General features: G+C 33.9%; 1 protein-coding gene across 5 annotated transcripts; it reads right to left on the bottom strand.

The window, feature by feature from the left end:
• Positions 1 to 24,279: 24,279 nt before the first annotated feature.
• LOC112783297 (mediator of RNA polymerase II transcription subunit 18) lies at positions 24,280 to 30,452 on the bottom strand. Of its 5 annotated transcripts, XM_025826185.3 has the most exons (8): positions 30,116 to 30,452; positions 29,686 to 29,779; positions 29,440 to 29,572; positions 27,341 to 27,392; positions 26,487 to 26,586; positions 25,691 to 25,748; positions 25,245 to 25,601; positions 24,280 to 24,552 (listed from the first exon to the last, which is right to left on the bottom strand). In XM_025826185.3, exons 4-8 carry the CDS (start codon positions 27,374 to 27,376, stop codon positions 24,450 to 24,452), a joined length of 654 nt encoding a protein of 217 aa, XP_025681970.1. In that variant the 5' UTR covers positions 27,377 to 27,392; positions 29,440 to 29,572; positions 29,686 to 29,779; positions 30,116 to 30,452; the 3' UTR covers positions 24,280 to 24,449. The 5 variants fall into 5 exon arrangements, with proteins under 5 accessions (XP_025681970.1, XP_025681972.1, XP_025681971.1 ...); XM_025826187.3 differs by lacking the exon at positions 29,440 to 29,572 and having other exon boundaries at positions 29,757 to 29,779; positions 30,116 to 30,355; XM_025826186.3 differs by lacking the exons at positions 29,440 to 29,572; positions 29,686 to 29,779.
• Between the last annotated feature and the right edge of the window lie 26,761 nt (positions 30,453 to 57,213).

Genomic DNA, 57,213 nt, shown 5'->3' with positions numbered 1-57,213 from the left:
ATAAAAATATTTAATTATTTTAATATTTTATACTATTATAGTAATAATATAAAACGTTATTGATATTTAAAAAAAAATATTTTAATTATAAAAAAATATTATTATTTTATAAAAATCGACGATAACGTATAACACATTATTTAAGTTATCTTTGGAAAATTCATCTCTAATAAAAGTTTCACAATTTGACTAAAGTTTTTTTCTTGGTTGTTTACTCTTAATTTTGAACGTGGATCAGAGTGCCTTTTCAATGGAAATGTGATGTGGAGAAATTAATTAAGACTTTTTGTTAAAAATAAGTGTGTATGTCATAAAATATTATCATAAATTATTATTATTATTATTATTATTATTATTATTATTAATAAAAGAATAAGTTATTATAATTTATGATAGTGTCTTTAATTAAAATTAAAAACGAATAATTACGATAGAAATCGTAATAATAAAATATATGTTTTTTAATATTTTTAATTTAAATTATTTTTAATCGTAGAATCATTAAAATTAAAATATTAGTGATTTGGTATATATATATATATATATATATATATATATATATATATATATAGCATAGTTATCACTGGATGAAGATTAATATATTTAGTTTATTGAATTATATATATAAATAGTGAATATAGAGATACGATGATAATAATTATAGTTATTGTATATTTGTCAATCATTAAAATTAAAATATTAGTGATTTGGTATATATATATATATATAGCATAGTTATCACTGGATGAAGATTAATATATTTAGTTTATTGAATTATATATATAAATGGTGAATATAGAGATACGATGATAATAATTATAGTTATTGTATATTTGTCAATGAGATATAGATAAATATAATATTATAATTTTTCTTTCACCTGCGATTATCATAATAATTAACAAAGCATTTGTTAAATGGATATTGAGTAACAAATCCATCGACTATGGTAATGAGTTTGAGCTCTACCATTATAATGAATGAATTAAACAAAGTCTTGGCCAAGAATTTGAATTAATAAAGAAATAAATTTCTTAGATCATCCACAATTTATTATAATAATGATAATAAATTAAAATTTGACAATCAAATTGTACTCTAAAGATTAACTAAGGTAACATTTGGTTCTGAGAATAGGATAAGACAAGATACTAACAGAGACACAAAAATTAGTATTTTTATATTTTTATTTAGTAATAAACTAGAACAAATTATGAAAATCCAATTTATTCTCATTTTTTTATTAAAAAAATTTGGAAAGAAAAATATAATAATAAAAAATTATAATTATGAAAAATTATCAAGAATAATAAAAAAATAAAAAATAAGTTGTGTCTCTTATTAGTATTTCTGTGTCCTTCCTGTCAGAATAGACACCAAATACATTAATTCAGTGTCTCTGGACACAATGTCTATGTTCATATCTTATCCACCAAACACGATTTTGTATCTCAATGCCCATATCTCAGTGTCTCCGTGCCTGTAAACAAATGCAGCCTAAGAGTTAAAAAGATGGAAAGAATTATATTTTTGTTCTTTTTGAGTTCTTAGTAAAAATATTATTACTTCATATTATTGGGTAGTCTAGGAGCGTTGTTAGATGCCAACCTTGATTAGTAAATTTAGTATGATTAATTCACTATTCGCTTAGTATTGAACCTATAAATCATACACTATGAGTGTTCTAATCCTTGATAAAAAATTATTTAATTATTGTTGTTATTTGATCACATAAATAATTATGTTAATTCAAATAGAATATTATGATTTTTTTGCTAGCACCACGAATATAATATAATATGATAATTGAAAATATTAAATAATTAATTATTTATTCTATGATAAATTTTAAATATGGATAAAATCCTAATTGATTATGTTTTAAATTGAATTGTAATTTGACTCATAAGATTTTAATTTAAAAAAATAAAATTTAAATTTAAAATGAGATTCAAACTTACAATCATTACCAATCTCATACTTATATATGTATGTCTATGATAAAGAAAACATAACATTTTTTTCTTTACCTTCACATACAAAGAGTTGTAAGAAGTTTTACAGTTAAGTTTATTGGTCAAAGAATTGACAACAAGGATCAATATTAGTGTTAATACATATATCTAAGGAGAAAACTTTTTTCACTATTATCAGTGGCAGATTCAAAAATTTTATAAGAGGGAGACCAAATTAAATATAAAATAAATTAAAATATAATATAATATAATAAAAAATCAACAAAATATAATTTATAATATATAGGTCAAAATTAATAATTATATTATATAAAAATCAACATTCAACTATATACTTTAAGTTCTGGTATATTTTTAAATTTGTTCTGCGATATTTCATATAACTAAAATTATCAATTTACTATCTGAAATAAATTTTGAAGCATTCTCTTTTTCAACATATACAATCATATAATCTGCTAAAAAATTATTTTTTATCTTGTTTTAATAATTTTTATTATTTAAAAAATCTATTCAATTGCTATTGTTGTCATAGAAAAGGTCAAAATAAATTTTTTTTTATAGTTATTGATTTTTTACATTAATCCAAACCTATATCTTTCAATAACTTTTCAATTATTTATATATTTATAAACTTTTATTATTTTTTAAACTTATTTTTTATTTGCTACTAATATATTATAATACACATTATAATTTATACATATTAAATTACTAACATGTAATTTTTTTAGTGTGTAATATATTAAAATATATTTAATCTATAATTAATATATATATATTAATTATATAATATTAATAAACTAATAATACTACTTTTTTTTTTTTTAAAATGGGGGGACTATGGCCACTTTAGGCCTCCTTAAATCCGTCTCTGACTATTATATTCTGATAATGATATCTAATTCATCTTATTTCAATAAAATTTTAAGCACAAAATATATTAATAGAATTACTTTATTACTTTTGTTACGTGTTATAAACACTTAGCAATTTTTTACTTTTATTTTGTTTTATTTTATTTTATTTTTTATTAGTAGCAATCTCTTTCTTTTGATACACAACCTTGGTAGGAATTACGTTAAAGGAGTTAAGACTTTAATGAATTTATTGTAAGTACCGATCTAGGTGGCTCTTTCGAGTTTCGTCAGTTAGGACTCGGGATTATTTACTATTTATATATATTAACTTATGTAATTAATTATTATTATATGTGCCTTAATATTTTGTAAACTTATGGTTTCTTTACCTTTGGATGTACAAATTTATTTAAAGTTATGTAAATGAAACCTTTGTCTCTTACAACTTGAGATGGTTAGTGATGTGTATAGTATATTGGTTGTAGAAAATTTTTTACGGGTTGATTGTCGAGTAATACTCTGTCCATTAATTATTATGATTTTTTTTAAAATAAAAAAGTGGCCCATTTTTTTGGATATGCAAATTCCGTGTATGTTGTGCATGGTACGGAGGTGGGTGGTGCTAGACATGAATGTAGAATAATTTTTTTTGAATCATAAAGTGAAGTAATCGGACTCTTGGATTTCTTTGTTAAAAAAATTATGAACACAAGTCGAATGGTCCGATTTGTATCGGAGGAAAAATCGGAGGATCCGATTTGTACTTTAAATTTTTTTTTATTTTGAAAACAAAAATCGGATGGTCCGATTTTAATATTAAATTTTTTTTAATTGTTTAAAATACAAATCGGACGGTCCGATTTGTGTAATGCAATTTTTTTTTAATTTTTTAAACACAAATCGGACTCTCCGATTTGCTCTTGACACCACAACTGCGTAAAGCATTCATACACTCCATAACTGTGTCCTACATTTTTCCTTCTATAACACAATAAAATAGAACAAACAAAAACAGACCAAATAAAAGAGAAGAAAAATAGAAAAGAAAAGAAAAAACAAAACAAAACCAAACAAAAATTAATTTATTGTCATTTCGCATTGCCATCAACAATCAAATGGATCAACATCATATTACTCCTTGTATCTCATGAAGGATTTACCAATAACGAACTCAATGCCTCGCTCTTTGTTTTTTAATATTCTTTTATTTCTTTTTAACCAAATATTTCATGTTACCTTAAAGAATTTAATCAACCACTTCTTGCATTCTTTCTTTTTTAATAAGCACTCTTATCCAACTCTCAAAGTGTTATTTTAAGATTTTTGGAATGGCCCAAACTCTTTCAAAGTCCATCAACCAATATGACTTTAACATGATGGTTTGATAAGTGAGGATATTATAGTATAGTGGCAACAATACGACGAACAACAGCGGTAAGCTAGCGGTGGTAGACAACAATCACAACATATAAGATGGGCATAAGAGAGTGTGGAACAATGCAAATGAGAATAAATTTGTGATGGTTTGGGTTTTGAAAATTCCAAAACAAATTTTTTTTGGAAAGGTCTAAAATAACACTATTTTGGCTTAAAATAGGGAGAAAAAATAAACTCACTAACTCGTGAGTTTGAACCATTGTGATTCTTTTAGTTTGGGTTACTTTTAAGGGAAAAAAAAAACTAGCATTGAAGATGCATCTCTGCAAGTTCCTCCCATTCTTCAATTGTGTTACTGCAACTTGGTCTTTCTATGTTACATTGGCATCATTGAGTTCTTTGCTCACATCATTTTGTGTCTCTTCTCCTGTTTTATTAAGTGCTTCTCTTCCACGTTCTTACTCATTTTTTTTCATTTCTATCGACCTTGTTGTTGATGGAGAATCATTCAACATTAAATTTACATTTTGAAATAGACCTCCATTGATGGTGGTGGCTGAACTTGTTTTTGTCTTTTTGTTGAATTAGAGAAGGAGTAGTCTTACGGCGGGAACTAAACTAAAACGATGGGTTGTCATCTTTTTTTCTTTGTTTGATGGTCCTTTTGGTATGTCATATGTGCTTTAGCCATTTTTTCAAAAAAAAAAAATATTTTTGTTTTGTTGTTTTCAATTAATTAATGATGAATAGTATATAATTATTATGTAAAATTTTAGATTTTATTGATATTGAATTATTAATTTTAAGTTTTTAAAAATTTATATTGATAATTTAAATAATTTTATTACTTATTTATTTGGTACTACCATAATTAATTACGGTTGAATCATTAAATTTTTAAACTAGTTTTTTGAGTTTGTTTATAAAAACCTTGCTCTCCACATTTAAATCTTTCTATTTTATAAATTCAATAACCATCAATAAAATTTGTTGAACTTCTATTAGGGTGTTGTTCTGAGGTGATACCTAAAACCAAGATAGATTTGGGCCTAGACATGAGATCCGAACTTCTTTGGGTGAAGAATTTGACTTATTCTTTGGGACGGTAGATTGTACGACGTCCTCACTAAACAGTGGTAGGGGTACCTGTAAGAAACTCTGATGCTTAAATTAGCAAATGTTTAAATCAGGTTTAAGTGAATTGGAATTGAGAAATAGCTGAATTTGATTGGGTATTCATAGAGGTCTTGGCCATCACTTATGAATCTCTCCACTTATAGTAGTAGGCAATTTCTTTTTTAGTATGTGAAAATTTATCCCATGTTGAGATAGTGACTGATGATCTGTGAATAGTATCTGTAGTATTTGGACAGAGTCTTACTTGCCTTGTAAGTCGGTAGGGTATGAGTTATGGCCCCCGTGCCTCGAGTAGATCGAGCAGATGACCCGCACGTATAACTATGCTAGCATGGTTTAATCTATCGAGCTTTATGGATCCTTTGTGAAATTGGATTAGTAAATTTGGGCCATGGCTTTAACTTTGGGCCATAGTATAAATAATATCTCTTGTACCACTTTACTACACAGAGTCTTACACTTAAGTCGTAAAGTAGAGGTGGCAAGGTATTACAACCTCTAAAAGTAAAATATGTACATAAATATAGTCGAAAGAATTCATATCTAGGAGTCTTGAAGAAGAAGTTAAACGAAAACAAAAACAGAAAACCGTGTCACACTCGCATGGATAATTGTAAAACGGATAGGTAAGATCAAAAGAAGGTTAAAGACATAATATACAGATCGGAGTTCCAAAATACAAATATCAAGCTCCAAACTCGACCTGCGAAGCTAAGGCCGGTCAAAGTATGTAATTATATATATTTATACAATCTAAAATATAATTCAAACTACAGAATAAACAATTGTTTCTCCAAGTCAATCTTTAGGAGGGACAAAATACAAAATATACATACGGAAATTGTATATACATATATACATAACCTAAAACAAAATATAACAGCCCAAAAGACAGTTCTTCGCTTGTAAGGAAGGTCTCCAGATGCTCAACAAGGTGCCTCTCGACCTGCATCTGAAAATAATAGAAATATGTATGGAATGAGAATCAGTGATTCTTAGCATGGTAAAGGTGCCCACATAGTTAATATAAAAGGTCCTGTGAAAGTCAGAGGCATTCCAAGAATTTTAACACTCAGATTTCAACTTAATGATCCAACTAAACCAGAAATTAAGTTATCTAAGGTATTTAAGTTCTAAATCTAACTTTAACCTAACACTTTACTTTCTGTCTTTTTTATCCTTCGAATCACCAGTGAAACAACCCCCTCACACCTCCTCCAAGAGGGGTCTATCAGAAAACATACACATATAATTCAAGCAAGAAAAATACAGATAGATGTGCAATTACAACAAGTAGAACAAGTAGAAGATAAGTAGAGTTAAGCAATTAGGCAAACAAAAACAATGCACACTCAAGCAAAACATACAAATGCACATGATATATGCCTGTCCTATGGCTGATAAGTCTCATCTGTTGGTTATACAGCCAACCCAACATGTCCTGGTAGCTAACCATTGAACAGTCCCTCTCTGCGCGCATCCCCAAGCTCAAAAATAATATCTATGGAGTCAAAACTCCAAACTCAAATATAATACTCCATGGAGTCAAACTCCAAACTCGATAATATAATATTCCATGGAGTCAAACTTCAATCTCAATAATATTTCATGGAGTCAAACTCCAAGCTCAATAATATAACTCCATGGAATCAAACTTCAAACTCAATAATATTCCATGGAGTCAAACTCCAAGCTCAATAATATAATTTCATGAAAAAATTCTAAGCTCAAATTTATATTTATGCATGTGCATGGGGGAACCCAGAAAGTTAAAGTGTCCGGTCACATCTTACAACAGAGGGTCAACAATTAATCTCAAAATATACAAGCCACATAATAATCTCTTTTCTTTTTAAAATAACACTTCAAATCAAATCTTCAATTTTTATAGAAATTTCGGCAACATCTCCTTTAAAATTCAAACTTCTACCACCTTTCAAGGGTCTCAACTACCAAACTAAACACCTCTCAGTCATTCAAATCATTTTCAATATCAAATTATTTTAAAATCAAACCAATTCTAATATTAAATCTTTTTCCAAAATCAACCAACTCCAATGACAAATCGCTTACAAAATCGAACCACACATCTCTCAACCAATCCATTCAATTCAATTTCACAAACTCACCATCAATCCTCAACACATCAACAATCTTCATTATTTTTTTATACTTATCAAAGACATAATCCAACACATACAAATTCATTCATCCTTTATACACACATCATATACCATATACATAATCCATCAATAATTTATTCAATTCATTCCTATCTTAAGGTCTTCTAGCCTAAGTTTTCACGTGACATTAAACATTAACTACGAGAAACCAAAATCATACCTTGACCGATTCCTCCCTAAGCTCGGAACTCCTCAAAAACCTCTCTTTTCACAAGCTCCAAGCTTCCAAACATCAATTCTTCAAACTTAATCACCCGGATTTCGTTCCAAACCATCAAATTGAACTCCAAATCAACAAGAACATAATCTAATTCACACAATACCACTATAATCATTATAGGGTTCACTAATTCAATGATTCACAAGGGTTTAACAGTTTCTTACCTTACCCACAGATTAATTGGATAAAACTCAGTGATTATCAACTGCTAGAGTTCATCTAAACCATCAAAATCATTCAATTCCTCAATACCCAAAACTAAAACCCACAAAATTGAGGAGAGGAAGAACTGGATAAGAAATGCAAGTTTCTTACCACTTTGTTCGGATAGAATTGAAGAGAATTCCAAGATGAACACATATCGCTGACGACTCGTTAATCAGAACTCCAGATTGAAAGTTATGATGGATTAAAAATTGAAAGTGAGTTACGCTAAGGGTTTTCTCAGCTTTGCTTCAATTCCAGCGTAAAATGGAGTATGGAAAGGGAAGGAATGGTCGAAGTCCATTAAATGAGGGTGAACGGGTTGGGCCTTAGGCCCGGTTTGAGTCTGGTTCAATCAGTTCGGTCTGTTGGCCTGGTTTTGAGCCAAAATCTTTAAAATTAGTGTCAAAATTCGTATTTTTAATATTTTTACTTCCCTAAACTATAAAATTTAATTTTCTAATTTCTTTGAATAATAATTAATTTATTTACCAATTATTTATTAATTTTTTCGGGGTTTATATCCTGCTCGTGGTTGAGTTTATTGAAGTCAAATCTCGAGCAAAGAAGTTTGTCGAGCTGTTGCTTTCTACAAACAAGTCTGTCAAGAAGTCGTATAAGAGCAACATTTCTTACGTAAGTCGGCCGGTATTCTCGACGTGATTTGAAAAGATGTCGAAATACCTTTCACCAACTTTGAGCTAGACGTCTTATTGACTTGTTGAGCTGCTCCTACCCAGCTTTATCCAAATTCTTGGGCTTTCATGAAATTTACGAGCTTGTCAGTCGTACACTTGATCTTCCCTTCTCCTTTAGAATTTTCTTCTATTTCTTTCACTTAACAAAACCTTTTATCTCTAAAAAGTAACAGTGGGCTTCTTTTTTAGCTATTCAAGGTCGGAAAGTGTTTTCAGTTTCCAAAAAAATTTCTATAACTTCAAAAATTACGATTTCAAAATCCAGCCTCGTGAGGATTTTCGACCTTTCTACTTTAATGAGCAATCTCATTATATGCTCTATTTATATTGGAAAGAAGTCTCATTATTTTAAAGCATATAAGATTCTCATTATTTTTCAATTACTAAAACTTAAAAATTATAAATAAGAAAATACTAAATTACTATGAAAAATATACGAGTTCTAATTAATTTTAAACTCAAAACCTCATAACTTTGCTTTAATTACCTTTCTGTAAGATAATTTTTTGAAAATAAAATCATAAATAAATATCACAAATATCAATTAACTCATAATTTAATTTCCAAAAATTCGAAGTCTTACAAATTTCATACAAAGGTGAAAGGTAGACACCACTGCAGTAACTCGGTTCAATGTTGCTTGACCTACAGTTACAATGCATATTTTTGGAATTTTTGCCGAAGGTAGTGTAGAGAGATATGTATCCCAAAGGTCGGATATGCATTTCTCCTAATCCAAAAAGGGTGTCTGGATATGCCTTCAAGTTCGTTTTCTTCAATCCGAGTTTGTCGAAAGCCGATTTAAAAAGGATGTTTACTGAATTTTACTAGTTCATTGATGTCCTATGAAGGTTGGCGTTAGCAAAAAATCATTGTTGTCACCACAAGATCATACTGGCCAGGGATCACACCTTGGTATCTTCCTTTGTGAAAGTGACAGTGGAGAGGTCGGGTACTACTTTAGATTGACTGACCTGGTAAACCTCCTTCAAGTGTCTCTTCTGAGTTGACTTGCTCACTCCTCCTCCTGTGAATCCCCCAGTGTTAACATGGACATGTCTTTCCAGGATTCTTACTAAGCGCTCTGATCTCTCCCTATCACCCTCCTCTCTTTTCGTTTGCTACTATCTCCTAATTTTACAGCAACTTTTCTATTACATTTTTCAAATCATAATATTCATTAGTAGAATGGTCATAGATTAAGTGATACTCAGTATTCTGACTAATTTCCTCTTTCTTGCTTTATATCGATTTTGGGAGTGGTATCTTCTCTGTGTGACATTACTCTATAGATATTTATTAAAGCAACTCGCAAAAGGGTGTATGAATGATACCTTCAAGGTTAGTTAGAACCGTCTCCCTCTTTTTGTCTTTTTCTTATTTTCTTTGTCTCGGGGCTAGCTGTTATTCCATCTTGCAAGAGGCTTTCTAATCCGATTGGTTTCTTCCTTACTAATGTACTTCTCTGTCCACTCTTATACTTCATATAATGAGATCGGGTGCCACTTTGAAATCGAATGTGAAAAGGGGCCATCTCTAAAGCCGTTGACATGCCCTATTATGGCTGCTTCTGTTGGTAAGCTTTGGATTTTTAAACATGCCTTGTTGAACTTTTTCATATAATTTCTTAGGGATTCTCTGACTTTCTGCTTTACTCCTAGCATGCTTGGGGCGTGCTTTGTTTTGTCCTTCTGGATCGAAAAGTGGGTTAGAAAACCTTTTGCTAGCTCATTGAAGTAAGTCACCAACTTGGGTGGAAGGCCATCAAACCATTTCATTGTAGCCTTAGTTAACGTAGTAAAAAATGCTTTGCATCGAGATGCGTCATCCAAGTACAAACAACTTTTAAAGTTGTTCAGATGATGTCGTGGATATGTTGTACCATCATAAAGATCCATATTAGGACTTTTGAAATTTCTGAGAACCTTAGTCCGCATGATTTTCTCCAGGAATGGGTCGTCACTTTTAGAGAAAATTGGGTCGTTATCTTCCCAACTTCTTAAACCTTTCAGGTCGACCTCCAACTTTCTCAGCTTTTCATTTAGTTCTCTACGGTTATGCAGCTCTCTTCGAAGTTGTCATTCGGATTCTCACTGCTGTTCCAACTTAACCTCCAGTTGTTTGAGTCAGCCTTGATGACCATGGATGAGTCCCATGATCTCAGCTACATTCCTTTCTCCTGATCCTTCCAAGATACATACCTGGAAACTCAATCTTGGTCCTCATTATTCCCTTTTGTTTCTTCTAGGGTCGTAATAGATGGAGAGTGCTCAGTCCTTATTACGATGATCTCCACTCTTGAATCCTGAATCAGAGGTAGTATGTCCATCTTGTTATGGCTCGTCGCCATTATCAAAGGTCAAATTTCAGGTCTCCGGCAATGGCGCCAATGTTTCAAGGTGATACTTGAGACCAAGATGGATTTGGGCCTAGATGTGTATGGATAGTATAGTTAGCATAGCAAATATAGGAAGGTAGTTAGAACCTGTTATAAAAAGTTTGTTACGAGTTAGTTAGAGTTAGCTTATTTTATTGAGGTTTGTTACGTGCATATTATATAGAGTCATCTGATATGATATACAAGGATTGGCATATACACTTGTAATACTTGATCAATAAAGAATTTGTTACTTTCACATTCAAAGATTCCTATGCTTTCTCTTTATTTCCTCTTCTACATTCACATGGTATCATTGAGCTATGTGACAGATCCAGCACCTTCATGGCTCTAGTTGCGTTTTCCTCCACCAAAGGAGTTCTAACTCCTCTTCCTAAAAAGTTGAATGGAAAAAAATTTGTTACGTGGCAACAAATCATCTTATTCACCATTCATGGCCATAGCCTTCAAAATCATCTTCAAGCCTCAAAAGTACTTTCTCATTTTGAGTTTGATGCTGCAAGAGCAGCAGGTACTGAATCTGCCACCTACATAGAATGGGACACTCAATAATATACGATTGTTTTATGGCTTCTTGTCTCCATGGATATTTTTTTCACGAATTGCATGGTACACTACAAATTTGCTCATGAGGTTTGGAGCAAGCTCCAAGAATATTTTGCAGCAACAACTTATACAAAAATAAAATAATACAAAGCTCAATTGAAGGCATTAAAGAAAAAGAATCTCTCAGCCTCTGAATACATCTCCCAGACCAAGAATCTGATTAATTCTCTTTATCAATTGGCTACAATGTCACAACTAAAGAACATATAGAAGCAATGTGTGAAGGTCTACCTAAAGAATATACTTCATACATCATCACTGTAACTTCAAAACCTGATGCTTTCTCAGTTGGAGAAGATGAAACTTTGCTAATTTCACATGATGCTCTTCTTGAAAGATTCAAGAATCTTTAACTTAATGGTGCACAAGTTCATATGGCTCAGAATTTTACATCCAACCAACAATCTTCTTTGCAGAATTTTACACTTTCCAAAGGCCGTGGAGGATGTTTCATGTGGAGGCAGATCAAATTGGCAACAAGGATCCAGGCTTGAATGTCAACTATGTAATCGCTTTGGTCACAATGTTCTTTTTTGTTATTACCGATTTAACCAAAGCTTTCCTGGTCCTTCATCAACACCAGCTCAGCCTTGCCCTTCCACTGTTCCACCACTTCCACCATCTTCTTTCCACCAACCACAATCATATCTTGTTACTCATAGTGCTATTTCTAAAGCCTCTTGGCACCCAGACACTGGTGCATCTCACCACCTAACTCAAAATACCACCAGCCTTATTTCATCCTCTGACTACACTGATCAAGACCAGCTCTTTGTGGCTACTGGTAGTGGCATTCTCATCAATACTATTGATAATTTTGTTATTGAACATATCCCGTCTAAACGCATTTTTTAACTCAAATATATATTACATGTTCCTGAATTGGCCAAGAATTTGATTAGTGTATCAAAATTTTGCATAGACAGTGATGTATTTTTAAATTTCATCTTTTTCATTGCTTTGTTAAATCACAGAGAACCAAGGAAACATTGCTCCAAGGACTTCTTAGACATGGAATCTATGCCTTCAAAGATGTTTGGTCCCTGGCTCTTTGCAATCTTCTTTGGTTCCTCATTCTTTTTTAGCTCAATGCAACTCTTTATTTTCTCTTTGGCATAAATGACTGGGACATCCCTCTTCTATTGTTGTAAAAATGTTCTAAAATCATATAATCTTCCCATTTCAAATGATTCTATGAAAAATAATAGTGATTGTGATGTATGTACTTTATCCAAAATGCACTATTTACCATTTTCATATTCTGAATCTACTTATCAATTTCCTTTAGAACTTGTCTATTGATGTGTAAGGTCTTGCACCATATATGTCAAGATCTGGATTTAAATATTATGTTAGCTATGTGGATTATTATACTAGATATACATGCTTGTATCTCTTATCTTCTAAAGCCCAAGTTTTTTCATTCTTTCATTCAATGAAAGCAATCCAAATAGATCATGGAGGAGAATTTCTCTCTCGACAATTCAAAGAATTTATTCAGAAAAGTGGTATTATTCATCGGCTTTCATGTTCCTATACACACAAATAAAACGGAGTTGTTGAGCGCAAACACTGACACCTAACCGAGGCTGGCCTATCTCTCTTAGCCATGGGCTCTCTCCCTTTTGATTATTGGGAAGACTCATTCCTCACTGCAGCGTTTTTAATTAATTGCCTACCAACACCTATCTTGAATCCCAAGTCACCCTATGAGCTTTTTCATGGTATAACTCCCTATCTTGAATCACAAGTCACCCTATGAGCTTTTTCATGGTATAACTCCAAACTACTCTTCGTTGCGCACCTTTGGTTTTGTATGCTTTCCGAATCTACGACCTTATAACTCTCATAAAATGGATTTTCAATCTGAAAAATGTATCTTCTTAGACTATGCACTGCAACACAAAGGATACAAATACTTGTCCCCCTCGGGTAAGATCTATATTGCACGAAATGTGCTCTTTAATGAAAATTGTTATCCATACAAAACCCTTTTTTCTTCTCAACCCTCCAACTATCCAATCCCTTCTAATACTTCATATATGGATACCTTCTTTTTTCCTTTCTGTTTTATTCCTCCTCTCCTAATTCCACATTACCTTCTACTACAACTAATGCTCCTAATATAAATACCTTACCCTCCATGTCTATAACTATTCCAGTAACCACCCCTGCTCCTAATCCTCATAATTCTATTCCTTCTCTTCCTCCTCCTCCTACTACTCTTCATAATGACACTATCTCCATTGCTGGCATTGAGGTTATCCTTCCTATCTCACAAAATTCACCACCAACTTTAACTTCCTCTCTCAGCACCCATCCCATGGTCACACGGTCCAAAGATGGAACCTCAAAATCAAAACAATGTCACTCTATAACTCTTGATCTCACTCAAGAACCTCCAAGAAATGTGAAACAAGCTCTCACTTGTCCTCACTGGGCCTCTGCTATACAGGAAGAATATGAGGTCCTCATGCGCAACAACACGTGGACTCTTGTCACACCACCTTTTCTAGCACCTATTATTGGGTGTAAATGAGTGTTTGCTATTACGCGAGCACTCGATAAATCAATCATCAAATATAAAGCTAGATTGGTAGCTAAGGAATTCTATAAAAAAAAAGGTATTACTATGATCAAATTTTTAGTCTAGTTATTAAGCCCTCAACTATTCGGATGGTTATCAAAATAGCTCTCTTAAAAGGATGATGATAAACCGCTATTTTACGGTTTGTCTTGTGCTTATTTCAGTAGATTTTACCCATTATTCTCACACTTATTCATGTAAATTGTATGTTTTACATTTTCCTTCCTGATTTTGTGCTATGATTGAAAACATGATTCTTTGGCCTTAAATTTGCTATTTTTAATCCTCTCTTATTTCCATTCGATGCCGTGATGTGTGTGCTGAGTGTTTTCAGGGTTTATAGGGCAGAAATGGCTTAGAGGATAGAAAAGAAGCATGCAAAAGTGGAAGGAACACAAGAAAATGAGGAATTCAGAAGCTGGCAGCGACGCATACGCGTGACCAGGATTTTCACTCATCGATGCGTACGCGTGAGCGACGCGTACGCGTGACGAGCGTCACGTGCTGCAATTTACAGAAAATGCTAGGGGCGATTTCTGGCTCCTTTTTTACCCAGTTTCAGGCCCGAAAATCCAAATTAGAGGCTGCAGAGTGGAGCAGATTGGGAGGAATCAATCATTCACAATTCATTCCACAACTTTAGGTTTAGATGTAATTTTCTAGAGAGAGAGACTCTCTCCTCTCTTTAGGTTTTAGGTTTTTAGGTTTATTTCTTCTCAATTTCAGATTTCCATGTTGCTTTAATTTAGTTTCCCTTCTACATTCTACTATTCTAGCACTCTAGCTATCTATTTATCTTTGTGATTTTCTTATTTTGTTATTTTGATTTATGAACTCTCCATGTTAGATTCAATTTCCTTTTTAATGTAATTTGAGGTATTTCATATTTATTGTGTCTTCCTTCATTTGTTGGTATTGATTCCTTACAATTGGTTGTTTGGATTCAATAGTCCTTATTAATTCTCTATGTTTTTATTTTGCGCCTTCCAAGTGATTTCTCTATTCTTAACTTGGATTGATTAATTGGAGACTCTTGAATTATCAAAGGTCTTTTGTTGATTGGTGATTGAGACTTGCTAATTGGCTTGAGCTTCACTAACTCTAGTCTTTGATTAGGACTTGTGAACTCAAGTTGATTTACTCACTTGACTTTCCTTCATTGTTAGAGGTTAACTAAGTGAGATCAAATTGCTACTACCATCACCATTGACGATGATAATAAGGATAGGACTTCTAATTATCAATCCTTGCTAGGACTTTTCTTAGTCGTTATTTTATTTCCTTATTATTTACTTTCTCATTCCTTATTCTAAAAACTCAAAAAATACTTTTCCATAACCAATTGTAAGCATACTTCCCTGCAATTTCTTGAGAGACGACCCGAGGTTTAAATACTTCGGTTGATTTTATTGGGTTTGCTTAAGTGACAAACTATTTAAATTTGATTGAGGTTTAATTGTCGGTTTAGAACTATACTTGCAACGCGACTATTTTTGTGAAATTCTTTACCGATGATTTTTTCCCATCAATTTTTGGCGCCGTTGCCGGGGAATTGTAAACGTGTGCCTTATTATTAGTTATTGTAAATATTTGCTTTTTGCTTGTTTGTTAGTTCTTGTTGGTTTTAGGACTTAGTTGCTTATTTTTATCAGTTTTTGTTTTTATTTGCTACTATGAATTCTCAACCCTTTGGCTATGAGTTTGGTTACAATTATGTTATAGGAAGTGGAGATTACAATGAAGGCTTGCATCAAGGATGGGACAATCAAAGATGGGACGAGCCACAAGGATTTGATCAACCCTCTTGGCAATGACCCCCTCCAATGTACTATGAGCGACAACCATTCCATGATGCATACCAAGACAATGGTTGTGGTGGACCTCTTCGTGACAATCAACACCCACCACAATATACCTATGAACCCCCTCCTCAATATAGCCCACAACCATACTCACAAGCCTCATTCTACCAAACACCCCCTTATGACCCTAATCCTTACCCACCATACCAACCACCTTATGAGTCATACGAGCCATACTTAGAACCACCCCCATTCCAACATAATTACTCCCAAGAACCAAAACCTCCATATACACCATGTCCATATCCATCAATCCAGGAGCCCTATGATCCGACTTATGATAGACAAGCGGAATAAGAGCCACAAGATCATTTCAAGGAAGTAATGGATCGACTTCAAGCAACTATCCATCAAATGGAGCTAGAGGAAAGTCGAAAAGCACACGAAACTCTCAGGGCTAACGAATCTCAATTTGAGAACAAGGGACTAAAGTGTGTTGTACAACAAGTGGAAAAGATGGAGAGTGTTGAACTACCATATCCTTATCATGATGAACCACTCTCTTATCATGAACCTTTCCTCCCCAGCAATGAATCTCCATATCCACCCCAATCTTCAATGCATGACACTATTGGTGTTCTTCTTCACGAGCAAAGAGAGATGCAACGGGTGACACAAGAGTTCATAGCTACCTTGACTGAGGTAGTAGGTAATTTAGCTTCACTGCGTTTCAACACTCAAGGAACTCCCATGGTTACATGTGGAGAATCTAATGAAGAACGTAGCATGAAGGAGAAATTAGGAACTCCGGTGGAAAATGAGGAATGTGATTTTGTATTGGAACAGTTGGAGGAAGCCGTACTTGTTGAAGAGGAAGAAGTGGTTGAAGACTTAGGAGATGCCGAACCCCCCATGGGAATCTAGAGTTGTAGAGTATTCCTCCAAGAAGATTGAAATTGATGTTGAGGAGGCTAGTGCACAACTTCCAAGGCATGTTCCATATGAAGAATTGGTCGGGATAGATCAAGAAGCAACTTTCCTTGGTGATAATGATCATGAATCAAGCCAACCTTCTCCCGATGAATTTGAAAGCAACATTGAGGTGGAAGTCTTTTGAAAAGGATGGACGGGAGTTAAATATGCTCTATCAAGATCGTTGGAGACTTTTCTACCTAGGTTGCCATCTACTCCTTTATTTGAGTGGGTAAAACTTATCTCTATTCGATTTATTGCCCCACTCGAGTATGGTATTCTAGAAACGGATGGTCAACTTAGGAGGCTTTGTGGAATGAAGCGTAAGAGAAGGATGTTTAGTGGTTGGAATTGCAAATCAAGGCTCATCAAGGTTGAGATTTCAAGAGCTAGATGCAAGGGTCGGATTGGTGATCAATTAGATGGGTCTAAGAGATGAGTTTGGTACTTCATTGAGAATTCGAACTGCTTGCCACCCGGTTGGAATAATCAAGATCCACTCAAAGACGGGTGTAGAAACAAGATTTGGGATCCAGGAATACCAGAGGATCAACTTTGGGAGCTCAAAGCTTGTGAAGGACTTCATCAAGGCTTGGTGAATTCACTTAGAGAGGTTGGAGCTTATTGGAAGTCCAAGCGTTGGTCGAAGTTTCAAGATGAGTTCAAGCACAAGCTACCATGACAAGGAGCTCACCAAATGTCCAACTTAAGGACTTTAACTAAAAGTGTTAGGTGGGAGACACCCCACCATGGTAAATTCTTTCTATTTTCTCTTTTATTTCTAGTGGTAATAAGTTAAATTTTTATTTTTTTTAGCTATGTTTGTTTAGTTTAAATTTTGTTTCTAGTGGTTTAATAATGTTTAGAGTTATTCTGGTAGCTTGTTAGTTTTCTTCTTAAAAAAAGGGATGGTCACGCGTACGCGTCCATGCGAATTTTGCTCTAAAGCAAAAAGTTACAGAAAGTTGTTCAGGAACCGCACTGGTGGGGTGCTGGGCGCACAATCCCAACCGCGCGTGCGCGTCAATGATGCGTACGCGTCATATGCGTTCTTTGCCCTCCACGCGTGCGCATGAGCAACGCGTACGCATCGTTAAAAAATGCCACCCCAATGCAAAAGTTACAGAGAGTTGCGCAAAAACGGTGCTGGAATTGTGCGTTGGTGCACGGAATTGTGATCACTTATCTCAAATTTCAATTCCGGTGTAACTAATCAGCAAGTGCACTGGGTCGTCCAAGTAATACGTTACGTGAGTAAGGGTCGATCCCACGGAGATTGTCGGCTTGAAGAAAGTTATGGTTATCTTGTAACTCTTAGTCAGGAGATTAATAATAAAAAAGGTTTTGTTTGTAAAAGGTAAAAGAGCATGAAAAGAATGATACTTGTTATTCAGTAATAGAAAACATGTTGAGGTTTCGGAGATGCTCTGTCTTTTGAATTTCTGCTTTCCTACTGTCTTCTTCTTCCAAACACGCACGTCCCTTCCATGGCAGGCTGTATGTTGGTGGATCACTGTTGTCAATGGCTACCATCCGTCCTCTCAGTAAAAATGGTCCAACTACGTTTTCGTAGGGCTAATCATCTGTCGGTTCTCACTTGTGTCAGAATAGGATACATTTATCCTTTTGCACACTGTCACTGCGCCCAACATTCATGAGTTTGAACCTCGTCACAGTCATCCCATCCCAGATCCTACTCGGAATACCATAGACAAGGTTTAGACTTTTCGGATCTCAGGGTTTGGAGACATGGAGAATGCTGAAAGGACGAAGAGAGAAGCCTGAGTGCGATGGGCAGCGGCTGTGGCCCACTTCTTGCGGTGGTGGTGGAGGCTAGGGTTGAGGGCAGTTCTGCTTTCTGAAGGAAGGAGATTGGCGAAGGGGCTGGGAGGCACAAGGCATAACGAAGGAAGAAACGGTGGCCCCTAAGTGCGACGGACAGCGGCGCTAAAGCTCTCCTTGCAGCGGTAGGCGAGACTGTAACCTAGGGTAGAGAGCTGAGAGAGGAGAGAATTTGAGGAATGGGGCTAGAGGGAGAGTGGGTGACTGAACCAGGAAAATAGAGGAATTAAAGGACGACTTCTCTTCAAAACCGGCCAGGTCCCAGTTCGGTTCGACCGACAAGTTTTTGGCCCGTTCAACAGTTTAAATGCAATTTTTAATTTAAGCGGTTTTTATCGTTAATCGAATCGTATTAGTTTTCAGTTCGCAGTTAGACTGGTCCAATCGATCAATCCGGTTCAATTTTCAAAACATTGATCTCAACACTAATTAACCAAGCTTCTCTTCATAATTCTTTCACCGTGTCACAGATCTACTGGTAAGTCAACAATTAACCACCATTAACCATCAATTTTTGTGCCACTATAAAACTCCCCAATATTAAGTATAGATCCTCTAAGTATATACTCCCCAAAGCCTAAGATGGATACGCTTGGTGGCTTGGTGCACACGAAAAATATCTCTCCATCCACATTTTGATAAACTAAGAGTCTATCAATTTGTACTATACATCTAGTTCTTGGAAAATCTATATATTTGCATGGAAAATTCCTCAGTAATTTAAATGCCTCTGTATTTTCACCTCTCACTAGATTCTATGATCTGTCTCTGCAGCTGCTGCCTCAATTAATGCATGCATGCCCGAGGATTCTTCTTCTTCTTCTCGACGATTTTCTCTCCCTTCTTCCTTAGTATTTCAGAACAACCATTGATGTCAAGGACGCTGGATCTGTAGAGGTGGTTCAGCAAGCTCAAAATGTGTTGTTTACTTCCATTCGGTAAAAAAGTTGATAAAGCACGAAATAAATCCTCTTAAATTAAGGTAATGAAATTAACACAGGTTTAAAACGGTGATTAAATTTTTATTTTATTATAGTAATATTATAGAATTAATTTTTTTCGGTCAATTTTATTAAAATTATTTTATTTATTTTAAATTATAAATACTAAAACATAAACCATTAATCATAAATATAAATAATTATAAAATTAAATTTTAAATTGACTAACTAAAAATTAATTTCACATTATTTTTCTTCTATTATTTTACCTTTTTTGTATTTTAAAAGATCTTTTTCAATTCCTTCTATTTAAACATATAATTTGTTGGTAAATTATTGGCTGGTAAATTTTTTAATTCTTAATTTTGGACTTTTAATTTTTAGTAATTTAGATAAGTAATGTTAAGTAATCAATTTTTTTTAGTCAATATCAATTAATTTTTTAAAATTATTTTATTTATCTTAAATTATAGATCTTAAATTCTAAATCTTTAATATTAAATTCTAAATTATAAAGTTAGTTAACTAAAAGTTGGTTCTTTATACTTTATTACATGGGATATAGAATTTTTTGAATTTTTTAAGAATATTTGTTGTATGTGAAAAAATAAAAATTGTTAGCTCTCTAATCCACCAAATAACATATTCAGTTATAGAATTCTACCCTCTTTAAAATAACATATAAGATATCCTTTTTGATGTGTTATATTTTAATGAGTGTTTATTTATTTTAATTTTTTAATAGAATTTGTTAGATGACTAATTTATCTAATAAAATAAAAAATAAAAAATTGATTTCGAATCATTAAGATTCGTTAAAAATTTAACAAAATATTTGAAAAAAATATTATATATTACTCTTTTATTTTTCACACAAAATCTCTTATTTCTAACAAAAATTAAATAAAAATTCAGACCTTAATAAAAAATAATTGCAAACTAGTTACATTAATTTTTAAAAAATAAGATATAAAGTGTTTCAATTTTTTTTCATATAATTCAAAACCAAATTGTATAGAATAAATTTTTAAATTTAAAGATCTACTTGACACGATAAACTTTTCAAATTGAAAATTTTCACAGCAATACTAATCTGTGTTTCTATTTTTAATTTGTCACATTAATATTTTAGTTTAGAATTAAGTTTATATAAGAAAATTTTTAAATTAATATTTTAATAAATATATAACAAATATATTAAAATAAACATCAAATTAGAATGTGACATATGAGAGAGGGGATAACTTAGATGTTACTTTAAAAAGGTAGGATACATTCACTTTCATAATTACGGATTTTTTATTTTTATAAATTAAATAAATATAATAATTACTAAAATAAATAATTTTAAAAATATTTACCAAAATAAATATCCTTTTCTTATCTCGTTTACACTGTTAACTAGATAATTTTGCATGTATCTTATTTACCGTGTAAACAAGATAAGAGAGGGATATGCGATACGTGTTTATCTTGTTTATACTGTAAATGAGATATATGTATTTTTTTTAAAAAAATACTTGAAAATAATAAAAAATATTAATAATATCAATAATCCAAACTTTTTACATGTAATTAGTACATAAAAAAGTTGATAGAAGAGATTAAAATGAATATGTTTGATTAATTTTAGTCTATTTTAAATGATAGGAATTAACACCGTTTACTTAAAAACCATTTGTAACTACCTATTACTATTTATTTAATAGGGAGTAATTACTCATTACTAGTTACCATTTACACATGATTTATTTAATGGGCAGTAACTACCCGTTACTAGTTACCCGTTACTATTTACACGTAATTTATTTAATTAGCCTATTTTTTTTACGGGAGTACATATAAATTTTATTTGTTGCATGGGAGTACATAAAAATTTAAAATATAATTTAAGTAAAAAATATTTCATATTATATATCAATAGAATAGTAACATGTATTAATTGGGTCATTAAATAAATCACGTGTATTTAAATTATATTTTAATTTTTTAAAATAGGTAATGGGTAATGGGTAATGGATAGTTATTGCCCATTAAATAAATAAATATGGATAACTAGTAATGGGTAGTTAGTGTCCATTAAATAAATCACGTGTAAATAGTAATGGGTAGTTATTGCCCATTAAATAAATCACGTATAAATAGGTGATGGGTAGTTATAAATGGTTTACAAGTAAACGTGTTAATTCCTATTATTTAAAATAGATTAAAATTATCACACATATCCATTTTAATCTCTTCTACCAATTTTTTTATGTACTAATTGTATGACAAAAGTTTGGATTATTGATATTAAAAATATTTTTTATTATTTTCAAATTTTAAAAAAAATACCATATATCTCGTTGTATATCTCGTTTACACGTATATATGTCGTTTACAGTGTAAACGAGATAAACACGTGTCGCATACATCTGTCTTATCTTATTTACACTGTAAACGAGATACATGCAAAATTATCTTATTTACTATGTAAACGAGATAACAGATGAGTATTTATTTCAGTAAATATTTTTAAAATTATTTATTTTATTAATTATTACATTTATTTAATTTATAAAAATAAAAAATCCTCACAATTACTCGAACTTTTAAATTCTTGCTAACATGACTTTAAAAAAAAATAAATTAGAATACAATAAATTTGACGAAATAGAATACACCTCAATTTACATCTCTAATCTTTCAATGCATAAAGCATTTTTTTTGTCTGGCTTAAAAAGATTCTTACAATAAAACGTTGAATACATTATCACATACCATAATTTAAACTGCAAAAATATGAAAAGAAGTATTAGTAGACACGCAAACGCAGAAATAAAACCAGGAACCCAATTTGAGTGATAATAGTAAGTAATGAAGAAGGCACTTGCAACTGCTACCATCATGCTAATCCAAATATGAGCTTCAAGGGCAGTGACTTATAGAAATCAGACTCAGCAATGTGCCCAGCTAGAACAATATCAAAAATCAATTGACATTTATGAAGCCATAGCTTGCCAGTCTCTCAACAATAACTTGATGAAGTATGGAGTTAAAGGACATCTTCTTAATGCTGGCATTTGCGAACTCTGTAAAGGGGATCTCGTTGCTATAAACAATGCACTAGAGAGATATCAGGAGCTGGATCCAACATTTTCAGGAACACGGATATTTCTTCTGCAATTGAAGAAGAAGATGTTGGACACTTTACTACCATTGTCAAGGAATTTGATAACACTAGCAGGAGGCAATGCAGTGTATGGTGTTGATTTCTTGAGATAGATGAGAATTCCAATGTATTTGGTGGTTCTATGCCAAATCTTGATGTACCTGCTGCTAGTTATGAGTAAGCTAGCAATGCAGGTCTTACTCCACGCCAACTATTTACCATGGAGCATGAACCATTGCTCAAGAAAGGTATCTTGGATTAACAAAACCGCAAAGGCTTGCATTATTGTTTCGACCCTAATTTTCTCTGCTTGCTACAGCTGGTTAACTGGTAACAATAATGATGACAATAAAGGAAGTCAAAACGATTCCAAGAGACTAGCCTCCCAGATATTTGCATTAGCAGATACCGTAGCACTGATGTCATCTTTGGCCTCTGTCTCCATTTTCTTCTCTACCGTCATCTCACGTTTTTCTGAAGAGGACTTTTGATATCTGGCCTAGTGGCATTATTTATCTCAATCATAAGCATGATCTTAGCATTTAGTAGTACCTTCTTCATAACAAATTACGAATATTTGAAGTGGGTTCCTAGTTCAATCTCTGGGGTTGCATTTTTAACAATACCCCTATTTGTATGTCTTCAGTTTCCCCTATGGTTTGATATGATGTATTCAGCTTACATTTCTAGTTCTCTCTCTTGACCAAGAAACTCACCATTCCTTAGAATAATGGAAGTATATCAATAGAAATCGGTTCCATTTTTCTGATACGTAGGTTTCTCTACTATGCATGATTTTACATTCCAATTTTGTGTATAGCTATAATTGGATTCAGATCTTCTCACATGTTGAAAATGATAATTTGTCAACAAAAATAAAGTAACAAAAAAAAAGGAATAATTACAATAAGGATAAAATGACAATGAGATAATGGCAGAAGACAAAAAGAAAATAAATCTTCTCAATTTTTTTTAACAATTAAAGAAGTAAAATGTAATCTCTCACCATTAATTTTTATAAGTAAGACAAAAAAAAATAAGAAAGAGATAGCATTGAAGGATTATAGATCACACTTTACTTCCTCAATTTTTTTTAACAATTGAGAAGATCTATTTCCGACAAAAGTGTGGAACGATAATAATATAAAGGGAAAAACAAATAAACCATATGTTCATCGTCAAAAAATTAAAATTAGAGACAATTAAAATTTATTTCAAACGTTAAGAATAAAATAAAATTAATTAAAAGCTACCGGTATTATTAATATTTTTCGAAATATACTTTACCCAAACAAATATTAAAAAATGCACTGTAAGTTTGGAAGTTGATGAGCAATAACAGTTTTCACGCATTTCTCTTCTTTTCCGTTATAAAACTTATGCCACTCCAAAGCAACTTGTGTCAATGGAGTTCCATTCCTTGTTTCAATTAACAATGTGTAACATGAAAGTTTAATAGTGTACAAGAATTTTGTATCTATACATTACAAGCACACTACAAAGTTGTACCACCACCGTCAGACATAAGGGATGCTGCAGCTGCAGCAGCCGTAGGAACAACTCCAGTTGAAATGCCGGGTTTTGACAGATGCAAAAGCCTGATAAAAATTGAAGTCAAACAGTTGTACGTGTTAGAAATATGAATGAACAATACAAAGTATGATAATCTTCATGACAGAAGGATATGTTAGTAATATGATATGACATAAGGGTTCAAAAATGATAATCTACCTCGTGACTTATTCGAATAGGATAGTTAGACTTTACAAGAGCATGCATGGCAATGTGACAAAACATTCCAGATTAAAATTCTAGGGGATATTATTTTAACCTCCCAACTTAGATTATATCACACAAGATCCCCTTGATTTGTCATACCTACACTGAATTCTCCGTCACATTTTATAAAATGATGGGATAGAGAGTATGTATTATTCTCATGGGAGATTAGCATATATTTTTTACAAATGGTGAAATCTTATATGTAATATTGCCAAATCTTCGGGGGTTAGTGTAATTTGTTCAAAATTTAGCCTCATACAGTATAAAAAGAGTAGGTGTATGCAGCCTTGTACAAATAGAAAGATTGTTTCCAGAATTTAAATTTGTAAGCTCCAAGTAGCAAGGCAACAACTTTACCATTGCACCAATTCAACCTGTAAGTTGGCAACAGACTATATCCGACAATTAGCCGCCACCAGGTATACAAAAGCTACCACTTCAGCCCCGGAAAAGTTGAAAACATACAATATAGAAAATTTGCAGAAGGAAGACAATAAAAGTTTCTTACGGTGCAAGATATTCACAAAAGGATGAAACTGCAGAAGCAACTTCAGCATAGGTTTCACCAGTTGCAGGTGCAGTTACTTCCACCAACTGTATACCAGGCGTTACCGGTACAGCCTCGTCCGTTGCATGCACCTTTAGCATTTTATTGATTGATGACACCGTTACAGTGATTTGTGCACCCCTGTTAAAATGGAAAGAAAATCCCACTCTAAGCAGTTCATGGTCTAACTTGTACCCAAGTAAATAAAACATACGAAGCACATTCTTGCTTGCTTTGCTTTCAACCATTGTCCTAACCAGAACTGAAATTTGTTCAGCACCGGCACCCCTCATTGCACCCCCAATATGTCTTACAGTCCTGAACAAGTCACCAAGCATTTAATAGATTTTTATATGGACATGAGAAAAGTTCTAATAAGTGAATGGCGACAATACTGCATGGTTTACCATGATGGTTCAGCCTGCTCAAGATCACATAAAAGTCGAACCTCAGATGCTACAGGGCCTGGAAAGAAAGCCAATAAAATCATGTCCAACTTGAAAAACTCCAAATTCTTATGTCATATACTCGATGTTGTTTTCAAGTGATTAAGTAACACTAGAATAATAATGTTAAGAGAATCACTAAAGGTGTGGAAACATCCCACATCAATGTAGGAAAAATCCAGAACAGTAAACACATCATATACTGGGATAAGTATAATTCTTTGGTGATTCATGCATTAATTGAAAAATCAATAGAAGAGAACAATAGCTACCAAGTAACAGCATAGAAATGATAAATCAACAAATCATGGCAAGCTGAACTTCAGAGAAAAAAAAAAGAGTACATGACACTTCAGCCTACAGAGGCTTGGTTTAGAGATGTAATTCTGTTTTGCTGATTTGCTTCCACCAAGTTAGACAGAAATGGTGCTTGAATACTTAAAAACAAGCATTTATCTTTGCCATTGTTATGAAATGGAATAGTTTATCACTCTTTCCTATGGTGTTTATAACATGAAAAGTTAGTAAGTATGCTTTGATAGACATGCAGTGGGATTGGAGGCTTTGTTGGATTGAAGTATGTTTCCCTCATTCCTAAGGGGAGTTATTCACTGTTTGTTTACAAAATGATAAATAATACTATTTCCTTATTCTTTAGCAATAAAATTTCTTTCACCTTGGAATAAAGGAACACTGACAGATAATGCATTTGCCTTGCTGGCTACAACATCACATATTATCACAAGAAAACACTAACCAAGATTTGGACCACTCTTGAGGCAAATTTCATGAATCCTTAATCGCTCTCTTTGGACGCCACATAGCCCTTGAAGAAGAATCTCAAGGGCCTCAACATGCTGCAAAAAGATTACAAAATATCAGATGCCAAGGTCAACTTGAACAGAATGCTTTCCTTTCCTTAGTAAAAATTTAAAATAATACATTAAGATAGAATTATCGAGCTAAAACTTAATTCTTATTTAGAAAGTGGAACCAGAGAAATGCACGCATTGATGGCCGTTAGATTCAGAAATAAACTTGTTTTCTACTTTTCTTGCACATAGAGATTCTGAACAAAATAAACTCCACTATGATAAACCACCTTGTATACTCATTCAAAATAGTAGAATAGCTCAGTCCAACAAGAAAGATAATGAGAACAGTGTCAACATAAATATTCAAAGAGGTTTAAAGCAATTTACTTGAAAAGTATTGCGGAAGTGATAATGGCCAATATGGGTGACAATCTTGAAGTCCTTTGTGAGGAAAATTCAGTATTTTTATAATATTAGAAGGTTCTGTTCAAATATCAGCGTGTAATGTTTGAGTATTACAATAGCATATATTTAGATAATTGTGATAGTCAAAGTTTTGCTTCTTTATGAAAGCTTCTCAATGCAAAACCCACACTACAGGAAATTAAGAATTAAGAATATGATACATTCAATAAGGTACTATGTTTTTGAAATTATACGAGTACCGAAATCCTATGCTACCTTTCAAGGGAACAATTCACACCCTAGATAGCTATAATTTGAAGCAACTGAAACATCTCAAACTCTAGGGAAAAGCAAATAAATTTAAAAATCAAAAGAAAATGCATAAAATCACCTGTGTCTCTATAATACCCTGAACCACGCATTCCATATTCACCTTTGTTCCACTGCATTAGACACCAAGTGTTACAAAGCTGTTTATGCAACTCGTCAAATATTTCCCTATTTCATGCAATACAAAAAATGTGAAAGAAGAAGGTAGAAGAGGAAAGAGAGTCACAGCAGAGAGAGAGTGCACGGTGGTTGAGATGCTCTAACAAGAAGTACAGAGTGTGCGAACTCTGGAAGACGAATCAAGAAAGAAGAAAAAGAAAGAGGGGCTTAGCAGGACCTACACTATTTAAGGTGCACTGTGGTCCTTAAATTCTATTCTCTCAAGTAGTGTTGTGAACTTCCAATCCTAAATTCGGTTAATCATATTTTAACGGTTTGGATTTATCTTTTGATTTAATATTATTTTTGGTTAGATTTGAGTAGATTTGATGAGGTCCGATTATATTTGATAACTAAAAATATATTTCTAATAAAATTAATAAAGAAATGTTATATTTTATACTTTAGTAATATTTTTATATTATTAATGTTATTTTTATTTCATAATCATTTATTTTGATATAAACATAATATGATATTTATATACTTTAATATTTAAGTTTAACATTTTATTAATTTGGTATATATAATTTTCAACATAATATGTTAACACAATCTTATCCATTTTTTTATTGGATAAGTTAAGAATTGAGTTCGAATTGTAAAATTAGGGATTAATTCTCTAAAATGAGAAGATTGAAAAAAGGATAAAGTGAGCTAGTGAGATATTAGTTTTTATTGAATTTGTAAGTATTATCATATGAAAATCTACTGTCTTAATTTAAAAGTAATTAAACACTTATTTTCTCGTTTTATTAGCCTTCCTACAAAGCTTGATTCTAAACTTACCTTCAAACTGTAAGAAATTAAAATAGCAGGTGAAATTGTTTTCTCTACAAACCTAGTACGAACAAGTTTCTCTATGAAATCTGTTGAAAGAGGATAGATACGTAGATTGCATGAGTCACTTCACTAGCTAGCCTTAACAATTAGTTAATACCAGTTAAGGAGGGAAAATTTTCAAGTGTACTACTGGTGTTTCAGTAATTTTTAACCGTTGATCTTAATATACTTGAAAACTTTCCGTTAAGGAGTTAGGCTGAGCAGGCACAATGAGCCTTAGCTAGTTAGCTGGCACAGTTAGTTAATACAACTGCATCACATGCTTGTATCACTATAAAATACAAGATAGGGAGCGCCGAACTGGCTAGTGAACCGATCAAGTTATATACTCAGATGATAAAAGAAGATGATGCAAGTCTCATCTATCAAAAAGGAAAAAGCCAAAAATACCAAAACAGAGAACAGACCCAAAAATACCAAAACAGAGAACAGACAAATGGAGATTAGTACAAATATACTCAGATGTCCAAAGAGAAAAAAAAACTAATGACGATGTTGTTAATGAATCGCTCACTTAGTTTGTGGTTCCTTCTGATCACAACTTCAAAATCTCTTCAAGCAATTAAATTTTTAGTTGGTGAAAACTTTAGTACAGAAATTTCTTGCTTATCCAATTTGCAACATAGTTCAGTCGTTAAATAATATTGAATGTCTATAATTCAAAACAGCAGCATAACAAAATCACTAATCACAAATCACTTATCACAAATTCAAAATTCAAAACACTCGGTGCCATAAATCCATAACAAAACAGCAGCATAATTGCATAACAAGTTAACAACAGCAGCTTAACAAGTCACTAATCAGTAATCACAAATTCCAAACTCAAATCAGCAGCATAACAAAATCACTAATCACAAATCACTTATCACAAATTCAAAATTCAAAACACTCAGTGCCATAAATCCATAACAAAGCAGCATAATTGCATAACAAGTTAACAACAGCAGCTTAACAAGTCACTAATCAGTAATCACAAATTCCAAACTCAAATCAACAGCATTACAAAAGACCCAAGAAATCACAAATCACAAATTCAACCTCAAATCCCGAAACAGAGTAACACAGACTCAACTTTCCACTAACCTCAAATCAGTAAATCAGTAATCACAAATTCCAAACTCAAATCAGCAAGCATTGATCAAACTAAATTTATACCAGCTAACTCCAATTTATTTTTGTATTTTGCAACCCCTTGTTTTGTTTTGCAGTTTTGCTTCCTTCCACTTGATCACATTAGATGTATTGAATCCAATTGCCAACCCTTCATCCAATGGCATAGCCCCCTTAACTGAAAGCCGCAACCCCACTTGCCCATTAATGTCTCCCACTTCCATATATATATATATATATATATATATATATATATATACACAGAGAATATATTATTATCCCAAACCATACATTGTTAAACTAGAGGCAGAGGGTTGCATATTCAGCTTGACAAAAATGTCAGAGCTTCCATTTCCACTAACCTCAAAAATTCAACCTCAAATCCCTGAAAACAGAGTAACACAGACTCAACTTTCCACTAACCTCAAATCAGTAAATCAGTAATCACAAATTCCAAATTCAAATCAGCAGCATTACAAAAGACCCAAGAAATCACAAATCACAAATTCAACCTCAAATCGCTGAAATAGAATAACAGAGACTCAACTTTCCACTAACCTCAAATCAGTAAATTAGTAATCACAAATTCCAAACTCAAATCAGCAGCATTACAAAAGACCCAAGAAATCACAAATTACAAATTCAACCTCAAATCCCTGAAACAGAGTAACAGACTCAACTTTCCACTAACCTCAAATCAGTAAATCACAGTTTCACTAACCTTCCACTGGCAGCAGGAAGACGACGGCGGGACGACGAAGGCACGACGGCCAGACGACGGCGACACCACGGCGCACCAGCTGGAGGCCTCGAGCAGCGATTTCACCTTGGAATGGAAGACGTGCCGAGCTAGAAAGGGGAGACGCCACGGAGAAGGAGAAGGAAGAGGCCGCGGAGACGCTAACACAGACGAACGGCGGCGGCAGTTCCGTTCAGGAAGCTGGATTTTTGGGTTGGGAAGGAGCTAGGGCTTGCTGTGTGTTTCGTCCAGGAAGCTGGAATGAGCTGGGTGTTTGGTGGGGTGAGGGACTGAACTCGCGTGGGGACTGGGGATGGGTGGGTTTTTTTGTTTTTTTTTCCCTTAACAAATTAAAACGACAGCGTTTCATACGAACCGGTCGGTTCCTGATCCGATCCAACCGGTCGGTTACTAGTCGGTTCAACGGTTTCTTTGCGATTTTGTCATTAACGGTTTTAATAAGAGGATCAAACCATTTTCTATATTAGTTTCCAATTGAATCGGTTCGACTAGCCGATCCGGTTCAGTTTTTAAAATATTGGTTTTTAGGCATTATAGCATTTACATTTTTTTTTCTCTCTTAAAATTATAACAACAAAGCAGTTTAGACTTTAGAAAGTTAAGCCTCAAAGTAATTCTGCAGTTGCACTCGAACTTTAAAAGTGGTCCAATTTCGTTTAGGGGGCGTATTATTTGGAGTTTTGAAACTCCTTTACCTTATTAATATTATAATATGTATTGGCACGGTATCTTAGAAGACATTACATTAATGAAACTTTAATGTATATTGATAAAATCATTAAACAATTAATGTATTATTCTTGTAAAACTACAAAAAAATATTTATATTTAAACTATAAATATTTAATTACAAATTTATATTTAAATATTTATTATACTATAACAAATATTAAACAGTATAATAAAATAATTACTTATTAATATTCTTTTATAGAATTTGTTAATATTTTTATTATAATTTTAACATATATAATATTTTATTCTTCTATTTTATATCATATTTTTATTATACTATAAAAGTTATTAATAAATACAATAAAATATATTAGTAAGTACTATAAAAAATATTATTGAGTAATTATTTTATTATACTCATTAATATTTTTTATAGTAACATTTAAATATGGTATAAAAAAAAGTAAAAATAAATAGTGTAAAATAGAGAAATTAAAATAAAATGGTCTAGCAAATCACCAAAATTTTGAATGATCTGTGTCCTCACAAAAGAAAAATGGATTCATGTAATTAAAGATTTTTTATTTGTTTTGAAAATTAAAAAATTATTTTAATTCATTTAAATAATTTTTTCATATATTAACCTTTTATAATTAAATTTAAATTTTGAATTTCTAATATTAGTAAATAAAATTCATTATAAAAATTACAAAATTTAAATCCAAAAAATTATTTTTAAAAGAGACATCTTGAAATGAATATTAATTTTAGTAGATAAGTGTTTGACAATATTTCTCAAAAAGAAAACATGAAAATTATTATTCTACGTTCTAAAATAAAATTTATTTTTATTTTAAAATTTTAATACGTTAATATATAGTTTAATATATCTAAATGTATAAGCCTCATATTTTTGAGAAATTTTCTCAGAAATAATGTTAATAGAATGTTTATACGTATAGATATCTAGAAAATAATTAATACATAGAAAAAAATATTATTTAATTGAAACAATAGCTCCAATTTTTTTCTATTAAATTTGTACTATATAATCCAATTCAGTTTAGGATATTGGTGTAATTTTATTTGATTTATCATGTATATACTGTATCAGTAGTAAATTGAATAAGCCTAATTTAATTTATTACTGGTATAAATTATTGACATTTCTTATTTTTAAGTTAATTTTTTTTTTAGTAATTTTAAAACATAAATATTAATAAAAAATACCCATATTTTAATTCAAATAAAATATAAAAAATTAAAATAAATAAGAATAAAAATTCAATTTTTGGATTTTAATTCAAATAATTAAAAAAATAAAACAAAAAAAAGAAAGACGGGTGTTTTTAATTAGTCTTTAAATATATATTTTAAAATTAATCCTCACAAGTAGTAATGTTATCATTCTAAATTCAAATATAAATTTTTTATTTTTAAAATAATCAAACAACTTTAATTTAAAAAAAAAAACATTTTTGTATTTTAAAAATTAACTAATATTATAGGTTATTTTTTTAAAATTAAATCATATTTTTAATTTAAATTAAATAATTTTAATTTTAAATTATATTTTAAGCTTTTAAAATTAACTATAAAAGATATTCTTATTTTATTAGTTTTTTTATCTTTTATTTTTGTTTTTATTATAATAGTTCAATATCATTTCAAAATAATATAGCCCAAAATGAAAATAATAAAACAAAAAATTTTTAGTCCAAACAAATTTTAAATAAAAAATTATAAAATTATTTTTTTTATTTCTACAGTTTTTAATTTTAACTCACTACAATTTTAAATAAAAAGATTAATTATAACTTAAAATGAATTTGAGACAAAAATAAACGTAAAATAAATTTTAATGACCTATTATTAAACATTATTGAATTTAGTCTAAAATAAAACAAAAATCAATAAAAAGTTTTTTCTCTCTCTTCGCATTTAAGAGCTTCTAATAAATATGCAAACTTTACTCTTTCTTTTATTCATGGAGTTTTAAAATTTCATTCATCTGTGGAGTACCTAATCGCGTCCCATGTAAGTTGGTGCAATATTCTAGGAAATTTCATTAATGAAGCTTTTAATGTATATTGATAAAATTATTAATTAATTAATGTTTTTTCCGTAAAACTATAAATACATTAATTATAATTTTTAAAATATATTTTTAATAAAATAGCAATTATGATTATTACAGAGTTTTTTATTTTGATGATTTACTATTGAAAATTTAATATATTCTATTAGTATATAAGTTATTAAAATTATTAAATTCGTTTATAAATTTTAATTAATTAATAATTATTATTTTTATTTATTTTAATTATTTATTTGATATTATAATTTATCTCATAAAATTTGGAATTTTTTAAATAAATAATTTAATTATTTTAATTTTCAAAATAAATAATTTGTAGCGTACTTATCAATTTACACTACGTTTATTTATTTCGTTTACATATATATATTTTTTCAATTTTCATATATCTTGTTTACACATAAAAAATTATCTCGTTTATAGTATAAAATAAAATATGTGTATTTATAAATAATTAAATATAATTTTTAAAAATAATAAAAAATATTAATAATTTAAGTTGGACTTAGCCCCAGTTTGGATAAACAACTTAATTAAGTTACTTTTGAAGAAATAGTTTAAATAATAAATACTTATATTAAAAGTAGCTTATAAATAAGTTATTTTGTGTTTGATTTTTTAGTTCTAAAAGTATTTATTTTAAGAGAAAAATGATATAAAGCTTTTTATTATGAGATAAGTCATTTTTTTTTAACTTCTCTTAAGCACTAAAATAGTTTTTTAGAAAGTTGCAATTTTGTTTTGAAAATTGTAAAAGACATTAGAGCACCTTCAATAGTGAGTTCCTCTTTGACTTTTTTCTGACATATAGGAACTCTAACCATTGGAGGAGAGAAGGAGTGAGTTCCCACACAAGGATCAAGGTAAGGGAGTCCCTCTAAGCAGGGACTCAAATTAACCAATAACAACTTGCCATTTGGCAAGTTATTATAAAAAAATAATAATATAAAATCTGAAATAATTAAATAATTAAATAATAATTAAATTAATAATAATTATAATAAAAATTATATTTTTATTTAATTAATAATTTATATTAATTATTTAAATAATAATTAATTAAATAATTAATTAGATTAAATAATTAAGTTTTTATTTAATTAATTATTTATATTATAATTAATATTGAATATTATTTATATTATTATATTAAATTATAATTAATTAAATTTACTTACATTAAAAAATAAATTTAATTTTTATACCTTATAAAATAATTTTTAGTTGAGTTAGTTATTTTTATTTTTAAAATTTAAAATGCTAATGATATTATTAAAATTAGCAGTTGTAAACACAAAACTATAAATTAGTATAATCTCGAATTATATATTGTGTATTATTATTATATATGAATTTATTTAATATTAATATCTTTTAATAATGAATTATTTTTAAATTTATAAATTTAAATAATATTATTGAAAAAAATTAATTATATTAATTTTAAGTATTTTAATTAATTAATTAAGTGGGACCACAATAGGGACTAAAGTTAGTTCCTCCTAATGGAGAAGAGAGAGATGCTTTGAGTTCCTATTTATTGTTTATGATGCAAAAGCTGATGTGGAGTTACTTTTTATGACAGTGGGCCATAAACAGGAACTGGGATGAGTTCCCTACTGGAGATGGTCTTAATACTACACATTTTCATAAGTTAAAAATAAAAAAAAGTCACTTATGAACCTATCCAAACGGGCCTAAACTTTGTAACAAAACTCTGTACAACCAACTTAAGTAGAAAAAATTTTATATTCTATGATAATAGAGTCTTGACATTATCATCAAATAAATCACCTATATTTAAATTATATTTCAAATTTTTATGTACTCTCATGTGACAAACGAAATTTGAAATATATATAATTTAAATTTAAAAATTAATCACTTATGTACTTTCACAGTAGACGTGTTAATGTATTCATATTTTTTGTTATTTAAAATGGACAGTTTATCTTTTCTATTATTTAAAATATTCTATTTTTATAAAATTTGGTACAATTTAAATTATTAATATTTTTTATTATTTTTAAAAATTATATTTAATTATGAAAAAGTCTAAGGGCCAACACTTTTATTGAAATCTGGCCAGCACTTAACTATAAAAAAAAAGTAATCCTACACTATTCGATGTCATCTCACACCATTGAAAATAGGAGAATTATAAGGTACAAATGTTATATGGTATAGAGATACAGAGATTCCTTCCTTTTTAATGTTCAAAGGACACGTAGTTATTTCTCTCAAAGCAAGACAAGAAAATGTGATGACTCATTAACTCTTCAATAACTTGCTTAATTGGCTGATCTCTTAGCCAAATCATATTCATCACTCATCAGTTACACTGACTATTATTATGCTTAACTTTTTTTCTTTGGGTATTATTATTATTATTATTATTATTATTATTATTATTATTATTATTATTATTTAATTACCAAAACAAATCTAAATTCTAATCCAATTAGTGCGTGGAATTTGGATTAATAAACAATAAATATTATTTGTAAACTAAAATTAGTTATTATATATTTATATATATATATATATTATTTAATTTATTTTTAATATATTATATTAATAACTAATTTTAACAGATGATTTTAATATACATTTAATATGATTGTTTATAATTATTAAAACTATTTCGGTGTTTTATTTTTTTCTAGCTTTCATTTGTTGTTTTTTTTTTTCTTTTTTCGGCACATAAATTCATTGTTATTAGGTGGATTTTTTAGTGTCTACAATTTTTTTTTAATTTATCTAAAAATAGAGATAGAATAAAGTGAAATTTATCTCTTAAATTTTGAGTTTTATGAATAAATGTTAGACATTGTTATTATAATTAAATGCATGTTTCAAGATATCTTCCTTTTTTATTTTTCTTATGCTAATTATATTCTCTATTTCGTTTATTATTTTTTCTATAGAAATTTAATTTTCAATTATTTTATAAGCAACACTTCATGTATTTAATTTGACAAAAATATTATATGTTCATTGTCAAGTTGATATAAAATTAGAGTTCTTTAAGTTAAAACACTTATTTAATGCTAATTGAATGTGCAAAAGTATTAGAGTCTCAATGATAGTTAAATACTAATCAAACTAACCTATAGATAACATAAAAATGATTCCAAATTTGAAAGATTTTTTTATTCAAATATTAATGTTGTTGTTGTTGTTGAAAGATTAAGTTGCAATAGAAGATGTTATTATTTTTAACGACCCAATATGAATTGATGACCAAATTTTTAATTCAATAAACTAAGTCTGGATTTACCAATTCGACTAACAAAATCAAACTGAATTTAATAATTATACTAAAAACAACTTTTACTAATTTTTTTTTTTATCTAAGAACTTAATTTCATTAAACAAAAAATGAGGGTCATCTTGGTTTTTTGAAAATGTAATTTTTTTTTTTTGCTTTTTGATAAACAGAAAAAAGCTATTGCATATTAAGGGGTAAGCTTTAACTTATATTGTTTAAGATTTAAGAGTATAAGATTTGGGTTTAAGTTTAGGGTTATAATTATTATTATTTTTGTGGAGGTTGGTGGTTATATAGTTCGTTTGTCGATAAGTTTCTGCAAACTTTTCGTTGAGATGAATTATACGTCAATAATAAAATAATAAGGGAGTGGATATCTGTAAAAAGCACTCCAATGTTCAAGTCAATAAGTGAATAATAGGCTTTCCAATAAAAATAAATTTTTAAAAATATTTTTGTGTTTTGCAAATATATCCGATCTGACCCAATCCGCAAATGTACAGAGCAGATCGAATCCAAACTTAAAAACTGCGGATATTGGATCCGATGATTTTAGTGCAGATCGAATCGAAATTTTGGTCATATCCGATCTGATCCAATCTGCGTTCATCTCGTTAAATCTCCGAGTAATTTTGCCATTAACGGAAAGTAATAACGCATTTGGCCATTTTGATATCTGCTTTAATGATCATTATTGATAACCAATCTATAACATTTTTGGCCGAGTTATAATGTATGACCGATTTTTAACGATCAAGTTAATGAGCATTTTTGTTTACTTTTAACAGCAAGTTAAATTTACAGAGCACTACATTATTTTTTTTAGTGTACTAACATTTGTTTGTACTGATATACTAATATTTGATGCATTGACTCTAAATTTATTTTATTTATATTCGATATAATAATATACACAAAAATAAGATACTAAATTAGTGTGTTTATGAATTAAGAAACAATTAAATATTATGTTTGATTAAAAAAATAATTTATTGCATATAGAGTTAGATAGAGAACTTTAAGATATAAGTACAATTAAAATTCAAAGATTCTTAGCTCGCAAATCTAATAGAATTAAATTTTAAAAATAATTTAAACACGTGGATAGAATTAGGATATAATCTAAATTCTACTCTATTATTATCCAATCCATTGCTAATAAAAAAAGTCATTATTTAAGGTTTAATTTAGAATTGTAATTATTGCTAGTTATTTTTAGGAATTTATGGTACTGTTAACTAATTATATATGTAGATATTTATTTATGAAAATCTATTTTATCTATTTTATTATATAAAAATTGGATTTTTACACTTAATGATGGAGCTGACCTGGCATGTTTCTGAGAGTGTTTTCGATTTATTTCTTTTAATTCTGTAAAGTAAATCAATTATAACTAATTAATAATATCAATTAATTAATTTGATTAGACATTCAAATCTTACAATTAATTATATTAATTAATTAATTTAGTTAATTATATTAATTATTTGATTTGATTGGAATAAATATCAAATTATTTTAGTAAATAATAAATATGATAACGAAATATATGAATTAATTTAATTAGTTTATTTTTTTCAATGTCATCTATTTATACGAAATCATAATATATTTTTTACTCATTCTTTCTCCTTTCTCTCTTTCTTTCTCTCTCTTGTGTTTAAGATACATTTTTTTTGAATTTATTTAATTTTTACTTCTTTTAATTGTTCTCTTTATTTTATTTTTAATTTTTTAATTTTATTTTCACTCCTCATATATAAATTTATTATAATTCATTACATCCATGTTCTTTTTGAATTTAAGTAATTTTTTTAGGTTATATTTTATCATTCATGCTCTATATTGTTTAGTGTGTTTGTTTTTAATTTTTTAGTTATCTGTAAATATATTTATAAAAATATAATTTTATTTTGTCCAGTATTTACTACCACATTTAGTAGATAAATAACAATTTTTATTTATTGTTATATTAATTGAGTTTGAAGATTTTATTTCTACTTTTATACATTTATTTATATTGTATGATTTGTATTTATGTTAGTGACATCACGACAGTTCATACATTTTAATATTCGTGTAAGAAAATATTTAGAATTTTTTTCACTAACTATAATTAATTTTAAAATAAAAAATTATTTTGTACATTATATTATTAAATAGTGTAGTTATTCATTTTTTTAATGGCAATTATTATCAAATAAAATGATATAAAAATAGAGAAAAAAATATATTCCAATCTAAGAATAATAATTCATTTTTCAATAGAATAAATTATATATTGAATAACAAAAGTTATTATAGTTTCTTTTTACACAAATTAATATACTCAACTACGTTGTTTTGGTAATATTGCCAAAAAATATTAATCAATCTAATAGCTTTTGTAATGACATAAGTTTATAAGTTTAGAAGTTTGAAAATGATGTAATAAAATATAAAATTTTAACCGGTAATAACGTTGATCATATTGTTTGACTTCCTGAATAAATATGATACCAATAAATAAAACTGTCACAGTTAAATTTTAACAAAGACAAATCTCCATAAGTATTGCTATCATCAATTAGAATTGTTCTACTTTTAAGATAAATACTATTTTCTTTCACTGTATTTTCCAACTCGGCAGCAGGTCGAGAACTAATCATCCACAGATTTAAATTTTATTTATTAAGGGTCTGCCGTTAGCCAATGAGTTGTTACATACACAATGTGGGATTCGAAACTCTAATACTTAATTAGGTAGACAAGTGAGATGATCACTCAATCAATTCAAATCAGTTAAAATAAATACTAATTATTTTTAATATTAAAAATAATTAAACTTTAATTTTAATTATACTTTTGTAAAATATTTATAATAATACTTATTATATATATTTTTTATTTAATCTTTTTTAATAAAAAAATTTATATATTTTTATTAATTATCTCATACAATATACAAAAATATACACTAATATATTTAAAAAAACGTGTAGTCTTTGTTAAAAATATTTATTTTGATAAACCTCCATTAGAAATTTATATTACTATAAAATTGTTATTAGGCAAAAAAAAAAATCTTAAACAAAACTGTTAAAACTCTCGAATAAAAAATAAATAAGGTTATCAAATTTTTATATATGATCACTCAGCTCAAATGTGCTTTTAGCCAAGCCAGCCTTTGTACAGCTATGGTTACAAGCTGATTGCTATAAGAGAGAGAGAGTAAAAACACGTGTCCATAGATAAAAATTTCAGAGAGAATCTCTGTACCTTACATCTTTACCATAGTGTGACCTTTAAAAATATTGATGATGATTAATTGATGGCTACACATCACAAATTCTGCTCGTCCCTTAGCACTTCTCTTTAATTATTTATAAATACATATATTTCGTTTTATACTATAAACGAGATAATTTTTTATATGTAAACAAAATATATGAAAATTGAAAAAATACACATATGTAAACGAAATAAATAAACGTAGTATAAATTGGTAAGTACGCTACAAATTATTTATTTTGATAATTAAAATAATTAAATTATTTATTTAAAAAATTCCAAATTTTACGAGATAAATTATAATATCAAATAAATAATTAAAATAAATAAAAATAAAAATTATTAATTAATTAGAATTTATAAACGAATTTAATAATTTTAATAACTTATATACCAATAAAATATATTAAATTTTCAATAGTAAATCATCAAAATAAAAAACTCTGTAATAATCATAATTGCCATTTTATTAAAAATATATTTTAAAAGTTATAATTAATGTATTTGTAGTTTTACGAAAAAAATATTAATTAATTAATGATTTTATCAATATACATTAAAAACTTCATTAATGAAATTTCTTAAAATATTGCACCAACGTACAATATTGTAATGTGTGTTGACACAATTTTCTAACAAGTATTCTATTAATAGAACTTTTATTATATATTGATAACATCATCAAACAATTAATGTCAATAAATTATATTTTTTTTAAAAATTAATATTTAAAAAATTAATACTAACATAAAATTATACTTTTAAATAAACATCATAAAATATTAATAGGATACGTTTCTTAATAAAACACTAATTAAAAAAAAACGTTGCTTAAAAATTATTTTTATAAATTAATAATTTAATAAAAACATTGCCAACACACTAATTATTTTCTATTCGTCATTTTCTATTCGTATTATTTTTATTATCTTAAGCAAAAAATATCTCTAACTATATTTTTTAGGTAAGATTTATTAATCTTTTCAGATATTATGTACTTATATATACACTCTAATATTATTAATTTGAAAAATTACATATATCTATCTCTTTTGTTGAAATATTTAAAAATCATGTTTAACCGCTTGAAAAAAATAATACAAAAATATTTATTTAAAATAAGATGAATATATTTATTTAAAATTTAAAAATTTTAAATAAATTTATTCATATTAATTTAAAATAATACAAATATATTTGTTTAAATAAAAAAAATTAGAATAATAAGAGTATTGTGTCCTTCTAATTTTTTAAAATTTTTATTTTTATCATAATTTTATAATAATTTAATATCAATCTAAAAATAAAATAAATTTAAATTAAAACAAAAAATTTTACCCAAATAAAATTTAATACTGATTCTTTTTTTTTTTAGTAATTAAATAATGATTTTTTTCTCTCTTCTTAATTAAGGAGCACTAAAACTCCAAACAATTTTGGAGTATCAAATCACGTCCCCTAGAGATTAACAAAGGTTAAGAAAAGAGCCAAAGTTGGAGAGTACTCATGCAAGCCACCTGTCGTCTGTATATAAATCGGGGGCACGGATTCGGTATGCGGGCTCAGTTAGCGCACCAAAACGCTATTTTGGTGTTTGGCGCACCGGTCAGCCAGGGAGCGCCAAAATGAAATCTAATGCTTTTTATGGGTTCTTTCTGCAATTTCATATAAAATAGGGGTCCTTTTTACGATATTTAAAATGCATACAATTAACTTAATTGTTAGAATTAGCTGGACACTCAATATTTGGTTATCAACTATTACTGCCGCCCTATTCCTCCCCTTGTCCTCCGTCGCAATCGTACTTCTTCCTCCCCTTCCCCTCCGTCGCAATCGCACCCTCTTCCTCCCTTTTCCCTCCATCGCAATAACGTCCTCTTACTCCCCTTCCCCTCCGTCGCAATCGCGTCCTCTTCCTCCTCTTCCCCTCCGTCGCAATCGCACCATCCCTTTCTATCTCCACCACCGAGAACGACTGAAGCCTCCCCACTCAGATAACTTCTTCTCCCCCCCCCCACTTAGTGTTAACGAGTCTGTTCAGGTGGATCCAAGCCCACGAACAGCCTCACCTCTGACGACGACGAAGCCTGATCTGCATTGTCGGTTCTCTTCGGCAGTTGATGGCTTCGTAGTCTCCATCAATGGAAAGAAGGTACCCGTTGTATTATCACCCTTCACTTGATTTACAAATATCCCCCTTTTTCTTCGTCATAGGACTGCAATTTTCTTTGGAGGACATCCCCCAATTTTGTGTGTTTCGCTAAATCACCGCATTGTTGCTGTTTGGCACAGGGTTGCCGGGGATGAAGATACCACTGGGGGCGTGCACGTCGCCGATGAACCAGAAATGTCTGACGGAGCAGAGCACGGAGTTGGATCGTTTGAGGGCGAAGGCTCTGCACGGATGGAGTCGGACAAGTACGACTTTCAGGAAGATGAAACAGAACACGACCATCATGCAGAGGCCGATGTCGACAATGGGGATGCGGTTGAATTGGAAGACAGTTTGGACGGCGCCGGAGGAATGTCTGACAATTATGCGGAAGACGAGTTTTACACTGTTGATTCCGTGGAGTCGATAGGTTGGATTGATTTTTTGAACTTGAGCAAGGAGGATATTTTCCGGTTTAATTTCGCAGACGTTGACATTGCATTTGAGTTCTACCAGCAATATGCAAAGCACCATGGCTTCGGGGCGAGACGTTCCAGAAGCGAAAAACGCGGCGAAGTAAGGATACGGCAGGAGTTCGTGTGCCACCGACAAGGGTACCGATCCCCGAAGTTCTACTCGATGCCTAACCGGAAAAAGAGGCCGAGGGCCGAGACACGTTGTGGATGCCCTGCAAGGATGCTACTCCGCATGGACGATGAATCAGGACGTTGGCTCGTTGCGTACTTTTCAGACGTGCATAACCACCACGTTCTTGAGTTGCGATTTTCTTCCATGCTTCCAGGCCATCGGAGGATGAGCGAAGCGGACATCGAGCAGATGAACGACATGCGCAAAGGGGGCATTGGCGTCTCCCGAATCTACGGTTTTATGGTGAGCCTAGCCGGCGGGTATCATAATGTCCCGTACACAACAAGGGACATGCACAATGTAAATGCGAAGCAACGAAGGGAGGGTGGCCTAGATGCGGAATCATGCCTAAGGTATCTCCGAGAGTGCAAGACAAATGATCCAGCACTGTACTACAAGGAAGTTGTTGACGGTGAGGGCGTGTTGCAACATTTGTTTTGGTGTGACGGCACCAGCCAAATTGATTACCAGGTGTTTGGATACGTGGTTGCATTTGATGTAACGTACAAGAAAAACGTTTACCTTTCACCTCTTGTAGTATTCTCCGGTGTGAATCACCACAGCCAAACGGTTGTCTTTGCCACCGCACTGGTGGCAGACGAGAAAGAAGAGACCTATGTCTGGCTGTTTCAACAGTTGCAAACTTCAATGAAAGGGAAGGCTCCCGTGTCCATAATAACCGACGGTGACAGGCAAATGAAGTCTGCGATCGAGCAAGTTTTTCCGGAGGCTCACCATCGACTCTGCGCTTGGCATCTACTCCGAAACGCCACGAGCAACATCGGAAAGCCCAAATTCACCAGGATGTTTAGGGATTGCATGCTTGGCGACTACGAGGTCCGAACATTCGAGAGAAAGTGGTTTGAGATGGTTGAGAAATTTGGCGTCGCCGATAAAAGATGGGTACAGGACATGTACGAGAGAAGGCACAGTTGGGCCACAACACACATACGGGGAAAGTTCTTTGCCGGATTTCGAACAACGTCAAGGTGCGAGGGCTTGCACGCTGTGATATCACGGTATGTTAAGTCTCGATACAGCTACACTGAGTTTTTACGTCATTTCCAGCGATGCTTGATGTTTGTGCGTGCAAAGGAGGTGGAGGCTGATTTCGAGTGTGCAAAGGGTGACCCTGTTATGACCACCAACCTGAAACAGCTGGAGCGGAGTGCAGCCGAGAACTACACTCGTGCAATATTCTATTTGTTTGTTCCCATTCTTAACAGGGCCTGTGTAATGAGGGTGGTTGACTCTGAAGACAACGGTTCCTATTTTATCCACACCGTCTCTCGATACGGCACTCCGGGGAAGGATTGGCGTGTTGTTGCAACGTCTGATACGAGGGAGGTCCGATGCACGTGCATGAGAATGGAATGTTTCGGGGTCCCCTACGAACATATAATTGCGGTGCTTGTTCTTAACAATGTTCATGAGATCCCGAGGTCTCTGATATTGCCGAGATGGACCAAGGATGCAAAACTTGTGGCGGTGCAGTCGATGGGCGTGATTTGGGATTCTGTGCAACTGACGCAACACTGGTGCCTGATGGATTGGTACCGGAAAGTGTGCAAGATTGCATGTCACAGCACTGAAAAGTTCTAGTTTGCAAGAGACACTGCCATGCTGGTGCTGAAGCACTTCGAGAACGAAGATGTAGGGGACACCAGTTTTCCACCCGAGGGGCCACCTACTGAGGGTGGCAGGGGCCCGGCGCGGAATCCACCCAGGTGCAATACAAAGGGTAACGGTGCTCATGGTGGAAAGAAAACCCAGCGATGTCGTTTGTGCCGGGAGGTGGGACACAACAGGACGACGTGTCCGGGCCGCCGCACAATGGAGTCATCCAGCGCAGTTGCAGATGACATGGATTCGATGGACACTGACATGGTGGGTTAGTCGCTTTATAGATGATCTAGTTAAGTTTTTTGCCCTGTTAAATGGTTCTAATCATTTGTTTTTCACATTGGTGTCAGCTATATGATAACCTATCCGGCGATCTGTATGCGACAGCCGAGATTCCTTCGTTCCAATGCTCCGATAGTGACACGCAGGCTGGGTTTGCTAACAGCGACTTCGCTGGGACCAACACGTCCGGGCCTGTCATGTCTCTTGCCGATTGAGCAAAGGAGGCCTACAGTCGTCACGATGGTGTGTTGAGTCACGATGGTGTGTTGCAACGGTAGGTTGGTCGAATCCTTTTACATTCTCCGGTAGGCTGTAGCCGTACACAGAATATTATCTGTATTTCATCTGGGTACAGAACCGTCTATATGTCGTTGACGTTAAAACAAGTTTTTGCTATGTTGGCTTTCGTTGGTATGTGGCTGTGCTCTAGATAGAACAGATTTTAATCGGGATTGAAGAAGTGGAGGTGTGAAGTTGTGTCATGCGAATAGCTGCAAATCCACTGTCAAACCTGATGTATTATTAATCGCTCTTTGTCGACCCTTTTGTTGAACCGGACATGTTAGTTAGGGGCATCTTTATAGTGATTCTATGTGTAGTTGATATTTTGTATGTATGATAAGTGGATATTTTGTATGTAACGTTTATGTGGATATTTTGGTTGTAACGTTCAGTGGATATTCAGATGGATGTCTCCTAAAAAAACTCCCTTCGTCCGCCTCTTTGCAGCAGACATTCGGAACTGGTTATGTCTCGTACTACCTTGTGTGCTAGTTGGAAAATGCATGTGGTTCCATCGCGGTTTTGAAATTCTTTGTAAGGGAACATGGCTTCTGGATGTAATTTAAAACACACGCTTAAAACACCGGACCTGTTGAATAAAATGCACTAAATGAAGCACGGCAAAAAATCTGAATCAATACTAAATGAAGCACGGCAACAAATCTGAATCAATAAACAACCACTACTAATTCTCATTTTTAGGGTATTAACAAATCAGTGTGAACTTTCAAAATTCAAACATACAAAACGTAGGTGAAGTGAATCGAATTACATTCAAGCTTCACATCATAAAATTACATTCAAACTTCACAGGCACTAATTGACATACATTTCTAATATTGGGATATCAGTCTATTTGCAATGCTACACGCACATTAACAACAGAAACGATTATCGTATTTATCATCTAAAGCATAAGTTAATGAGGGCAAGGTAGAATTGTATGCCTGGAAATATAATGTAGATTAAAGATACAGATGTATGGACATGCAGGTTGCATCATTGTATTTGACAAACTGAGGCAAGAAAACACCATGGACCGATCGAGTTACTTTGATTGGGTTGGGGGGCGGCGGCTGGGGGGTTTAGGATACAGGAGTTCTCAATATATATGCAGCCGGTAGTCCTGCGGCGCCAGCCGCTCGAAGACACACACATGGCCGTGTCTTAGTTGACATGCTGTTGCTAAGGCACACCAGCCCATTCCAAAACATTCGTTCGTCCTCCCGACATAGTGCGTATACTGAACGGTCCACGCACCCCTCTCGTTGGTAATCGAAATTGGGCTATCCTCGTATACTCCCGGCAGAGGGGGGACATTCGGCTGGAAGCGAGGACATATTTTTTAGGGTGAGAGCAACGAAATATTTGAATAGAACAATAGTACCGGAAATAGTTGCCTTTAAAAATAACTGTCGAGAGACTTACGAGAAAACGGGTTGGCAGTCTATGCACGATTGGATTAACAAAGAAGGGATTGGTCGATCTGAACCTATCGGCTATGTGCCTTGACTTGGGGGCCGTCGGGTAGCTTATACAAGTGGAGTCCGTCCCCGGCTCGGCATGGGCCAAGTAATTGATTTCCATTGTATGACCGTTGAAGAACATGACATACATGGTGTTTTGAGCTTCGTGATAATGGAACAGCACCAGCCACTGATCCCTTAGGCCGTAGTGTTCCCGGACAGCGTCCCATCCTCCATGAAGCACGATCCTTCCATTAGGTTCCATATTCCAGCCCACGCGATGATGATGTCCTGTAGGCGTGGTTAGGGTCAGGGGTCGCGGTAGGGACCGGCCATAATCCCGCGAGAACCGTAGCGGGAGCATCTGTAGCGGATGGTGGAAAAAAAAAGGTTCACAATGTGTCACACATGGATGGATTGATGATTGCAGGTAGTAAAGGAATTGAAATTGGCGTCTATACCAGTGTATCAGGGTCGTTCACCGGGATTATCGCGAAGAACTGGACTGTATAGTTGCCATGTGCGGGGATTGCTGGAAGACTTCCGTTACGCAAGTTTCTGGTACAACGTAAAAGGGCATAAAACAAACGCCTTAGCCGAGTGCATACAGAAAACCCGCTAGAATAATCTTGTTACCTTCCATAGTTGATCTCGCAGTATCTTGCGTCATGGATGGCCACGTATAAAAACTTTGGTTGGTGATACGAAAATAGCATTGTGTTTCTGATTCGAAGACGGTAATGTTCGTAAAAAGCTCGCCACCCTCCGGTAAAGACGATTCGATGCGGATGCTCCTCCTCGACAACCCAGGAGATGCTCCACGACTGACCATTTGTGGTGCTTACCTCGACGGGGTTGCTCATGTTCTTCCGGACAGTGTTGGAGAAGGGCGCCGGCATTCTCTGCACGAGTAAGAAATCGATATTGATGTGGGCTTGCATGCGGGGCCTGGGGATAGGGTAGTAGAAAAAAACAACTGAAAACTTACAAATTGATTCTTCGTGTTGGGGATTATGAATCTGAAGAAGCGGAAATCAGCGAGCGTCGGCATTGTGATACCTCGCTTGTGATTTCTTTGATGGTTTCCGGTTCTTTACTGCCGGGAGTTTTTGAGTCTCCAACAATGGGTTCCCTTCTTCGAAAAGTTTGCTTTTTTTATTTTTTTTGGTAAATGAGAAACGTACGCGCGTTAAATAGGCGAAACAACTCCCGCCTTTTTAAGTTTTTTTTTAATAAATAACTATTAAACCTGATTAGACTGGGTATTAATGGGGCATTAACGTTGGTGCAATTACCAAGGGCAATAACCGGATTTCAAAAAAAGTGCTACCCACCGAATGAGTTCAAGATTTAAACATAGCCTTAATTAAATGTTATCATTCAATCATTCATTCCATTGCGTGGGTCAGTGAATAGTCACTTCGTATTGGCAGCCTTGCATTGGCGATGGATGGACGGATTGATGTAGGCGATGGAAGCAGGTAAGTTGTTCATAATTACTTTATTTTTTTGGTATCTTAACAGTTTTTAAATATTTTTTCCTGTAACATAACTTTTTTTTGTCATGCTGGAAAATAACTTTTTTTTACTAGGTGTTGGGCCAGAGAAACTGACTCGACCCAAAACCCAGAAACCGAACTCGCATAGCGACCCAACCCCTAATGTCCGACCCTATTCGAAGCTACTCTCCTCTTCATCCAAGGCAAAACTCCTCGCTCCGCCGATGTCAACTCCACCTTCGACCGAAGCTCGGAAGACTCGGAAAACTTGATGCATGGTGGCGATGACACGGCCGATCATCCTCAACGAAGATGTATGCTGGAAAATAACATGATATAACATAAAGGGGCCCAACATAAAGATACAATAACAGTAATAGGATATATGGCCCATGATATAATCAGCCCACGAAGACTGTCCGTCCAGTGAGGAGACCCAACAATGTCACATAACATAACCGGTATCAATGCATCCAACAACCAAAAAAATTGCAGTGGAAGGAAAAAAAAAACGTTGTATTTGGCCCCTTCACACGTCTCTTAGACACGGTTCCCCCGTCTTGGCCGCTCCCGCCGCCTTCGCAAGCAATGGACCACTTTCCTCGTTGCATCTTCCCGTTAGCAGTGCAATTGCTATTTTGATCCTGATCTTCTCTTCATCCAGCTGCAATGGTCAATGCGACATTTATTAGAGACACACAGTGCAATTGCATTCTACTTGTAGGCAAGCATTAACTTACAATTGGCAGCACCGCGTGGGTGAACCTCTGTCCCATTGCCATCCACTGTATGACCCAAATACCAGAGTCTGTACTGCTGCTGTTCTTTGGCACTCCCGGTGCGGCCATGATGTCCAAAATGGCAAACTCGGGAGCACTCTTAGAGTGTGAGTTTTTATACCCGTCAGTTGCAACGATTCCATCCAGCGCAGTCAGCTGGCACAGATTCGCCAAGATAATAAAGATTAGCGTATTTGGATAGGACGCTGAATTAACCTATGTGCGTCGCTTACCATGCATTGTATGACACGTCTCCTCCTTGCCTTTGATTCTTTAGTTGCATTCGTGTCAAATTGGAAGACCTGCCTCTCCGACAGGTCAACCACAGCCAAGAACCAGTGCTTCTCACAATCTTCTTCCAGTACTGGCATATAGACCTGCGATTGATGGAAAAAGCTGAATACGATAAGAGAGTCATAATTCAGTCCACCCAGGTTCAGAACTTGCGTATAATAATCTTATCGGTCGGTAGCTTACAAGGCGCAGGTCTTCCGTCGGGTGCATGTGGTCATTGCCGTATCGCTGTGCCAAGATTTCAGGGTGGACGCCCTCCATTACATCGACCTGGTTACTCAGGGAGTATTCAGAAGTTGAAACAAGTCACCGTGCATGTCAACGGTACATGGTTCGTGTTAAAACAGAGAACGTTAATTCATAGGTATGCACTCAAATAAACTACCGAATTAGGATTTGGGCGTACCGCAAAATTCGGATGCAAGCACCACACCGCTCGAGGGTGATCTCCATCGGTTTCTCCCTCCGATGCAACCATGATCGTGATCAACTCCATTATCTGCAAATCATACCCAACACAAAAAAATCAGACTTCGCATGAAAATAATAAATCCGGGTCAGCGGAAAAACTTCCATTAATTCGAAGAGGATACGATGGATTGCCACGTGCCTTCGGGGTTGGTTGCCGTCCGTCTAACAGGCATCCCATGTCAGAAAGAGTTGCATGCTGCGACCCGAAGCGTACAACGATCTCCTTGCCGTCAACAAATCGAAGATGTTACACACGCCAGCCCAATTTAACTGCGGCCGTCCGGCACTAATGAGGGCACACGGCAGATTCAGTCGTTGATGTTCAGATCGAATACTTATGTGGGGTCGGCATGATGGTCGTAGACGTACTTACAGATGTCCATCTCGTGCTGAGAGATGGGCCATGCGTTGGTGGTGTTTGTTCCCTTCTTGGTCAGGTTTGACGGGGGTCGTCGCGGAATCTGCTTATAGGTGTCGGCTGTCCGTCCATGGCTGCTTTCCGGCTTCGATGAGCTCTCGTCGGATGACATCATCGTGTTAAAGAAAAAACTGCCTTTTCTGTTTTGCGTTGGCTGCAGTCCATTGCGCCCTGTCGGGTTGTCGGCATTGTTGCTTCGTTGGGGCGATATAGTCCCTCGGTTACCCCCGTATACCTTCTCCTTTAATCGAGTGAAGAAGAATGTGGCCTTGCCACCCTTAGCCCCATGTTCGACGCCGTGCGTGTTTGACCTGCACATCTTTGGGTACATGGCCCGTTTCTGATCCTCGTCGTCATCGTAAACAGACATGTTGATGTCTTTGCCGCTGCTTTTTGTCGACGACTGATGCAGTCTCTTCCTCATCGCTCCTGGAAGCATCAACTGTCTACGGTTGGGAATAGAGGCGCGTGACATCGGGTTGTTCATGTATTCCCTGTTGGCGACCGGTATTCTTTGTTTCTTAATCCGGTTTCCATCGGACGTTGCGTTGACTTTATTCGCAGGTCCCTTTTGCGCCTCGGTGATAGGCTCTCTGAGACCGCCCACCAACAACCGAATCGTCACCATTTCCGCTTCGACCCTGTCCATTCGGCGTTGCGTGTTCTTCAATGGAAAATCGTAACAGATCTGTCAGATGGTTGGAGTTACCGAAACAGTTAGAGCGGAAATTGAGACGGGTGTTACCAACCTTTGTGTTCTCGAGCACCTCTCTCATTATTTCCAGCAACACGCCGTTTGAAGTGTTGTCGTCTGGGTTCGGTGTTCTCTGGTCCTCCTGGCATTGGGCGCTTGTTAGTACGTTGTGGTATACAACTAACTCAGTAGAATCGGGAGCAGCATAAGCATAACTTAAAAAAAAAAAAAAATGTCAAAACCAGCCAATGCACCACAATCGTACCTAGGCCGTGTCGTCGTTCACGTTGTTGGATGCAGCGGGTGTCCCATGTTCGGCCATTGTTAGTTGCAGTATTGGTCGTCGGCGTCCGATGGGTTGGTCCGCGTTGGTTGTGGGTGGGGATGGTAGTGTTTTGGCGATGGCTTGATTTGTGAAGAAGATGGAATCGGCTAGCTGTTGCCCGGTCAAAAAGTTGGGTCTGCAAACACCTTTCTTGGAGTATGAAGACGGTCAGCTCCATCGAGGCAGGATGCATCACATGTGTTTAAAATTGCACCGGTTAGGCAACCTCGGGTGCCGTCCAATGTTCAAGCCTTTGCAAAGTGCTTCCTAACATAGCATGAGGTGACCTGCCATTGCATGAGATCAGTAGCGTCTGCACACAGCGATACGATATTAAAAACTATAAAGTGTGTGGCATGTGAAGGATAAAAACTTAATATGCAAAATGACAAAAATTCTAATGAGAACATTTAACATTGTTATTATTACGGGAAGTGTAAGGCTAAGGGGCTGATTTTTTTTATACTTTTTAAGAGACACAAAACGTCACCGCCGTTTAGTATGTAAAAATAATTTTTAACTTTATTAAAGGGAAATGCTCCCATAAATTTTTATTCTGGTTTATAACCGATCTATTTTCTTCTTATTATGTATTCTACATAATAAATTAATAACGAGGCGTTAAAGTTAATAATCCAAAATGATAAGAATCAATAACTTATAATAATGTTAAGGCTGAATTTTTTTTTTTGGAATATATTGTTACAAAGATGTTAAATACAATTTCTTGGAACTTTGATGGATTATACCAATACAGACCTAATATTAAAAAATAAAGTTCACATATACGTGATCGTCTCACACAAGCGGCCGCTCCTTCATGGAACTAGCGAGCCCACCCCCACAATTAAAGAACGTTGAAGGAAAATGTTACTCGGCCACTCCCCTTTGAATGCCGTGACTCTGTGTCGGCTAACAAAATCAATCCGATCCAACGAAATCTCCGTCACAGAGGTACCGTTAGCACCTGTTGCTGCCCGTCTATGAATATCTTCTTGTACTGTGATCATACGTTCACCCATGATCGTCACAGGATTCCATGGAACGCCATACTGACCGACAACTCCTAGCTTGATGTACGGGACGACGCACATCGATTCCAAGTCAATCTTGCACCATATGGTCGACAGTCCTACATGCGGGGATCGTTCATAGCCGACCAGGTGTGGGATGCCGTGGAGCACACGCATCGCCTGCACGTGCTGAATTGAGCTACGGTTTATCCTTATCTTGCTCAGACGAAAGGTGACTGCATCCAACACGACCACATGTGTTGCAACCGTGGCATCACGTCCACCCCAGTTGACCCACAAAGCCTTACCAAGGTGGAAGACTGAGCTCGCACCGAGATGACTGAGACGTAAATCGTTAATGTACTCGTGTTTCCAGAATCCATCTGCGGAATTGAAAACATTGCAGTGCAAAAACCTGTTTCTGAGATGCCTCTTTGAAATATGGACGACGTAGTAATTTTTCAGCCCCCGCCCGATAACCAAATGCATATCCGATAACGGCCTGTTTCCATAGGGTGTCCGCCGGATCGTCCAGTTGCCGAGCAACTCGCATCAGTGGGTTCTATACCATCAGTCCCGTATCAAAACCAGCCCGGCTATACCGGACACAGATCATGCCGCAATCGGAGCCGATGACACTCCACCATCCGCGATGACCCAGCTGTTCTGGCATTGGGGCGGGTACTCTTCTTCCGTCTAGACAGTCCACAAGACAGAAACATACTCTTGAACAGTACGTCTCCTGGTCACCAATCTGGAGCAACACCTTCTGGTGTTTCCCGATGTTTACGATCGTGTTGTCCCTCCTAAACTTGTCGGACGACAGTCGGACACGCCAAGTTGTGCTTGCGGCTCTGTATGTCGTCGCCGTCTTTGGGTCTGTCCGGGTGAATATCTCCATCAATATATCGTCCGGAAAGACCTGGTCACCCATCTCACCCAATGACTCCGCCAACTGAGTTGCCATAATCTCAACTGCTTTCCTTCTCTGCTTTTTTTTTTAAATGCCGTGACTTAGAACGTCCAGAACAAAATGGAGTAAACAATTAAGGGATGCGTGTAATATACACTTCCCCACTCTTGCTAGATTGTAGCGCTCTGGCGCGCGGCTGTGCATCATGATGGGTCTGTCACTCACGTCACATTAAAAAAACGTAAATGCCCCTTAAACACAAAAAAATATGAAACACCTCATTAAGTAACATCGTCTTCCAATGAGATTAGGTGACAATAAATTCGTTTTATTCCAGTTACAGTCAACATACGGCCATTGCATTGGGAAGACTCCCGCAATAATGACCATGGAAAGCCTTTTTTATTTTTTAAGACGTTACTATGGGCCAGCAGTCCGACACGGTTCAAAACAGTAGAAAGAATCCATCCCGCAGACCAACCCAATCTCCTATAGACCCGGATGCAACCGTATCGTACAAGATATATACATATGAATTATTTTTTTTTTCATACCATTTTTCGTAGAAAAAGATTATACCAATTGGAGACAACGGGCCACATTTTTTATGTTAATGGTTTGAACTTTAAATCGTCAGCTAACAACTCCATGGGGGAAGATGCCTCCGCCCTGTGGCTAGGGGCTTTAATCGACCATTTCCTGCTAGGTTGGCGTCACAGGTGTCAGTCAACAACAAGACCGTTGGAATGCGAGGACATGGTGCCATTACCAGAGAGGTGAATATGAACCCTCGTTGCGAACTGCTATTTCAAAAGCTACTCTATCACTCTCCCCGTGAACTATTGAAGACACAATGCAGAGATCCTCCTCCATAAGCTCGTCCTCCGTCGATGCACCGACGCCTCGCTGTCACTGTGGCGTGACATCGCCAATCAGAACCGCTTGGAGATCTGACTATCCAGGCAGAAGGTTTTATGGATGTTCTGGGTACGGAACCAGCAGGAAATGCTCGTTCTTTCAGTGGTACGATCCAGAGCCGCCGGCTCGTTATTCCGATGTCATTCGCAGGTTGCTGGAAACAAACGAGTGCATTAGAAGCGAGAACACAGAGTTGAAGAAGACAAGACAAGAACTCCTAGACGAGCTGCGTCGTTTGCAACAGAGTGTGCATGAAACAAGGGCAGAGCTCGAGGCTGCCGTTGCAGCCTCTACGGCCATGGAAGACAACATGCTTGCGAGTGTCGTGATGACGAGGAGGCGTGGAGTTGTGATCATCGTGCTGATATCCATGATCGTCTTGTTGGTTCTTTTTCCCGATCGAAGTCGCTAGCTAAGCCTATTTTATGTTTTTTTTTTCACGTCTGGAGAACATAATTACTTCAAACGATTTGTTTAGCCTGAGTTGTAGTGTGGATTTGATTGCATTGGCATTGTGTTTTCAATCTAATTGGATAATTTTTGTTTCCCCTATGCATTCTACTAAGTATAATAAACTGCGATACACATCAATCCATTCGAAATGCACAATTTAAACATACCCGGAATACAAACAACGATTACACTTGGTCCATATGTACTCGCGACGGATTTATGGAGTGACAGCCTACTTGCCGCATATTCGATCGAATCACACAATCGGCCGCTCCCTTAGGGAACTAGACAACCCACTCCCACAATTATAACGCGCTGAAGGGACATGTCTCTCGGCCACTCACCTTTGAATGTGGTGACTCTGTGTCGGCTCACAAAATTAATCTAATCCAACGAAATTTTCGTCAGAACAGCACCGTTAACGCCTCCAGCCCGTTTGCGATTATTTTCGCGTACTGTGATCATATGATCACCCATGATGGTCACAGGATTCCATGGAACGCCATACTGACCGGCAACTCCTAGCTTGATGAACGGGACGATGCACATCGATTCCAAGTCAATCTTGCACCATATGGTCGACAGTCCTCCGTACGGGGATCGTTCATAGCCGACCAGGTGTGGGATGCCGTCGAGCACACGCATCGCCTGCACGTGCTGAATTGACCTACAATTTATCCTTATCTTGCTCAGAAGAAAGGTTTCTGCATCCAACACGACCACATGCGTTGCAATCATCAAACTACGTCCACCCCAGTTGACCCACACGGCCTTACCAAGGTGGAACGCTGATCCCTCGTCGAGGTGAGTGAGACGCTGATCGTTTATGTACGCGTGTTTCCAGCTTCCATCTGCGAAATTGAAAATATTACAGTGCAAAAACCTGTCTAGGACGTGCTTCTTGGACATATGGACGACGCAGTAATTGTCAGTTCCCGCCCGGTATCCAAATGCGTAACCGAAGACGGCTTGTTTAAGTAGTTTGTCGGCCGGATCGTCCAGTTCCCGAGCGACTCGCAGCAGCGGGTTCCATAACAGGAGTCTCAAATCAGGACCAGTCGTGCTATACTGCACGCAGATCACACCGCAATCGGAGCCGATAACAGTCCACCATCCGCGGGGACCCAGTTGTTCTGGCATTGGCGCGGCTACTCTTCCTCCGTCTACACAGTTTACAATACAGAAAGATTCGTTTGAACCGTACGTCTCCGGGTCACCAATCTGGAGCAACACCTTACGGTGTTTCTCGATGTTCGCGAGCGTGTTGTCTCTCCTAAATCTGTCGGAAGACAGTCGGACACGCCAGGTTGTGCTTGCGGTTCTGCATCTCGCCGCCGTCTTCGGGTCTGTTTGAGTGAAAATCTCCATCAAAAGATCGTCTGGAAAGACCTGGTCACCCATCTCAGCCAACGAACCCAGAAACTGATTTTCCATATTCGAAATTGCTTTTCTTTTCCCTTTTTTTCCCTTCTTATGCAGTGAGTCAGACTATCCACAACAGGGACAATCGAATAAGCATTTAGGGAACCGTATAGTATACACTTTCTCACATTTGCTGTATTGTATAGTCGTCGATCGCGTAGAGTTAGGCATCATGATGGTCTGACATCTTGTCCGCGGGTCGTCTTGAGCGGTCACTCACGTCACATCAAGAAACGTAAATGCCCCTTAAATACAATAAAATATGAAAAAATGGTAATAATAATAATAATATTAATAATAACAATAATAAAAAAAAATAGTTGGCCAGGACGAAGGTAGGCAGGTGGCCTCAAGAAATGTAGCGTGGTTTCCTCTCTCTCTTATAATAACGTGAGGGATAAATGTTAAGGTAATGCTATGGAGCTGAAGCCTTTTAATTTCAGCAAGTGATGAAATGTGTTGGACACATTTTTGATGGACGCGTGTTAAAGTTGGGAGTACACGCGCAGACAAAATTATATTTTTAATATTATTTAGTTCATGTTAATAAAAAAAAATTATATTTTTATATTTTTTAATGAGTATTTATTTGTGACGTTAAAAATAATAATAATAATTAAAGTTTGATTTATTTAATTTTGAATATTGCATTGTTATTATTGTCCATGTTAATAACGTTATTTTTTATTTTTAGATTTTAATTTTTTATGTTAATAAAGAATTAAATTATATTCAGAAATTAAAATATTATTATTTGGTATGTTTTATTTTTTTGCGTTAAATATGCTATCGTAAGTAAAGTAAAATTATATTCAAAAATTAAAAAGGAAAAATAATTAACATTCGTATTTTGTAATTTAATAATTTTGATATTTTATTTTTGTAAAAATTTGAAAAATTCAGTAAATACAAAGTAATTAATGAATTATTAAAAGTTTAAAAAAAAGTGAATTTATGAGAAAAAATACACACACACACACACACACACACACATATATATATAGGTTTATGGTTTAGGGTTTATGGTTTATGGTTTGGGTTTAGTGTTTAGGGTTCAGGGTTTATGGTTCAGGGTTTATGGTTTATGGTTTAGGGTTTAGGGTCCATCGTTTAGGGTTTAGGGTTTATGGGTTAGGGTTTAGGGTTTAAGGTTTATGGTTTAGTGTTTAGGGTTTATGGTTTATGGTTTAGGGTTTAGGGTTCCATGGATTAGGGTTTAGGTTTAGGGGTTAGGGTTCAAGGTTTATGGTTTGGGGTTTAGGGTTTAGGGTTTAGGGTCCATGGTTTCGGGTTTAGGTTTAGGGCTTATGGTTTAGGGTTTAGGGTTTAGGGTTTGTGGTTTAGTGTTTAGTGTTCTATGGTTTAGGGTTAGGCTTTAGGGTTTAGGGTTCAAGGTTTATGGTTTGGGTTTAGGGTTTATGGTTTAGGGTTTAGGTTTAGGTTTAGGGTTTAGGATATATGGTTTATGGTTTATGGTTTATGGTTCAGGTTCAAGGGTTAGGGTTTATGGTTTATGATTATGGTTTATGGTTTATGGTTTATGTCTTATGGTTTAGGGTTTATGGCTTATGTTTAGGGTTTAGGTTTATGGATTATGGTTTAGGGTTTATGATTTATGGTTTAGGATTTATGGTTTATGGTTTATGGTTCAGGTTTAGGGTTTAGGTTGAGGGTTTGTTTGGCTTATGGTTAGGGTTTATGATTTGTTTATGGTTTGGTTTGGTTTATGGTTTATGTTTAGGGTTTAGGGATTATGGTTTAGGGTTAAGGGTTAGGGTTAAGGTTTAGGGTTTTAGTTGTTTAGGGGGTTTATGGGTTTTAGTTTAGGTTTATGGTTATTAGGGTTTATGGTTTATGGTTTTAGGATTCATGGTTTATGGATTATGGTTTGTTTAGGTTTAGGATTATGGTTTTAGGGTTTATGTTTTTTTATATGGTTTATGGTTTATGTTAAGGTTTAGGGTTATTAGGGTTTAGGGTTTATGGTTATGGTTTAGTGTTATGGTTTATGGTTTAGTAGGGTTTAGGGTTTGGGTACGGTATTTATGTTAATGGTTTATGGTTTATGGGTTTAGTTTAGGTTTATGGCT

Source organism: Arachis hypogaea, chromosome 20, assembly GCF_003086295.3.
Source record: "Arachis hypogaea cultivar Tifrunner chromosome 20, arahy.Tifrunner.gnm2.J5K5, whole genome shotgun sequence".
In the NCBI taxonomy this organism is placed as follows: domain Eukaryota; kingdom Viridiplantae; phylum Streptophyta; class Magnoliopsida; order Fabales; family Fabaceae; genus Arachis; species Arachis hypogaea.
Note: the sequence above shows the minus strand (reverse complement) of the source record. Positions and strands in the feature narration are given on the sequence as shown.

What these genes read in the sequence shown, in the direction of transcription:
- LOC112783297 (XM_025826185.3), bottom strand. Translation starts at nt 27,376, where the DNA reads ATGGAATGCGTGGTTCAGGGTATTATAGAGACACAG. An exon ending in AGGGTATTATAGAGACACAG is followed by an intron (nt 26,587 to 27,340) that starts GTGATTTTATGC and finishes ATCTTTTTGCAG; the next exon opens with CATGTTGAGGCCCTTGAGAT. An exon ending in GAGCAGGCTGAACCATCATG is followed by an intron (nt 25,602 to 25,690) that starts GTAAACCATGCA and finishes TGACTTGTTCAG; the next exon opens with GACTGTAAGACATATTGGGG.